Here is a 58265-nt window from a genome sequence, read left to right on the forward strand (position 1 = left end):
TGCATATGTGAGAGTATGGTCAAATTCATATACTAAATATTCTCAGTTGCACCAAGGATGTACCAGAGACAGCCATACTGAGGCAAGGGGATTGTCTTGCCATGGCGCCACTCATCTGCATCAACACCATCATCTCGCAGATAGAGCTCAAGCGTACCAATATCAAGAGCTAAAAAACCAACCTTGCCCTCCTCAAACTCCACAATGGCATGCAGCATTCCGGAACACCAAGGTCTGCCGGGTGGATCAGGTGGGAGGCTAACGAAGGAGAATTTCATCTCAACCATGTCAAGCACGAGCAGCTTGTTCTTGTATGGATGCGTCCAGTAGAGCATCTGCGCACGCAGTGGCGCACAAACAATTCGGGGTTTATAGATCCAAAACCACTGGTCTCTGCGACGCGTTGCCATTGCCCAGTGACCGAGGAGAAGACGAAGGTCACCACCTTGTTGTTGGACAGGACGTTGCACATCGCTCGGTTGGACGACGATTCCTTCTCCTCCTCGCTGGCCGGAGAGAGAAAGGGCTCGAATTCTTGCTTGTCATAATCGAAGTATCGTGCAGATGCCACCTGATCGCCGGGGATGGAGGGGATGAGGACGTGCCGGCGATGCAGGGGGTCGCAGACGACGAGGTCCTCGAGCGAGGATGCCGGCGCGGGCGCGGGCGCGGAGAGGAGGACGCGCCCGTCGCGGACGTCGCGGGTGCGCCAGCGATTGGGCTTCGGGAGCAAGGAGAAGGTGAAGTCGGCGGCGCGCGCGACGGCGCCGGCGGCCGAAGCGGAGCGATGCGGCGGCTCGGCGGGGTGGAATATCCCGATCTCCGCGACGATGCCGCCGAGCACGGGCGGGGAGTGGAGGGACCTGTAGCGGCGGAGGAACCGGCGCGCGGTGACGACGCGGTGGAAGGTGGTGCAGGCGGCGTTGGCGCGGGCGAGGTCGGCCGCCGAGTCGAGACGGATGAAGATATCCTCTAGGATCTCGTCCGGGAGGCCCGGCTTCGCCGCTGGCGCGCCGGCGGCGAGGCCATCGCGCGCGCGCGATCGGGGGCGCGGTGGGATGAGACGGATTCGACGACGGTTGTGGAGTGGAGCCGTATGGGCCGATCTCATTACTGCCGCAGCATATTAAGGGGCTGCTCTGGTTTTGAATGGGCCGAACCGCCGGGCCTAGATTTCTAAAGAATTGAGACACTTACCCGAGTCTTTTTTTAATTGGGCCTAAATAAGAACTCGTTCCTTTTTACTACAATCACATTTGTAATTTCACATCCTCTCCCAAAAAAAAACATTTGTAATTTGACAGGGCAACTTTGGCAATATCACGAGAGCAAATCTCCACTGATAATCACATTTTATTTCAGAATGAGAAACTTTATCGGTCGGTAGCAATAACTGGACAAGCACCAAAATCCAATGATCATTGTGATCACCGTCAGATTTACAGAAACAGGACTCGCGCATCGAGATCAAGGCAGGCAGATTACACAGGCATGCTAAAAAAAGCTCATTCACACCATGCTTTGACTCGGGCAAATAAAAAGGCTCTCCACGAGCATTCCACAAGCACGAGAAGCATACAAGCTTAGCTCCCGGAGGAGTGGAGGGCAATTCTATGGTCCCTTTTGGCAAGGCTCTGGTTCCTCCTAAAATGGGGAGGAGCCGAAGGAGCTTAAAATGAGGAGGAATTGGAGGGGCTATTTTTTTACTCCCTTCTCTCCATATAAAACTGCTTCGGCTCCTCTAATGCTCCAAGCATGGAGCCATCTCCTCTAGTGCTTCAAGCATGGAGCCATTCTTGATCAAATTGTTTGGTAGGGCTTCAACTGGAACCGTTGGAGAAGTTGGAGCTGGAGGCTTGCCAAAGGGGCCTAGATCAAAACAAAGGAAGCTTTCTGCGGCTAGAATTCATCAGAGTCATAGCATGCGGATCAAGAGCAAATAGCAGGACTCTAAAAGTGAAAGGCAAGCCGGTTACTACGATCCAGTCCACTTCAATTTCTTCATAATTGTACCAATAATTATACTCGGCAAACATGCATAAGCAAAAATACTTGATTTACAGACCCAATAGTTCTAGAACATTAGAGTGACACACACAGAAGTTCTCACTTTCACTTCACTGCCGGCAGCATCTGATATCTTGGGACGACATTCATAAGCCCTCAGATTCAGATAGAGGTTGCGAACCAAGACAGCTCTGTCCCCAGGAGAATTTCTTAAGTCCTGATCAGTGTGTCAAGAGAGCAGACCTGCCAAAGATTGTAGTGCTAGAATCATCAAGAGGAATTAATTCAGAAAAAAATTGGAAATTGTAAACATATATAGTTACCTAATACGTATGGTGGTTTATCGTTATGTTCAGAAACACAAATTTGGAAAATTATAAACATATATAGGTACATACTACATATTATAAGATTGTAGTGCAAAAGTAAGACATGTTAAGTGGTGTACTCGTTATGTTCAGAGACACAAATTTAGAAATTGTAAACATACATAGGTACATACTACGGGGGCGTTTTCTTCCACTGTCTTATTTTTAGCACGTGTCACATCGAATGTTTAGATGCTAATTAGAAGTATTAAACGTAGATTATTTACAAAACTCATTACATAAGTGGAATCTAAATGGCGAGACGAATCTATTAAGCCTAATTAAGCCTAATTAATCCATCATTAGCAAATATTTACTGTAGCAACACATTGTCAAATCATGGACTAATTAGGCTTAATAGATTCGTCTCGCCGTTTAGATTCGTCTTATGTAATGGGTTTTGTAAATAGTCTACGTTTAATACTCCTAATTAGTATCTAAACATTCGATGTGACGGGTGCTAAAAATAAGTCAGTGGAAGAAAACGGGGCCTACAAATGGTTGCGGCTGACTAGTCTCGGAAAAAGAAGACAGATAAAACTGCCACATAAGGGTGGTGCTAATTTTTCAAGAGCGGTGCTACAACTACAGAGCTTAAATCGCAGCCACTGTTTATTTCAATGTCAAGTTAATCAGTAAGCTTTGTAGGAAGTAGACAAAAAAAAAGCAGATATAATTCATATACAATTATAACCTCCGTGGATTTACATACAGATACATAAGCTTATACTGACTAACTTTCCCATTTGCTCTTATCTGGTTGAGAGAAAACAATTAACGTATTAGACGACATGCCAATGACCTATAAAAGCTTCGTTAAAACATGAAACTAGTAGTAATTTTTTTATCAGCTTTGAGATAGTCTAACGGTATCACAACTTGATAAGTAATCATTTCTCCAGTCCAATCCCTATGTTGACTAGCTATCCAATATAGCACACGGAAAAAAAATGCAGGCATGTCTCTAACAATTAAACAGAAGATGTCTCTAACAATAAAAATTGGTTGCAACAACATAAAAGCACATTACAGGAATAAGTAGGTTCATATAGCACACTGACAACATAAATTGCTATCCAATATAGTGCAAGTGCAACAACACAAAAGCGAATTAAAGGAACAAGTAGCACAACACAGCACACCAACAATATAGTTTACTGTCAAACATGTGAAGGAAGCAAGTAAGGTTCTTACCGTCACATTTCATATGCTTGGCGGTGATAATGGTGGTGGGAAGCTTGCATACAAGTAATCGTGACTAGTTTCAAATTTCAACAGACACAGCCTCTCAAACAGCAATGTCTTGAGCTGCAGTGTGAAATATTGCGCATCTGGTTTTTTCTCAGGAAATTTACAGGAGTGGCATTGATCTCTCTTGGAATCCCTCGTACGAGTACATAACCCTCGGCTACACCTCTTGAGATGGACCAGTAGCAGTCGGGCAATGGAATTATGTTGTCGTGCCGCCACTCTTCTGCGCCAACACCATTGTCTCGCCTAGTCTTACCATAGACGGGCGGAGCTAGGGAGGAAGTTGTGGGTGCGGCTGCAGCTAGAAAATTTTCGTAGTCTCTTATCAAACCTAAAATTTCATCATATTTACTTGACCGTCTACCAATCCTACGAAGGTGCTGCACCCCTTCAAGCTCCGCCCCTGACTATAGAGGTGGAACTCAAAATCATTAAGAATTAGCAAACCAAGCCTGCCATCTGCTGCCTCCCCTTTGCTTTGCCTCCCCCAATGCTTTTCCCTTTCCCTTCGCTTTCAGGCGGGAGGTCAATCAAGAATTTCGGGCACGTTTGGCAGGTTGAATCGTTTCCGTTTCTCATGAGAATCGGCAGGAACGCTGGCAGCCTGCGAAACGTTTCACGCTCCTTTTTTTCTTGCCTGGTCGAAACGGCTGGAGGCTGGTTTCGTTGGATTTTCATTCATAATCAGTATACCTCCCCACCAAAATTACCACACTTGCTGCTCATCATTTTAGTTGTATATTGATCGTGTACCCTTTTAAGAATACCACCGCACAATCATGTATTATGACACTACTAATAATATTTCTCATCATTTTATTTCTCCTTGTTATGACTCAAGAAAAAAACATCACATATTGGAGGGCACATATGTCTATTCCATTGTATTCTCCTCTTTCATAATCTGAATCCAGACAATCAGCCAAATGATTTCAGCAAGTGATTCTATTCTCTCTAGAAACATTTCGAGAGAGAATCGAGATCTGAAACATTTCTTTGAGAATCTGAATCCCTGCCAAACGCACCCTTCGTCTCAAGCGTGCCCAGCACGAGCATAACCTTCTGACCATACTCTGTCCAGTAGCAGCAGCCGTGCGCGCAGTGGCGCTTCATCAATGTAGGGTATGGTATCTCATCCATTCATGGGTTCCAATGCTAAAAGATGCGACGGCCTGCCACATTCCGGTGACTGGAGAGAAGACAAAGGTCACAACCTTGGCTTCGGACATCACATTGCAGAACACACGGAGTGACGGTTCCCCCACCGTGTCCGTCGTCTCTGGGGACCGAAGGATCAGGCTGCCACACCGTCCGCGGAGCTGCTGTCGAGCCGAGCCATGCCGCGTCCTTCCGCCGGTCGGGATGCGTCCATCCGCCGGCCGGGCTGCGCCGAGCAACGCTACGTCCCTCCGCCGGCCGCAACGCGCGGTGCCGTAGACTACTCATCCAGCGAGGGCGGCACTCCAATGCACAGCGCCATGGACAGGGGACAAGAACGCGGCTCTCGCACTGCGTGGGCGGATGGCGGCCATGGCTCCTGCCACAGGTCATAGACAGTGACGTGGCAGTGATTTATGTCGATTCTTGCAATATTTGTAATAATTGCTTTCTGTAAGCTTTCCAAAAGCATTAATAACTTTGTTTCATTTTAGAGATGGATTTTTCTTTGAGGCAGGCAGGCTTGAGCCAGCCAGCCCACTACTACTACGTTGCGAAGCTTTAGAAAGGCCCGTTAAAAGCCCAGCAGCATATGCGGCCCATCTTTTTCTTGCTTCTGCTCCCCCTTTCCCACCACTCGCCCGGTCGCCCCCCGCCGCCAAATCGAATCGAAGCCATCTCTCTCATCTCTCCCGCCGCGCCGCCGGCCTCGCGATGGCCACGGCCACGCCCGACCTCCCCGACGAGGTTTTGGAGGACATCTTCATCCGCCTCGACGACGCGTCCGACCTCGCCCGCGCCTCCACCGTCTGCGCCTCCTTCCACCGCGTCGTCTCCGCCCGCCGCTTCCTCCGCCGCGTCCGGTCCCACCACGCCCCGCCCGTCCTCGGCTTCCTCTACGGCAACACCTCGCCGGGTTTCCTCCCCGCCTCCGACCCGCGCGGCGCCGCCCCGGCCGGCCGCGCCCTCGCGCGGGCCGCCGACTTCGCCTTCTCCTTCCTCCCCGGCCGCACTACCCGCCGCTGGCGCGTCCGCGACGCCCGCGACGGCCGCGTCCTCCTCTCCCAGTGGTCGGTCATCCTCGCGGACCTCGTGGTCGCCGACCCCTTGCACCGCCGGTACGTGCAGATCCCCCGCATCCCCCACCTCCTGGTGACCTCCCTGGCGGACTTCTACATGCACACCTTCGAGCCCTTCCTCGATCCGGCCAGCGACAAGGAGAAGGAAGAGGAGGAGACCCTGCCGTTCCGGGTGATCTGCAACGTGCTGTCCGAATCGAAGGTCGCGACCTTCGTCTTCTCTTCGGTAACCGGGGAATGGCGTGGCGTCACGTCGTTCAGCTTCCGATCCTACGGAGCGATTCGGCACCCTGGATCGTTGCTGCGCCACTACGCGAGCAGGTGCTTCTACTGGACGCACGATTCCTGGAACTACTTGCTCGTGCTCGACACGCGTGAGATGAAGTTCTCCATCGCCGGCTTACCGCCAAACAGCCATGGGCGACGGCGGGCCATTTTCTATGCAGGGGAAGACATGCTCTGCCTGCTAACTCTTGCGAAGCAGAAGTTGGAGTTACATTGGAAGACTCTTGGTGACAGTGGTTTTGGCGTGGAAGAGTGGCAGCATGACAAGACCATACCGTTGCCTGACTGTTACCGGTACACCATCCTTGACGCGGCCGAGGGCTACTTGCTCCTACGAGGGGCTCCACGGTTACTGTCTTCGTATGCCAACTCTTCGCAGCAGGTGCCAGAATCACAGTACTTCACACTGGAGCTCAAGACGATGGTGGCTGAAAAGTTGTGCTCATCGGATCAGACCGTGTGTCACGCGGGGGCTCACCTGTATGCAAGCTTTCCACCGTCGTTGTCACTGCCGAGTATATGAAACGTTAAGAACCCACATTGTGTTCTGAACTTGTTGCAGGAACTAGTTTGGTTGGCGTGCTTTGTGTCTTACTTTTTAAGTTTTATACTGTCATTACGATTCTGTTTGGGAAGCTAGCTAGCCAAAATAGAGAATGAAGTAATAATCTCTGCAGCATCTTGCAAGAGACTGCTCCTGTTCGCTTCAGCTTATAAGCCGGCTGAAAAGCTGAAATGGCTGATTTGTTGTGAGAGGAAAATACTGTTTGGTGGTTGATAAGCTGGCTGAATAAGCTGAAGTGAACAGGCCAATCATGCAGGGCATTGCGGAAGGTCAAGCGTGCTGACAAAGAAATTTTGTAAGTGATTCTTTCCATTCTGAAATAATGCGTGTTGCTCTCCAATCTCCATAGTGCTTTGGCATTGCTTGTGGTTGACCATTGGTACATGTGTTGTGTTTCTTATTAGCTCATTCTTTCCAGTTAAGGAGAACTGGTATGTTTCTCTCTCTTGTTAATGCTAGCTAGGATAAGCTTGAGAGCTGCAAATGTTATTCATCTTCCTCTTTGGCAAGCTGTAGAGCAAAGAGGTCCAAGCATACCTAGAGTGTTTTGGCCGTGTCATTCTTTCTATTAAGAAAATCACAGTGAGGTCTTTACAGGAACAAAAATCTATTGGACAGTTATAAGCGCGGTTGAAGTATTCACGTGCATCTTTCAAAAAAAAAAAAGTATTCATGTGCCCACCAATCAACAACTCGTGGGCTTGTGGCCGTGCTGGGTGGGTGTGGGATAGAATAAAAACAGGAAAGGCTTGTTTTAAAGGGAAAATAGGCTTACCGATTCGGCCTAGAATGGCCCAGCCCATCTCAGCCCAGACCAATGTAAGAGTGCACGATCACGAGATCGGCCCAGCTCCATCTTTACACACACACACACACACACAGAGTTCGGTACTTCGTTCCACTCCACTTCCCGACCGGAACCACGCGATGGCCACGGCGGCGCACCAGATCGCCGCCGCTCCGGCGGCGCAGCCGGCCCTCCCCGACGAGCTCCTCGAGGACATCTTCCTCCGCCTCGACGCCGCAGCCGACCTCGCCCGCGCCTCCGCCGCCTGCAACACCTTCCACCGCGTCGTCTCCGCGCGCCGCTTCCTCCGCCGCTTCTGCTCCCTCCACCCGCCGCCCGTGCTAGGGTTCCTCGAGTCCCACCAACCCGGGCCGTTCGACCCCGCCGATCCGCCCCATCGCTCTGCCCCGGCCGCGCGCGCCCTCGACCGAGCCGCCGACTTCAGCTTCTCCTTCCTCCCCAACCCCACGCCCAACTCCTGGAACGTCTGCGACGCCCGCGACAGCCGCGTCCTGCTCTACCGGCGTGCCAGCGAGACGGGCGCGTTCGCGGACCTCGTGGTCTGCGACCCCTTGCACCGCCGGTACGTCCAGCTTCCCCCCATCCCCGACGACCTCGCTGTATCTACGGGGGCCCGGGGCATGCCGGATTTCGACCCCTTCTTCGATCCAGCCAGCAAGGAAGAGAAGCATGAGGATGGGGAGGAGGATTTGTCGTTCGGAGTGATCTGTGCAGTGCAGTGCCAGCACAAGCTGGTGACCTTCAATTTCTCTTCAGTCACCGGAAAATGGCGTGCCCTTATGTTCGATCGTGTGCTTTCTTTGGCCACCGATAACATGGCTCTATACATTGGATGCTTCGAGCGCCACTACGCGCACGGATGCTTCTACTGGACGATTTATGGTAGCAGCGGTATGCTCATGCAAGACACGCGAGAAATGAGACTCGCCAGGGTTGAAATCCCGACCGTCACCTATCGCCAACAGAAGGCCATTGTTGAGGCAGGGGAAGGCAGGCTTGGTCTGCTAGCTCTTGGTGATTGCATGTTTCATCTCTACTGCAAGACTCTGCGAAACATTTGCATTGGCACAGAAAAGTGGCACCACGACAGGACAATACCCTTGCCCAAGCTTGACTCCCACTGGCGGATCATTGGCGCAGCTAAGGGATGTGTACTTTTACAAGCGTCCCAGTTCACCAGCTCTTCGCAAGAAATGGAAGCAACACAGTATTTCACATTGGATCTCAAGACATTTCTGGTTGAGAGACTGTCTCTGTCGAATCAGCCCATTGAGATTAATAATCGAGCTCACCTGTATGCAAGCTTCCCACCACCATTGTCGCTGCCATGTATATGAAGTGGTAAGAAACAAAGAATTGTAGCTGTTTTCTTCGCTAATTTTGGAGTTAGTTTATTTGCTGGATTGATCTGCAATTTAATTGTTGCCATGGCGCACTTATATTTGGTGCATCGAAATTATCTCACGGCTGCTGTCCCCACTCCCCACCATCTAGGGACGGAGCCAGTAGGGGCTGACAGGGGCCATGGCCCCCCTTAATTATGGTCTCCATTTTTCTATTGAAAGACGTAAAGATTAAGAATAAATTAGCTACATGTTTAGTGTTTGATCCATGAATTAACTTAGCTGCCCACCTAAATTTTTCCATCCTAGCTCCGTCCTGCCACCTTCTGCTGATTAACTTTCAGCACTTCTAGGTCGTTGACATATCCGTCTGTATGACAATTGTCTAGGCCCTCAGTTTTTGTCGGGAAGTACCCTATAGCAACGAATGACAATGTTTTAGTATGCCACCATACTCTCATATATATGCATAAACACTTGTAGAGTTCAATTGTATGTATGGTCGTATCATCTATGATTGTGCTTTTGTTTGGTTACATATATAGATGAATCCCATATCGTGTCTATCTGTATATTTTTCTTGTGTTTGGTCTAGTTTCTAAACTGTTGAACTTGACAACGGTGAGGGCCTGAGGGGCAATGCCTGCCCTTTTCAACTCTGTGCTTGTCACATTTTGGTCCGATCTGTCAAGTAGAATTTGTCTGCCTTTGCTGGTATGGATGGATATAGCCTGCTTCAATGCTATGCAATCCGTATTAAAAAAAGTTAAATTTGTGTCTCCAAAAAAAAAATCATAGTTTGTTTGGTATGCATCAGCACATAGCGACATCTTATTAGAGGCATCATCTGCTATATGCTATTTGGAAAGCCAGTCAAAGTGGGGAATAGAGTAATGGTTGTATGGAGTAGTACTGTGCAACAATGTCAAAGCCAATGCACATTTTTCACGGCTAAGTATTGGAGCCATACGATCTATATATGTGCTTTTGTTGTCGTATACATAGGTGAGCCCAATATAGCATCTATCTGTACATGTGCGGGTGTTTGGTTTAGGACCTACACAAGTTTACTGTTGAACTTGACATCATGTTTGATAATCGTGGCTGCCCTTTTTCAACTCTCTGTTTGTATCATTTTTTTTTTGTAATCTGTAGGCTTCTATATATGTTGCAGGGCTTCACCGTATCGGACAGGCATAATATCTGGCTTCTTTGCTGTAATGGATGGATCCAGCCTGCTGTAATGCTATGCACGAGCAAAATAACCGACTTTATTATTCTAGATGACTAACGTGGAAATCTTTGGTAGGTCTCCTCTCTTGACACACGGACTGGGACTTCTCAAGGGGACAGCAGTGCGGGTTTGCAACGTCTATCTGATGGTTTAGGAGTGCCGTGCAAGACAGCGCAGCAGTTGAAAAGATATCAGCAGCTAATGGTAGTTTGTGACACCTATCTGTAGATTGATCAGTGATGAGCAGATTCTTGGCACTTCAATTTCTGCTTTCCCGTTCCTCCCTTTTGCCCGTATCTGCATTCTGTGACCATTGTGCCTGTGACAGAGGCACCGAGGCATGTCTCCAACTGCTGATGTCTGCTCTTACTTGTCTACAACTCCTATCAGTCATGTTCCTACCTTTCCCCCTTGTGATGTATTGTGGCGATACTCGGTCGTCAGGCTCCCCTCGTGTATTCTTAAGCTTTTAGTTTGCACTCACGGAGGTCTGACCAATGGTCTCCTGGTAGTGATGTGAATGGTCATTAGTTCATTAACGGCTTCCGTATTTCGCAAACTAAAATAAAAATAAAAATAAAAATTAGCGGCTTCTGTCTTTTTGTCTTATGTTTAGGTCCTGTTCTTTGTTTGGATTCAGAAATCTTAGTAAATTTCAATTTGCACCGGGTAAGTCTTCATTGTTTCAGAGTCCACCGTCGAAAAAAAAGAAGTCGTCCATTGTTTCACTTATAGTTATAGCAGGGTCAAGGCCTTTTCTTTGTACCCAGGTGTGCTTGTATATGTTCCGCGTTTAACCAGGATATGTCATGAAAACCACACCAAACCTTGTAAAATCTTGGTAAGTTTCATTAGGTGCCACCCCCTAACAGCTCGCTCAGCGCCACCCCCTCATGCTGGTCCGTACGACCTTGCCGCCGCCGGGATGCTTCAGGGTGGCGAAGCTCCCGGCCATCTCCCTCCCTCCCGACGGGACCTTGCGGAACTCCCTCGCGTTCACGTGCACGTCGAACCTGACGAACTCCCCGGCGTCTGACTCGATGCCCTCCACCACCAGCACCTCCTCCTGCGCCGCCGGCTTACTCTTCTCCAGCAGGCTGCGCCACCACCGCCGCGCCGCGCCCTCGGCGGCCGCCTCACCTCCGCGGTCACCGGCGCGTCGAGTGACACGTGGAAGCTGACGACGGAGCCCAGCCGCCGGCCGCCCTCGGGGTTCACGCCGGGGGTGGCGGGCGGCCGCGCGGCGGGGTCGAGCCACGGCTGTGGGCGGTCGTCGTCGGCGCCGGCGTTGTACGTGTAGCGGAGCCGGTCGCCGTCGAGCATGTCGGGGTCGTCGAGGTCCGGGCCGCGGCCGCTGCCGGCGCCGACGATGTCGCGCCGCCAAGCCTCCCAGAGGCGGTCGATGTTGGCGTGGTGCGCGTTACGCGCGTAGAAGATGGGGTCGCGCCCGGCGGAATAGTAGACGCCCATGTCCTCGACGTTGAACAACGACTGGTCCCCCGTCCACACGTGCATGGTGTTGTGCGGGGCCCACTCCAGCTTCCCCGGGCCCGGCATCGCCTCGTCGCCGGCGCGGTACGGCTGCCCGAGGAAGAGCGCCGGCAGCCTCGCGCCGCTGACCATCTGCTTGTACATGAGGCGGAGGTTGAGGAGGACCTGCTGGTCGTCGGTGAGGTTCTTCTCCTCGCCCCACGAGAAGTCGAGGTCGCCGAGCTTGGGCGGCGCGTGGGCAGGCTCCCGCATGGCGTCGTAGAGCGGCGAGGCCTCGTCGGCGAAGGCGTCGGGGATGCGCATGCCCTCGGGGACGTCCCAGGCCCAGAACGGCAGCGCGAAGCCCGGGTCGCCGAGGAGCTTGGCGGCGATGCGCTCGAAGAAGTAGAGGTAGGCCCGGTGGAAGGGGAAGAAGAGCCAGGAGAAGTGGACCTCGACGCCGAGGTCCGACCGCCCCGCCTGCCGGTGCGCGCCGGTGCAGTAGGCGCAGTGGATGTTCGCCTGCTGGTGGAAGCTCCGCGGGTCCAACGGCGGCAGCGCCTTCTTCAGCGCCACCGCGCGCGCGTACTTGGCCACGTGGTCCGCGTCGCCAGCGGCGGCGTGCGCCGGCCGCCGCGTCCGGAGCGGCGTGGTGGCCGGGTCCGGGAAGGCGAAGGGGATGGGCTCCGATGGCGACGGCGGCGGGCAGCAGTGGAACGGCGGGAGCGCGAGCGGCGGGAGCTCCCTCGTGGCGCACCGCTGGTCGGTCACGATGGGCCACCGTGCTCGTGCGGTCTTGTTACTGCTTGCAGCGCCGCCGTCGCCGCCCTGGGACAGTGGAGCATCGGAGCAGGAGAGGAGGTAGGGGTCGTCTCCAGGCCGGTGGCGGCGACGATGGTTCGTGACAGGGAGTGCGTGCATGGGCTCGTGAAGAGATGGAGCAAGGTGGTAGCCGCGGCGGCGAGGGCGCAGAAGAGGACGACGACGCGGAGTGCTGCGAGCGGAGCACCATTGGTCGCCTTGGCGTCTCTGCGCTCTCGCTGCTCGCTCGTTGGAAACGTTTGGTGGTGGTAGCACTGGTGTCAGTTCAGAGAGACACTTTAAGCGCGCCACGAGACAGCGAGGCGTGCGGCATGCACCCTCTGTCCTGACACGTGGCATGCACACGTGGCGCGGCATTGGCAATGACCATGGACATACACATTTCGCTAGCTGTCGTGGTTCTTTTTGTCCAGGCCCTGTTTTTGATAACCAAAATTCACTGTAGCATAAATGTAGCGTTTCATTTGTATTTGTGAATTATTATTCAAATATTGACTAATTAGGTTTAAAATATTCGTCTCGCAAAGTACAATCAAACTGTACAATTAATTTTTGATTCCGTCTACATTCAGTACTCCATGCATGTACCGTAAGTTTGATGTGACGGGAAATCTTCTTTTCGTATAGTGCTAAAGTTGGAATTTTGGGTAATCCTAGTTTGGGCATGGCCCGTTCCCAACGAGTTTCACGAAACGGAGAAGGACATCTCCTGTCCTGGCAGCGTGCTGCCTGTCTTTAGCTTGTCTCCGTGGGAACGTACAGGGGCTGCTTCTTGCATGCTCGGCACCCTGGAGAGGATGTCTGGACACGCTTCGCTGGCGTACCAATGCCATACACACAGACACAGAGACACAGACACACTCCTTTTAGGGGCAAGAAGAAGTTCGAAAACTCGTAGCAAATTCTACTCCACAAATAAAACTCGCAACGAAACAATGGATAAAAAAAACCTAGCAACAAAAACAGCGAAATAAAAAATATTTCAGCTTCAATAATGTATATCATGGAATAACGGATTAGAGTGAAGAAAAAGAGGTTTTTGCGGCCCACCTCCCTCCTCTGAGCGAAAAGCTTGAGCCAGCCCAGCCCAAGATTGCGTGGAGTCCAACCCGCTGATTACCTTGGCTCGGCCCGTCCAACGACCAGCAGCCCATCCAGCAGCATACGGGAGTCTCGCGTGTTCTGCCACTCCGCTCCGGCTCCCCTTCGCCGTTCGGCGACTCGAACCGTAGCCTCCCACGTCGCCGCCGCGACCGCGATGTCCTCGCCGCCGGCGCCTCCGGACGTCGGCGTCCCAGCGTCGCAGATGATCTTCCCCGATGAGATCCTGGAGGAGATCTTCCTCCTCCTCGACGCGGCGGCCGACCTCGCGCCGCCTGCACCACCCTCCGTCGCGGCGTCTCCGCGCGCCAGTTCCGCCGCCGGTTCTGGTCCAATTTAAATTTTAGAATGGAATATTCATATTGTAAGACTTCTCGGCTCTTATCCATTTTTAGTTATTTCTGGAATGGATACATCATTCAGTTTGGCAGACAGGATAGGTAAAGATTTCATCGAAAACTTGCATCACCTTGCAAAACAAACGCTAATAGAAAAAAGTCTATAGGTGTGACGAGCATAATATCTACGGTTGGGTTGAAAATGGCATAAGCTTTGGGTAATTTGGTGAAGAAAAAGCTTGTCGGACAAAGTACAGAATTAAAACAGATACATGTTAAACTAAGTATATTAGGTATAACAAGCATTTATTTAGAGTACATAATTGGATTTTGATCGATTTATTTTTCTAATGCAAAAGGCAAAAGAAAAGGTGGATTCAAAATCCTTTTTTCTTTGGACTTTCCTGAACACAAAATACCTCCTTGTATTCGCATAATTCTCAAATGAGAATGGAAGAATATATTGCTTGTTTCAGAGTTTTTCTGCTTGGTTGCTAGCTGAGCTAGTCTTTTGAGAGCTCGGTTGACAAGTTTCTCTGATTTTGTTCTGATTGCCTTAACGTAGATGCAGAATATGAAAGGATGTCCTCGGCCTCGGCCCCAATTCGCATTGCTAGGGCCTCAATCAACGACTGCACTGGAGCTCAAGCTCATTCTGGATGGTGTTAAGTTCAAGCTCAGTTGCAGGCAGCTCGATTCTGGTGGTGATGATGTGATGTAGGCGTAGGGGATCTTGAGCTTGGTGGTGGACAGCAGTAGCGAGTTCGATATATACAGGTGATTGCTCACCGTATTTACCCAAACAATACTTTTACAATTAAAAAATTCCAGCTGTAACCTTGTGCACATAACATTACAACTGCAAGCTAGTTACAGGTGTAAAAGCTCAAAAAGACATCCAAATAAGGCCTAAGGCAAATGATTTCTTTGGTTTCCCTTGTCAGGTCTCACAACAATTGTTACACTGGTGTGGTTCTCTTTTGCCTTTTTCTTTTGAACAGCTAGCGTACGTTGGAATCTTTTCAGTCCTAAAATATTCGAATAGTGTTCAAATAACAGGGGACAAAAAACAAATTAACTGCAGCCTTTGCTCTTTCCTTTTCTCTTTAACTCCTTTACCTTTGAAAATCCCTCGAGCTATGCAAGCAAAGAATCCGATGATGGCCACAGGTATATATGCGCTAACCTTTTAACTTTGCTGAAAGCAAAGGAGACGAATATGTGCATGGGCCATCCTCCAAAACTCTAGATTACCGTTACCCTATCGTCAAGCTGGGGACTCATGCAACTAGTTCCTATACCATACAGGCATTGTAGTTCTGGCTTGCACTTCTCGTCCACCTGATCAGATCTATTTGCATTATATTATATTCGCACCCACAATATATGTAAACATCCGATAACAAGGTACTAGTCTATTTCATTGGGCTTTCATCAGCATCCTCTCAGAAATTTATTATATGATCTCTTCACAGTTTTATTTGTTTTGATGTCGAATGATCCACTTGGAGAGATAGCACATAAGGCATCTATGTCTACTAAAAAAATGCTTAATTTTCCATCTTGCACGTGCAGGAACAAATCTGTTGTCATTGGCTGAGAAATCAGGAGTTTGCTGCAGAAAATTGGTTAGCTAGATGCATCATATCACGCTGCTTTTTCCCTGATTGATAAGAAACATCCCGGATCGACTGTACAAGCTGCTGGCATTCTAAACTACAGGCGCAACATGCGTGTCGACGAAGTAAGTGACCGATTACCTTTAATGCTGTATATATATTATTTCTTGAAGTGGCTCCATATAACTGCTACTATGCTGAGTATGTACAATTTAGTCATTAAGGAGAGATGACATCGTAGTACAGGATTTTAGACAAACACACCCTAATTAGACTTGCATGGTCTCTTAATTACTAGATGCTTCAAATTTTTGGAGGCCATAATTTAACATGCTGAGTATTTACCCCTTCATCAACCAATGTTATCGCCTCAATGCTTCCCAGGATAACTAAATTGGAAAAGGATCTCCTAGTACTTTTCTATGTAGGATTGCATTAATTTATGGCTTGTATTAAATTTTGTTGTTGACATATCAATATGTTTTGGTTGTTGCAGTCGATTGAGATTGAGGCTGATGACGTACGTGCGGCAGCATGGGACATCCTTGATTTTCTTGAGGATACAAGTGAAGAAAAGGAGATCTACTTCAAAGGCTGGGATGGATTTGGGGCATCAGCGGCTCTCAAAGCTGTAGCCAAGAGGCTTCAATCAGCTGAGTCAATGAAGAATCCCAAGTTGAAGTTTGACAGAGTGATCCACATCGACTGCTCCTTGTGGAAAAGCAGGAGGGCACTACAAAAGGCAATTGCAGAGGAGTTGAAGCTTCCCAACCCGGTGATGGCCATCTTTGATCAGAAGGACAGGGACGATGATTTCAAAGGGGTCGATGAAGCTGCTCGAAGGGAGATCGATGATGTCACCAAGGAGATCTTCATGAATCTAGCGGTATGTCGGTTCGTGGTGATCTTTCACAACGGAGGCAATGAATACATTGATTTCTTCGAGTTCGGCATCCCCATGTACGGACACTTGCGCAGCAAGGTGCTATGGACCTTCCACGGAAGGTTCCGGCCGCACGTCCAAGTGGATGACGAAGTCAAAGAAACAATAGAGAAAAGGACTGATGTTTTTCTCCGAGCAGTACCCAGACACAGGTCTGATGCCCGTGTGAGTGCTGCATTGTCCAATGCTGTGATGGAAGAAGCTATTGAAGTTGCTACTTACCTAACTACATGCAAACATCCCACTATGGTCCTGGACTGCATCTTGCACATGTGGGCACATAAGTATGTTGGTGGCATGGACTGGGGTGCCCATGCATCCAGTTACTGGGTATGTGATGGAATCATAAGAGATGGAGGCAAAAATCCAGAGTTACTTTTGAAGGAAAGAATGTGGGAGATTGCTGGTGATTTGCACAGTAATATACACTTGAATTGGGATCTGGAGTATGTCTCCCGTGCTGTTCCCAGTTTCGAATGGGTGATGCCTGATGAACGCTGGATTCGGATTTTGTTGCCCCCTCTTATTCCACATCACACTGATTGCCAGCAGTCGAGTCATTCTTTTCAAAGTATTATTGAGAAGAATCGTAAACCAACAATGGCAACGTCCTTCTTCATAGCCCCAAACAGAGATAAACCCTCCACTGATGAACAACAAGGCTTCACCACTGATACCACAAGACTATCATCCCACATGTTCAAGCACTATGAGAATCTTCGTGTCATACAACTGTCCTGGTGCACATTCAGTTTTTCTGCTCCCCCATTCCTCTACTGCAAGAAACTGAAATTTCTCCGGCTTGATCATTGCAAAGATCTCGGCACAAGTGCTTCGTCAGATGGAGGAGAGGTGAAGGATCAAACAACGCACGGGACATGCCCCGACGACCTTTTGGTGCTACATCTGAATCACACAAACATCAACCTTCTTTGGTGTACGGGTCCACCTATGAATCCAAGAGAGTTGTACTTCAGTGGGGTCAAGAATTGGATTGAGCATCACTTACATGCTGTACAGCTTGGTGAACTTGGAAAACTTGGAGTAACAACTGACCCGATGGAGACGTTCCCTAACTTGCTCCAGGCAAAAAGTCTAAGGACAATCACCCTTGATGGTTGCACTGAGTTAAAAGAAGTTGGCCCTGATGTCCTGCCTCCATCTCTTGAATCTTTCACCTTCTTTGTCGAGAGCTCAACTGCTAATAAGGGAACACCAAGTAAAAGCGAGGGCGAAGGAGGAGCTAAGGTGCATACCATCTCCCTCCGGTGTTGCATGCAGCTGAAAGGTTTGTTCCTGAGAGGATGGTTCAAGAAACTCAAGATGCTGGACCTCTCGGGTACGCTGTTAAAAACACTTGACCTCAGCATGGTGGAAGCTCCTTTCCTCCGTGGGCTCCATCTGTTGGGTTGCCACATGCTGTGCGCAATACTGTGGCCACCAGCAAGGCCAAGATTACAAGAGCTGCAAATCGACACCACCACCACCCAACTGTCACCAAGCTGCTGCCTTGGGGGCACCCATTTCAACATCTCTGTGAGGGATGGGAGGCTCCTTGGCTCGCTTGTGCCCATCGGAGATCATTTCCTTGGCAAGGGATTACATGTTGACATATCGTCTCCTGATCATGCTGCTTCTTACGCAAGCAGCATCAACGACGATGATGACAGCATTATCATTGCTACCTCCGGCTGCAGCATCAGTAAGAAGCAAATGCTCCTGGGCCGGAGGCCTGGTCAGCCATACACCAAGGACGTCTCCTTCGACTGTACTACCAGCAGCGGCTCCACACTGCTGGCACCGTCGCTGACGATACATAGAGACGACGACAACGCCTCAGCAACCGCGTGGATGTGGGACTGCCCGCGGGCTCCTGATTGTGGCGCCTACATTAGAGTCGAAGACAGGATGCAGAAGACGGGGCTTGTACTAGGACCGGGTCAGGGGACCGAGCTGCTGTGCGACCATGCTACGATCCTGCATGTGCACGACAGCGCGTCCATCACCGGAATCCCGTTCCCAGATAGCTGGGCCAAGTTGTTGTGGTTCCGAGTCGAGCGGTGCCAACGGCTGGACACCGTGTTCTGCACCCCCGAGGGAGAGTGGGTGGGCGGCGTAAGCCGCCAGGCCATGTTCTGGTACGTCCAGACCTTGTGGGTGTCGCAGCTGCCGGTGGCACGCCACGTCTGGAGCTGGAGCGTGGCGGCGCAGCCCGACGAGCGCTCATTCGAGGACCTTGGACATGTGCACCTGCACAACTGCCCCAGGCTGCTGCACGTGCTGCCCCTGTCCATGTCCGTCAACCTGGGCAGCCTGCACACCCTCGAGATCGTGTGCTGCGACAGCCTCACAGAGGTGTTCCCTGTGCCGGGCAAGCGAAAGGTGGTGAACTTCTGGAAGCTGCGGCGCCTCCACCTGCACGAGCTCCCTGCGCTGCGTTGCCTGAGCGGCCGCAGAATGGTGACGCCCGAACTTGAGACCGTTAGGGTGAGGGGATGCTGGAGCCTCAGGCGGATGCCGGCTGTCGGGGACGGTACCGGTGGCGGTAGCAAGAGGAAGCCGACAGTAGACTGCGAGAAGGAGTGGTGGGACCGGCTGGTGTGGGACGGGGTGCGGCTTGACCATGACCCCTCCCTGTACAGGACGCTGCATCCGCGTTACGGCAGGGAGACCGGTCTGCGTCCAGGAACCCTGCTCAGATGATATCGATCGAGGTGAGGTGAGCCCTTCAGTTCGTCCTCCACATGCTTCTCTCGTTATTCAGTAGCTGGTTATATTAATGATCCATCTCTCTCCTTCCATCAACTAAAACTGCAGCAGGTGATAGATGAAACCACCTTGCTTCATTACTTCTGCCTGATCGATTGGTCTCACGAGCTTTGATTGATTTGTTTCCTCTCTGCAAAGTCTGCATCAGCATTTGAATGGTAGTATCCGTGTATCCGGATGTTTTTGGGATTATGTATTAGTAAGATCATGTCCGGATGGACAGTGTGTTTTCTGTCATGAAGAGCGTTTTTTCATCCTTTGTTTCTTTGTTTCTATGGTCTAGAACATGTGTACTGGTTGAGGTGTGTGTTCAGTTCCAGTTTGGGAAGTCTGGAGCAGGTTTGAATTTGCCAAAGGCTGTCAGTTGCTGAGAGCCAGCAAGGCTGGCTGGAAGCTTAGATGGTCTTAGGAGTATGTTGGGTCGGTATTTTTGTGTCTTTCTGTTAAACTCTTGTTGAGTTTAAGGTGTGGGCAGTTTAAGTACTGCAGTTTGTAATCAACAGCTGCAAGCTTTCAGTTTCTGATTGCGGAGGCTGGAACTATTTCCTTAATAAACAAAGATCATGTATATTATTGACATCCTACCTCTTTGCTTTGTCTTTCGGGTTAATAATTAATTTTCTGCGTGTTTGATTTTGTCAATCAGATTGTAAATGTATTAGAAAGATCAAGCGACTTTTGATCAAGCGACTTGGGATTATGTATCGACTTCTTGTTGAATACTTACTACTCCCACCGTTACAAATTATAGATCGCATAAGGTTTGTCCTAAGTCAAAAGTCAAACTAATCTAACTTTAACAGAAGGTTTTAGAAAAAAATATCTAAAATCAATAATATATCTAATCATGACTGCATCACTCGTGTTCTTTCAAACCATGCAATTGAGATGAAGCCTCTACCCTGAGAACACCTGGGCCTTGTTTAGTTGCCTAACTTTGGAGATGCAAAATCACTGTTGTAGCACTGTAGCACACTGTAGCGTTTCGTTTGTATTTGTGAATTATTATCCAAATATTGACTAATTAGGATCAAAAGATTCGTCTCGCAAAGTACAACAAAATTGTGCAATTAGTTTTTAATTTCGTCTACATTTAGTACTCCATGCATGTACCGCAAGTTTGATGTGATGGAGAATCTTCTTTTTGCATAGTGTCAACGTTGGGAGTTTGGGGAACTCCCTAATTGATGTGCTGGGGTATTTGAGAAAAATTAAAAGCATCTCACATGAGGTGCTGCCAGAGTGCCATCCCTCCCAGCAGCACAGTAGTCGCCTCTCCACCCGGGACGTCCTACAGATCATCAAACCTCCTTTAATCTGTCCGGGTGGGTTGTAAATTTGACGCTGAACAACCATAGCCTAAAGCTAAAGGTCTTGAGCGCACTAAGATTTTGTTCACTTTTGCTTTGTCCCTTCTTTTTCGTTCTTTTCTCTTTTGTTTGCCACATTTCGGTCTATTCTCTGCCTCCATTGATTTTCTTTCTTGCATCTTCTCTTTGCTTGATGAGAGAGGCAGGGAATGTAGTATATCTGAGGACGAAAGAGTTGTACATTTCATTTCAAGTTGGCATGCACTATGAGAAGTTGGCATGCAATTGCTGAGAGGATTAGAGAAGGATTTATCGCGCTGGTGCTTCATGACGAATCTAATATCTTACCTGATGTGTCAAGGGTGCTTGCATGCCTCTATGAGAAGAATATCAGGTTTAGGACTATCAAGATTAAGAATTACACGCCGGTATTCAGCCTGAAGGTACTTTGGAGTCTTCTATTCTTGTTTTTTTTTTGGCAAGAAGAAACTCTTTGAAGATTTTAAGCTGTCAATATCATTATTGCATTTTCTTCGTGCGCACTCTGCAGGAATGGCCACATCCTCGATCTCGAGTTGTTTCATTCCTTGATGGGCCTACATTTCTAGAAGGTAATACTTGAATCTTATGAAAGTCACCTACCATTCCAAAGTCAGGCTTCTCCTCAAGAAAGGGTCCAAGCCAGACCTCCATTTCCTTGAAGCTTATATTTTTCACCATGCGATAATATTCATGTTAGGTTGCTACAAGGAGATAGGTTGTTTATTAGTTGTCGCTAGGAAACTAGCTATGTCAGAAAGTTGTGATATCTGGCTAGCCTGGCTGAAATTTGTACCAATCTCTTAAATTGGCATTTATCAATTTTAAAATATATTATTGAGCTCTTTTCTGCCGAAATTGAGAGCGAATTTTCACCATCATATATCCGTTCATCATTTTGGCATGGTATTGATGGGTCCAGTTAATATTCCCCTGTTTGTTCTAAGTGAGTACTCAGTTCTCCAAAATCATGCACGATAGCAGCAAAGTAGCCAATGCACTAAAGGCAGTCTAAATTAAAGGAGAGTAGAATTGGTTTAATGTGGTTGCCATTTTCGAATTTGACTATATGCTTGTTATTTATAGCAACTGAACGACAATATAGCTTGGTTCATTTTGATGCATGTAGAACACAACTGGTGGGCTGCAAATCCTTGAATTGATTAGAGTCAGAAGAGTTGATCTCAAAAGAGTTAATAGTTTCTCCTGTCTCAGATGCAGGAACTTAAAACAATTTTTTTGCATGAAAACTGCATAACTATGTAAAGTTGTGATGCGGCTTGCATTTGCTAAAGTTAATATGATACCAGTTCCTTGTTACTATTAGTGCAAAAAGAATTGTATTCCTTTTGCGTTTACGTGCAAAAAAATTTGGATATTGGCATCCCAGGACACAATAATGTCTTCATCAAGAATGTTTGAATCCCAAGAATGATGTAAAACATTGTGCTCTTATTTAGCTAAAGCCGGAAGGCAACTTTTAGAATTATATACTCCAATCGCGTGTGCTGTTAATTTGGATTGCAGAACAAACTGTTGTTGTAAACAGACAAATAGATGGGAGGGAATGAATTCAAGATGAACTGCCCGCAATATTTTAGTTCTTAATAGGTGATAGTGATACTCATGAAATCGTAGAGATTCATTTCTTCGCGGTGGTCAACAGAAAACGGATTCAGAAATTTTGCCAGTGATATTCCAATGGTAATTTAATTTCAGCAGCTCACTGTACATTTCTATTTCCAGATTCCAGGGAAATCTGCCGCCATATAGCAGAAAAGCTCACTGTCCATTCCTCCTTGGGAAGGATGGCCTCCAGAGGGCTTCAATTGAGCAATGGCTCCACTACGAGGAGCACGCTTTCAACCCTCCGAGCCAGGCTTTGTTCTACCATTTGGCCTTCCCCCTGGACGATGACAATGACCTTGACATGCAAAGAAGGAAGCTAGAAGAGGTCCTGGACGTCTACGAGCAGAGGCTCGGTGACAGCAAATACCTTGCCGGCGACGAGTTCACCCTCGCCGACCTCGTGCACTTACCCAACTGTCACCACATCGCGGAGTCCGGTAGGTTCAGGTACCTGTTGGAGTCGAGGAGGAACGTGTGGAGGTGGTGGAGCACCATTTCTTCGCGGGACTCGTGGCAGCGGGTGGTCCGCTACATGAAGACCGTGGAGGATGAGCACAAGCTGGAGTCGTTGCTGGAGCTGCGGAGGAAGCGCCGCGGAGCCGTCGTTCGACAGGTTCGGAAGGACCCCCGGAAGCACATCATCGCCAAGTCCGAGACGGTCTAGGGGGACCGGTGAAGATGAAGATCGCTTGTTGTTTGTCCGTACTCCGGATCAACATGCTTAATTTCTGGCTTTATTTGGTTTAAGACTTGCTTAATCATCGTATGCATTTAATAAGTGTCGCTGATGTGTGGAATGAGATTTTAAGAAGAAAGTTATATAGTTTACTGTCAAAGCATTTATAGTTTTAATTAGATTCACTGTGAGAGCTGATGGTACGGTTGATCTCGACAAAACTAAAATAATATATTTTTTTAAATGTAAAAAGGGGCATGAGCACTGTCATATCATATAAGGAGAAAAGCGAGTGTTATGTTTCTGATAGCAATATTATTATATTTCTAAAACGTGTTGGATCAACTTAACCTTTAGAAGGAACTTTCTCAGGTTCTTTATACAATGAACTGGCATTATTCAGATTTTACTAACAAATGGATGACATGTGTCTGGAGAACTAAATTACCTTTGAAGATTATTAGAGTGTTCCTTTAGCAACTCTGCAACGACAAAATCACAGACCACATTATCTTTCAACGTGCTGTTGCTCAAATTTGTTGGTGCATATATAGAGATGTTTTAGAGTGGCTCTTTACACCAATAAATGTGGAGGATCTTCGATAGATACTAGGCTGTGTGCCATGGAGTTTATGGCTTATCCGTAATGATTTAGGCCCAGTTTAGATACACTCCTAGCCACGCTTGAATTATAATCTAAGCGAAAATTTTCTCGCTTCTCGCTTTTCGTAGTTCAAATCTATGAAATGGTTTACCACGTAAGCGAGAATCATTGGAAATAAGCAAATAAAGCGTTTGGCGGGATTCTCGCTTACTTCCACCGATAAGCCACTTATAAGCGGAAATAAACGGGACATAGTGTTTAACAATTTAGCAGTTCTCTCCCCCAATGAGCTGAATAAACGGGGCTGAATAAGCTGAAGCGAACAAGCCCTAATTTGTTAAACACTATCAAATCCGCAGGAATCAAATCACTCTCCAGTCTATGTAGCTTGTTTTGGAGAGAGAGAACGATACGAGAGGCTGAGGCAGGAGGTTGCCATGGGGATGACCGGATGACCAGATGAAGAGATAATAAGGGCACAATGCACTTAAAAAGAAAGAAAATAGACCTTTCAGACTCTTTCCTCACTTAGCTTTTTACAAAACAGGAGGGAATCCCTTACTAATTACTTATATATGAAGCCTAATTAATATATGATTTGATCGTGTAATGCTACAATAAATATGTGATAATTAAGGATTAGTTAGGTTTAATATATTCGAATTAACCTGACTTATATGAAATTATTTTTATAATTAGTTCACGTGGTCCGGCCCGTTCAACGCCCAGCAGTACGCGTGAGGCTCTCACATCTTTCTGCCACTCCGCTCCGCCACTCCCGGCTCCCCTTCGCCGTTGGCGACTCGAACCCTGGCCTCCCCCGTCGCCGCCGCGATGTCCTCGCCGGCGCTGCCTCCGGACGCCGGCGCCCCTTCGTCTCAGCTGATCTTCCCCGACGAGATCCTGGGGGAGATATTCCTCCGCCTCGACTCCGCGGCCGACCTCGCCCGCGCGTCCGCCGCCTGCACCGCCTTCCTCCGCGTCGCCCGCTTCCTCCGCCGCAACCGGTCCCTCTACCGCCGGCCCGTCGTTGGGTTTCTCCAGTTCGAACTCCCCTCCTCCCCCCACCGCCACCCTCCCTCGCTCCACCACGCCGAGCCGCCGCACCGCTTCGCGTTGGCCGGCCGCGCCCTCGCGTAGCTCGTCGACCTCACCTTCTCCTTCCTCCCCGACCCCAGCACCTGGCGGATCTGCGATGCCGGCGACGGGCGCATTCACCTGGCCTCGCGCACCGCCGACACCACCGATGAATTCGTGGACCTCGTGGTCTGTGATCCTTTGCACCGCCGGTACGTCCGGATTCCCCCCATCCCCGACGAGCGGAAAGTAGCCCAACACGGCCCAACATACAGAAGAACCCAGCAAAAAGTAGCCCAAACTCACTGACTGGACCGAACCTCACTTTCGAGTTCGGGCTCAGTTCCTCTGCCCACACAGCCCACCTCCCTCCTCCCCGCGCGATGGCGGCGACTCCGGCGAGCGGCGGCGGCGGCGCGTACTCGTGCGAGACGGCGGCGCGGACCCGCGAGTGGATGGAAGCCCTCGCCGCCTTCCTCGGCCGCCACCGCCCGCTGCTCGAGGCGCACGTCGTCAACTTCTTCAAGGTCGTCCTCGTTTTCCCCCGTGAATTTCAGCAGGCTCGGCGACGGATCGGATGATTCTGTTCGTTCGCTGAGTGTTTCCGTCCTCTATGGTTTGGTTTCGCGCAGGACAGGATGTGGGAGCTGGTGGACGCCGAGTGGATGGAGTGCCTCCGGCGGGAGCCCGTGGGGAGCTTGCTCAAGCTGCCATCCGGATGCGTCCAGGTATGCATTACTCTGCGTGCATGACAGCGACTCGATGTGTCCAAGTTCATCGTTGCTAGTTCACGCCCTTTCGAGTTTGATGGATCCAAGTGTCCGCTGCTTTCGCAGGAGCACTGGCCCGCTACGCTGCGAGAGTTTGTGCTTACTGCTAGGTCGCTTGTTGTTCCACGGGAGCAGAAGGCTCCGCAGTCGGTGGGTTTCCTGAATTTAACGGATTATTAACTGCACGCGCTCCACATGCAGTCGTGCTGCTTAGTTTGCTCTTCTCTCAATATATGTCTGCATTACATACTCAGTTCAATTTGCTGTCGTTTCTAGTCATTTAGTTAAGAGATTCTCTATTTTCCGTGATCTTCTTCAATATTGACATTTTTGTTCTTGAATATGTCTGGCAACTAGTCTCGCTCCACATGCAGCCGTGTTGCTTGGTTTCAATGAACAAACTATGAGATTGCTTTTCTCTTAATAGCTCTTTGCATTACATAAGCTCACTTGCTGTCGTTTCTAGTCATTTAGTTAAGGGATTGCCTATTTTTCTCATCGCTGTGATCTGCTTTAATCTTGACATTTTTTTTCCCTTGAATATGTGTAGCTTGTACCTGATATTCATGTAGCTTCAATTGGCACCGTTCTCGCTCAAGGCATGAACTCAAAGAAGAAGCACGAAGTAGGTAATCCAGCTTTGTGCTGATTCTTGAACTTGCTATGCAGGCTTATTTATTTGCAAGTCTGATGTTATTTTTACTTGTTATTTGCACTCTCATTCTAGAGAAACTGCTTTATGCAGATTGAAAATCTAGCTGCAGTGGTTCATGCGATTGCTAAGAGTTGTGGAGCCAAGACAGTGGTTGATGTAGGTTCTGGCCAGGTAATGTCATCTGCATGCAAGCAGCTGCACGATTGTAATACAAGGTTTCAAGTGGACACAATTATCTTTCTAATACTTGGACAGTTGGCATTTTTCTTCATTGCTCTCGGTTGTGATTATGACATCTTAAATATCAGAACTGAAAGAACCAGTCCTACATGAACTGCTTAAATTTAAGGTGGTCTGTATTTTTGTTAGATTTATTTGCAAATTGGAATCAGACTGCGCAAGTCAGTTGTTTTCTAGCACCTGAAAATAGAAAACTGTTCCACTTGCATTTATTTGTGTAGACTTTGCATGGCCTTGGTTTTGTGTTGATATTTTCTGGGAGTGAAAGAAATGATTGATTTTAACATAATTCAACAGCAAGTGTTATATCATGTATTTATTTTTAATTTTATTTGATATTTTCAGGGTTATCTCGCACAAACTTTATCCTTTGAGTACCAACTCCCTGTTGTAGCGATAGATGCTTCATCACATCATGCATCAGTTACAATTGCTCGTGCAGAGAGAATAAAGAAGCACTATGCTGCTAAATGGTGCAACCTTCAGTGAGTTAGTTTGAGTTCTACTACCTTTGGGTTGATACCTGCTGCTATAAATTGCTACCTAATATTTTTGCAGTGTGGAGAAGCAACTGCTCACAGTACCTAGGACTGTCACCTGTCATGTTCTTTCTAGTGACACATTGGCAGCTGTCACGCTAGATGCATGTAAGGATAACCACGGTGAACATGTAAGCGAAACTAAGGCCTGTACTATGAAAAGCCCACAAATTCTGGAACCAACTCAGAACAGTCCTCCATTAATCCTTGCTGGTCTTCATGCTTGTGGTGATCTCTCAGTTAACATGCTAAGGTTGGTCTTTGCTTTCATGTAGTGTGGTCCTGTCTCCAAACTTGCTAAATGCTGCATCGTCAATTAAAAAAAATCCCCCACCTTGATGAAAATATTTTTAAAGTATGGCTATCTTTTTTGGACAGAGTTTTTGTGTCCTGTGAACAAGTAAAAGCATTGGTAAGCGTTGGCTGCTGTTACAACTTACTTTCTGAGGATTCTTATGAGGACACAAACACCTGTTCTGGTTTTCCTATGAGCAAGGCTGCCAAACTATCTAAATTGGTGCTTGGGAAAAGCATTCGTGATCTTGCTTGTCAGGTATGATGCATTTGACGATCTTAGTGTCGCCTGCTGTTCTTTTGAACATCTCTTGCTGCAACTCGTGAAGACACGCAGCATAGACTGTATATACTAACAAGAGTTATTTGGTCAGTGGACTTAGACTTCTTTTTAAAAAAATGCTCACAAGCTCATTGAAGTTTTGTGCTTCCTCTGCACACTTGTGTCGTTGTGTGGCCACAATTTTGTGGTCTAAATCATTATTGCTGAAAATTAAAGGATACCTATTTTCACCTCTGTAAGTTTTTATGTTCATCTGTTCTATGTTAGGTGAATGTGTTTAATATTGCATTCTAGAGCTAACTGTTACTTGCTCTGATAATGGTATCAGTTACTTTTATTGACATCACATGTTTGTTAGGTAACTAGTACACTTTGACTATATCTCTAGTTTGAACTAATTGCAAACATGACAATTGTATACATTTTAATCTACATACTATTAAAGATGCAGTCTTGGAAATATCTAAATGATTTAGTGATATTTTGGCTGCAGCTCTTTATTTATTGATATTTTTATTCCTTTTAGAGTGCAGAGAGATGGAGAAGTCTCACCGTGGACATTGCGCTGCAAAATTTTGATGTACATGCCTTCCGAGCTGCATTTCAAATGGTAAATGTTTTGTTATTTCAAAACAAACATTTTATTTTTTTCAATGTTTTCATTTATACTCTGGATATTTCACTGTGCTTTATGTTTGGTCACTCTTCATTTATCCTCATGTTCAATATTATTCTACAGAAAGGTCTTGAATATAGTGCACTTGCTGATGAGTACGTGTTCTTGTTTACCTAGTTGCATTGCATCAGCAATTCACTCATATGAATTCAGATTTATGCTATGCATTGTTATTTGTGCAAGCAACAGTTTCAATATAATATTCAGCTAGCTTGATGAACATGATGAACTGGCTTATAGGCTGGTCAACGGCGACAGGTTTTTGTGACATTCCCAACTTACCTTGCATGTTTAGCTAGAGATCTGCACAGTGGCTTCCTAGGAAAGACTAAATGCCTATGCATTCACGATTCACCACACATGCTGATATGCTAGCCACACTGCATGTCAATTGCTGTTTCTTGTATGATGTCAGTACCAAACATGTTTAGATTACATATTCATGCCTTTCTCTGTGAATATGGAAGTGAGTTGTGGTTTGTGAATATGTCAATTAATTTTTATTTGGACTTTTCTTCGCGATGATTATTGTTCATGAAAGAAGATATAGATCCATTTAGATTCTACAACACTAGAATCCAGGAGCTTCTGAGTTTGACCTTTTGGGTAGATTTGTGAATAGCATTTTTTTTGGTTATTTTAAAACTTTTGAATTCGCTGAACTATATGTTTCTGCTGTAGGTACTTGAGAAATATTTTCCAGAAGTGTCAAGGTTGAGTCCATCAATTGGAAGGCAAGGAAAAGCTCTTCGACGTCAGAGGCTTCGGAAAGTTGTGGAATCACAAATGGCTACGGAGAAAATTGATGATCTCTCCTGTTCAACTTTAAAGGAACAAAACATGAACACAGATGATGTTGATTCAGTCATATATGGAGTTGACACAGGACCAGATGACATCCATCATGATCAATGTCGAAAGTTTGCCCTTTTCAAAGATTTCGCACTATCAGGATTAGGTCGCCTTGGCTGTGGCTCAGTGGAAGACATGAGTCTGCTTGAAGTATGGAAGAGCGTGCAACCCTTCTCTGTAAGTTTCATCGAAACACCCTTTTTAATTATGCTGTCTTGTTATGGTACTAATTCCAAGAAGTTAAATGCGCGGATCATTTTCAATTATTTGTTCATTCTCAATAGAAGTGAAAATGATGTTATTCTGTCACTGTCTTGTACTCCCTCCGTTCCAAATTGTAGGTCATTTTGGCTTTTTCAGGTGCATAGTTTTGGCTATGCACCTAGATATGGTATATGTCTAGATGCATAATAATATCTATGAACTTAGAAAAGTCAAAATGACCTATAATTTGGAACGGAGGGAGTACACACGTTAGGTAAGCAAGTCATCGGTAAACACTGATAAGTATGCTTGCTTAGGTCATTTCAGTTTTTAACACATGTGAAAGTCCTTGCAAAGGCCCATCATGGCTATTAATTTTTGAACAGTACTTTAAATTGGGATTACATCACTGTGTTTCTGGTAGGTTAGTTGGTGGAACATGTATTGAAAGAGTTATGCAAAGCATAGTAAATTGATATGTTTTAATGCTGGATGAAGACAATATAAAGCAGATTGACAGTGTTTGTTGCTTATATCACAAAAAACTATATTAATGTGCTTAACAGTATGTCCGTCCAGATGCCTTTCCAACTGCTTCATATTCATAAAAGCATAGTAGTTGGGATATGATCGTGATCCCCCCCCCCTGATTTTTTAGCATAAAAAGAACCACTCTATCACAAATATCTAATCACCATTTTTCTTATTCTTTCAGGAATATATAGGTCCCTTTTGGTGCCTTCGGGCTGCTTTAGGTCCACTGGTGGAAACATATATTTTACTTGACCGGTTATTGTTTCTTCAAGAGCAAAGCAGCCTAGTTGAAGCATTGTTGTTTCCTCTATTTGATCCTACTATGTCTCCAAGGAACATGGCCATAATTGCTTGGAAGTTATCTGCAAATTCTTCAGAAGCATGACATGGTAAATCTTCTGATGCTGGAATATGTAGGTTGATGAAATGTTGTGTTGTTACCAAAGACAGTCTAATGGCAGAAACGTGATCCTTCATTATATTTTGATACAATTATTGTATTTGTTGTTTTGCTGTATACAACAAAAACTGAAGATAGTCTTAGCTTTGAAATTATGATAGCAATGCATTATGAGACTGTTCTCATATACTTGCTGCAACCTAGCTTCTCCCAGATTGTATTTTGCTGCTTGTGTGATGTTCAGATTTTGCGAGAATGTGGCAGGCCATCTAGCCTGCTCGAGACTTTCAGTATATCTGCACAGGTAAGAAAGAAACCTCCAGCAGACTAGATCCTGCAAATCTAGTTGCAGGAATGTGCAAGATACTGCCCTCGAAGAGTGTGCCTTTATCCATTGAATGCTAAGTCAACATCTAGATTGATTCCATGGCCTTTAGTGCTTGCTTGTTTGCTTGTTTTTCTAAAGTGATCATGAAACAAGTTGCCATGGAACATTATCGTTCCTGCAATATGTGTATACGTGTTCTATGCAAGAACTTATGTACATGTCATCACTCATTGTTGTTATATCGGCCTGAAAGAAAATGGCATTCGGACAACAGAAACAAAAGAGGATTTTGCTTCAGATACTCCTAGGCTTTTGCCTGCCTTGCATATCCTGATGCAATTGGTAAAGTTATGTCTGATCATGAGAACCTATGATTCAGCAGGGTTGACATAGAGGGGCAAATGATCATTTATGCAATGTAAGTTGCCTAACCACATTGACTATTTACCTGCAATCTACTGTGACTTGTCATAAAAATCAAATCCTGTAGGATCTCTGATGTGATGCCACCAACATGGGTAGGCTGAAAGAGGACCAGCAGAAGAGGTTGACTTGCGTTTTATGCACATGTGCTATCCACATGGTTCCATCAGTATGTTTGTGGTTTCAGGTTTGTCCTTGCTTATCCATGCATGTCATATGTGCGTGTGTATGGCGTGTATACATTTTTTAGTCCTTTGGTGATTTGACTTACTGTTCTTATCATATAAGCATTTATTTAATGGGTTTTTTATTAACTCCTTGAATTGTTTGTACTCCACCCTGCAGTCTGTTAGTTTTCTACTCTTCTGCTGCAGGCTTGACAACTAAAGAAAGGGCTTGGTTAATTGCCACTCCCAAAAAAAAAACTTCCATGTTGACCAGTCATTTATTCAGTCTTATTCTCCACTCGTGGTTTGATAGTTTAGAGGAAAGTGATGAGAGCAGCAGAGGTGCTTGGTGTAAAGGCTAAATAATCCCTGGGCCATCATGGTAGCTCAAGAGCAACAAGCTGTCATATCATTTGTGGATGTGGTTTTACAATGCAATTTGACCAACTGAAGTTATATCCTTGCATTGGTCTGCTGTCAGAATCCTGGTATGTTTCATCCTTTTTGGCTGTACTACCACACAATAATTTGCTGATTTTACTTCCATGTGTCAAACGAAACTTTCCTTACCTAGATTGTACGTGATCTTGAGGGCGAGTGAGCTATGTAATATGCCATCTTCTTTTGTCCCTTCTTTTTTGCAGAATTTGTTCAGCCGTTGTCATGAGAGTGACGGTGCCTGTACTTCCGATGATGGATCAGTGTCAAGGTGGACACTCATCAGAGCCGTCGCGGCCCTTCTTTCCGTCCTCGAGCCCTTATCCAGATTTGCACACCCGGAGGTGGGCGACGAGGTCGCTGGTCAATTCGAGCTGCTTTTCACCGATGCAGCCAGCAGCATCCGGGAGAGGTAATGGCACACAGCTCTTGACCTGGAAGCTCTGCCCTTCTGGTGTGATGGACTGATGGTGGCCAGCCAATATCTTATGGTGAGATCTTGAGCATCATTTTAACCCGGAATATGCGACGAAAGACCGTTCCCTGGGCACCCGCCTGGCGCGAGCTGATTGATTGGTTTAGGTTAAAAGTGACTGGAATTGGGGTGTTAGGCCGTGCAGAGGGGGAGGGGGGGAGGTATGGGGATGAGCTTTCCGACGTTGCTGTCACGCCCATTTCCATGTCACTTTCAGCTCGTGTAGCGGTAGAGGTAGAGGTAGAGCAGCGGGGCATAAATTCCCCCCACTATTAATTATTAGTGTTGCGGTGAGGTCTTCCAAGAAGGGTTCCTGTTTACTTCTTGGATTGGATAGATCTGTGGGATGGCATCTCTCCATTTGTGTGCCGTGCTGCGATCTTATCGCGACTTTTTTCTTTTTCGATTCGACAGGAAATATGTGCTGAAAAGGATTTTCACCGCCTTTTTCAGGCTTGACTTGTCCGAGACCGCCGAAGAGCCTTTGGAGTTTGGAAGAAGCATGGCCGTGGCTTCGGTCGCTGGCTGGGTTAGTGGCTGTGATCATATGCTGCACTTGCAGAGGAATCTGGCACTGGAGAGATGAGAACTTCTTTGAGAATTGAGATGGATGGATCAAATCAGTTTGGCCTGTGGTCGTCAGTTTCAGACGACCCGAAGACTGTTTCAGCTCAACTGCATAAATTCCGAGATACAGTACTATCAATGGTTTTCGCAGTGACTTTTTTTTGTATTTCGAAAATAAAAATGTAAGTTCTTTCTTTTTCCAAAATATAAACGTTTTTTTTCCCTGCACAGGCCGGGGATTGCTTTTTGTCGCGACGTGAGGCATGGCAAGGGAGAGGAGGGATGGGATGGGAGGCCGCTGGCTGGGATCGCTCACGTGATGCGGCTGCGCAACGGCAACGGCCGGTGCCGCCGCGGCGACACGGGATCACGCGGCAGGGGACGCGCCGCGCGCGTGGTTGGTGTGACGGCGGCGTACGCGCCGTTCGCATGCCAAGATCCATGCGCGTAACCGAACCGGCATCGGCCGGCGGCGGTCTTCGGCTTCCTGCCTCCGTCCGCCGCCGTGAGTTCGACGCGGCCACTTGCTTCCTGTTACCGGGAGGCTGCACGTGTCGCCTTGCCCGTGGTGCCACGTAGCCCACCTCCACCCTCTGCCGATCGAAGACTGCGCAAGTCTTTGTTAGTCTCGGTGTCTAAGAGCATGTTTGGACCGCAGTGATTTCGCTTGGATTTTATCCGAGTCTTCGGCGGATTTGCGGAAGGTCTCGCTTGTTCCGGTTCCTGATCGAGGAGGTTACATGGGATGGCCATCAATGGCGGCTGGAAATTGCGTCGCCGATCTCGAGGCAGGCGCTAGGGTTCGTTCGTTCTTCATGGCTACGCCGTGGCCGTCCACTCGATGTCATCGTCGTCCTTAGCCGCCGGCGCTCGATCCTGATCGACGCACGCCTCCTCGGCTGGATGATTTTTTCCAGATTCCAAAGCCATAGCAGGACTCGGTTTATTTACATCCAGGTGTGGACAGAACGAAACCCGGTCATAATCTGATCCGCAGCAAGGCTTTAGCACGCACGAGGTAGGTGAAAGCAGAACGGTCTCGCCAGAAACCTGCCTGGAATTAGCTGACGGCAGCGCCAGCTTGCAAGCTACGTATTTGTGAATACGTGGGCAGGAGTTGTTGCAGCGACCAGTATTGCAATTTTCTTAGGATCAAGAAGATGAAAACACGCTGACTTGAGCTTTTCTTATTCTTTTTGTTGCGGAGAGAGCAGGTACTGGTCTTCAATTTGGGGGGGGGGGGGGGGGTACGGTAAAATAAACAGTTTTTATTCCCAGTGATCAGGTTGGAAGGAGTCCTTTTGCGGTTTATCTTCTTCCCGTTTACGGCAATCCTCATTCCTATAAAATCCATTTTTTTATTTTCTAGGCAGAATATTTTATAATATTTTTCAACATAGTGTATGTAGGCGCTCTACACGTAACATGATATACTTGAACTTTTCGTTTTCCTTCAGAAGTATTTAACATTTGACTTGAAGGAGTAGGGCAGCTACAACTTAGCTGACAAGTGGTGCACTTGCTTGTACATCCTTGGTGGATAGCAATCCAGCCTTTTCAGTTCTATTCCAAGGATTGCCTTAATTTTATAGATTCTTTTGCCTCCTTTAATTTTCTCCCTAATTTCCTTTTACATATATATTTTTAAGGGATTTTTTCTTGGTGCAATATGCATATATGGAGAGGTGTGCACATACTGTAGCATCTATTAGTCTCTTGTACTGACCTGGAAAGTGCTGCCCTTATTTGTGGAATGAAAAGGAAAAAAATGGAAAGAGGGGGAAAAGGGATAGATGAGAAGCTTGAGGGAGACCCACCACCTAAACCACCTTATAAACCCCTCTTCTTCTCAACTTGTCACATGACACAAAGCACATATCTCAGTTCTTCTTGGCTACTAGGCTAGTTTCTCTCCCTCCTCCCCTCCGTCTCTCTCTCTCCCTATTCCTGTTCTCTCTCTCATCTCACAGCTTGAGAGAGGTAGGAGAGATAGGGGAGAGATCATGTCGATAAGCTTCTTGAGCATGGTGGAGGCGGAGCTGCCACCTGGGTTCCGGTTCCACCCAAGGGACGACGAGCTCATCTGCGACTACCTCGGGCCCAAGCTCGGCGGCAAGGTCGGCTTCTCCGGCCGCCGGCCGCCCATGGTCGACGTCGATCTCAACAAGGTTGAGCCATGGGATCTCCCTGGTGAGTTCAACTCGATCAGCCCACCTCTCTCTTTCCCTAAATCTTAAAGTTTGTTCCGATCCTTTTGACATCTCAATTGCTTAGCCATGACTTGCACCCAGTTGACGTGGGCATGGAGAGAGAGAGAGAGAGATCATTCCCCCGGATAAAAAGGAGATCCTTTAGTTTTGATTTTCTTCTCATCGAATACATATGATCTCCATCCTATTTTGTGCTATCTTTTTTTTATTTCCTAAAGCTATTTTGGGATCCTCGATTGCTTCTGCGTGAAGAAACGCCACTAGTTGCCAATGTGCTGTGCATACACTAAGTTGCACCCTTTCTTTTTTCCTTCCATTTGCGTCAAGGACAATTTCGCTCTTAATACCTAAACAGACCCTTAAAAATCATCTAGTATTTTATCTTCAGATTATCCCTTTCTTTTATTTCTCCTGTTAGTATATGTATTTTCCATACTTGATTTATTTTTCCTTTTGTGAAGTTGATGCCTCCTATAATTTCTAGTCATTGAGTTGAAATAAAGCAATCATGTAGTAGTTACTTGCAATTCAGATACATCTCGGTTGAATTATTCGAATTTGTTCTAGCCTTCAGTACTATTACATATAGTTAATTCATCGCATAAAAAATTCTCATTTGTTTTGAAACCTCATGTGGCAGTCTAATATCAACGTCACTATCAGAGTACGTGTACTTGGTAGAAGACTATAATAACAAGAAGGTCTTTTTCCAGAAAAGAAAGTACATGTAGATCTAGCTAAGGGCACTGCAGTACACATAATTCTTAGCATTTTCAATCAAACAAGAGGAAAATCACAGAACATATAGATTATACCTGCTTTTTCGTGTTAGATATGCGCTCATGTTATTATCTAGCTTTAGGCGAATGTTTCGAATAACCGATATTTGCGCAATTTGTCATGAAAAATGATATAGAGAGAGATCGAATTGAAGAATAACCTGACAACCTCACAGAACGGAGTAAAAATATTCACCTTTTTTTTTGCCTGGGTTAGAAATGCTCTCACTTTTTATACTTTAGCATTTTCCCTTATCCGCAATGGGAAATATTCCATTTGCTACACACTCTAGGGCCAACTTTTATTAACGTCTGGGATCAACGAATCTTCTCTGCAGCCTCTTTCAGTTTGTGTCCAAAATACTTTCTGAGGTGGAATAAAATTGCTGGTTTTAGGGTCTTGCGCTATATATATATTCGTTCTATATATTCCCACAATTTAGGTGCACAACTTTATAGTATGTACACTGTATTCAACTTTTGAAAAAATAATGAAGCTTGTAGTCACATGACATATTGCATATTTGTTTCTCTATTTTTCAAAGTGATCGATGTTACTAACTTTTCTTATGTTTATAAAGACATGACTCGACTAGTTCTTTTAATTACGGTATACATATACTAGCATTCATATCACATTAGCTTAGCAAAGTTAAAAACATGTGACCTACAGCCAAAATTTATCCAAGTTTTGATCATACTGGTTACAAAAAAGATTATTTCAATTCATATCATAATGGTATAAAAAACAAAGAGTAGGGGGAGCACATGAACAGAAATATGGATGCATGGGCAAAGAGATGGACAAAAAAAATGGCGTCGCCCGGACTTGAACCGGAGACCTTCAGTGTGTTAGACTGACGTGATAACCAACTACACCACGACACCACTTGTTTAACTGTAGGTTAATTATTAATCGAGTTTAATTAACGATTCATTTTTGTAACACTTTCAGTACATCTACATCGATATATCCTGAGTTCCTGGGCATTTCAAATTAGTGGCCATCAGAGAGCAACAAACTGCAAATCACATCTTACGCATGAGATCTCAGATTCCCAGCACACCCTCCGTGTGGGCCGCACACGTGTCCTCTCTTTTGCATCACCACACCAGGTCCAAGCTATGGCAAGGCAGTCCCCATGCTATTTCTTCTAGTGGCTCCAAACCTCAGCATCCAGTAGCAAAAACCCCTTTTCCACTCATAGTGCACATGACTGCGACCACAAGGTGATCCATCAGCAGTTCAACATGTGCAACTACTGCCCATGAATAGCTTTCCCTACCGGCCAATGCCCAAAATGACTTTTATGAAGGAAAAAAGAGAGAGGGAGAGAGAGAGGTGAAAATGGAGGAGGTTGACCCCCTAAATTCACGGCATACCGAAACGTGTCGGTGTCACTGTCGAAAGATGAGCGCGCGCAAGAAAACAAGAACATCTCTGTAGCTTTAAGTGTGTGATCAATATTAATGATAGCTTTGCGATCAATGTTATTGCTTCTTCTGATCTCTTGATACATGTTGTTGTTTTCTGTTGACCAGCGGCGGCAGCAGTTGGGCCTAGGGAATGGTACTTCTTCAGCCTCAAGGACCGGAAGTATGCGACGGGGCAGCGGACAAACCGGGCTACGGTTTCAGGTTACTGGAAGGCTACTGGGAAGGATCGGGCAGTGGCGCGGCGAGGGGCATTGGTGGGGATGAGGAAGACCTTGGTTTTCTACCAAGGGAGGGCCCCTAAGGGGAGGAAGACGGAGTGGGTGATGCATGAGTACAGGATGGAGGGTACACTTGAGCAATCCTCCAAGGTAACGTGTGTACAATGCTACTGGTAATACTAGATTGCTATGAATCGAATGAATTATCAAAATATGCTTCATCTTACTTTAAAATGTGTTGTTTAAGGCGTTCTGGAACCCAATTATCTTTAGATAGTTTCCAAATAAAAAATTAATTGCATAGCGTAGGTACAAACTGTGAGCTAGGCACATCTATTCTATAAGAGAATGACTTGTAGTGGGCATATTTCCTACTGAAAAGTCGTTGTCAAGACTTGTCACACTGTTCGTATGAGATGAACATCTCTACTTGTCTCTTTCCTTCGTTTATTTATTGTAGGAAGTTCTTCGTTTATTTTTGATTGATATTTGGCCAATATATTTTATTTTTGATATTATACTTCTTGAACACAGAAGGCCTTTTGCACCGCTTCACAGAACATCCTGAATTAACAGGTGCAGACATTAATATTATAAGAACCAATTCTAGTTTTGAAAAACTAAAAGAAGAACATTCTGAAGTAACAGAAAGATAGGTATCTTAATTCTTAAACGATGCATGATTTTACATGAAGGCTTGGATCAGGTCCGTAGAACTAGAAAAGTATATTCACCAGATCAGTGATGCAATTAGTGTTAGTACAGTCCAAGTGATTAACGAGACTGCATTCAATGAACTAACCGAGATGTTTTCACTGATCTTCCATGCGTCACCAACAGGATGAAGATTGGGTCCTGTGCAGAGTCATCTGCAAGAAGAAATTACCAGGAGGCGCCAGCTCCAAGGCGTCAAGAAGCCTCGCCACCAATGGCGGCCATGACACCGCACCAACCAGCTCGCCGCCGCTGCCACCCCTCATGGACACCACCCTAGCACAGCTCCAGGCCGCCATGAACACCACCGCCGGCGCAATCGAGCAGGTGCCCTGCTTCTCCAGCTTCAACAACATTGCCAGCAACAGCAACAGTGCTGCAGCAGCTCAGCCATGCTACCTGCCCATGGTCACTGGCAGCCATGGCATGAGCTTTCTGGACCATGGCCTGCCTGAGCTTGGCGGCTGCTTTGATCCTCTGAACTGCGACAAGAAGTTGCTCAAGGCAGTGCTGAGCCAGTTTGGAGGTGAGGTGGTGCCAAGCCTGCCGCATGAGATGGCTGCTGGTACTGCTGCAACCTCCACTTGGATGAATCACTTCTAGGGAAATTGATTCAGCAAGCACAAGCGATTGATGATTCCATATGAACTATATTTACTTATTGTGTGGTACAAGTACAATATTTATGTGTGAGTAGTAGAACATGCAACATTTTTTTTCTGTCGATTTCGATAAGGCAGGCAAAAATTAGGAGTGATACTCTGTAATGGCTGTTGAAGTGTGTATATTCAGATGTAGAGGACCAGAGGATTGAGTGATCAAGAGAATTTCAGATTTATTGTTTTGCTGTGCCTGAATCCTAATAATAGCGCAGTAACAGCAACAGAGCATGTACAATAATTCAGAACGCACAAGCTGCCATCCAGATACAGTACTGGTCCAAATTCAATCATGATATTTATTCAGGAAAGTAGGCATGACAGTCACATCCAGGCATCTCCTTGTGCATAACATCTTTCTTTTCTGCTGTATTATTGCAATGACAAGCATGGTAATCAAGCAGTAAGTTGAGAGTTCCTGGCTTTCCATTGCACTGTTCCTGATATGCTGCTGGCCAACTGCATGAGTGAGTGACCACTGATGACCTGTGTGCTTCATTGCACCTTTCAGAAAGAGGCCTTGATCGATCCTTATTGCTTTTGCTGTACTTTGTTCTATAAGTACTAGTACTCGTACGCTTATAAATACAACGTCCTGTACACCTCTTTGGCTCATCTTGTAGGAGTACAATTTGGAAGGTTACATGACAGAAAAGAAAGAGCAAGATGTGCTGGCATCAAGGTGATGGTTGCTAGGTACTGAAACATCAAAGTCTTCTCTGTTCTTTTGCAACAATTTGTTATTTTTTTTAGGCTACCTGCAATATTATGCAAATGTAAGATTGCACTCTAGATTCGCTTAGATACATGGTACCATTTCACAGTTTCTTCTCCATGTCAGTCCAATACATGAACATATATCTAGACTGTGATTTCAGAGTGTTAGGTCGATGCGTTGAGCCAGATATTAATTAAATTCTTAATTTGTAGAGATTGCTGAAAGGAACACTTGGACAACCTCCTACATTTATGAAAATAAATTCGATTATTGTGCATAAATAAGACCCTGTTTGGATGGATCAACATCCCATGCTACTCCAAACAACTTCTCATTCAGATGTCTCCTTCTGAACTTCAGGCACAGCTTCAATATTCAGATTTATGTAAGAACTGTCTGCAAAGTAGCACCCTGAAGAAAATAAAGTAGCATCTGTACAGCATTGCCTGTTACAACTTACAACCACAAAGGATTAGAAACATTCAATAGAGTAATTACACAAACTTTTGTAAGAACTGGTCTAACCAAAGATCAATATAATAACCAACTGCAGCTATGTGCTTTTGTACTCTTGGCATACCCATTTCAGGCCAAGCAACATGGAACAGTTTGACACCAAATTTGGCAGCACTCAATGCTGTGATCCAGCTCCCCCACATGTGTATCAGAGCAGCTCACAGTTGTGTTGCCTTGACCCCCAGAGTGAGATCCAAATGCTGAAACAGTGCACTGTTGTGGATGAGCTGTCTGAGATATGGACTACTCATTGGCCTGCCACATTGGGCCGGTGAGCGTTGGATGCAGCTGATAGTAGGTTCAGTGCCAGCATGAGGACGACACCGATGAACGATGAAACGATCGCAATGCCTCCACGGCTGCAGAAGGAACCAAACTTGTCGCACATCGGGTTCCACCGTGCGTGCAAGTTACCGTTCTTGCCTAGCTCCGCCATCGAGGCCGCTGTGGCGGCACCGGTAGCCAACAGAGCCATGATCACCTGGACCAATGACAACAGAGGGAAAATAATGATGTGTATCCATATAAACTGGCATTGGTTTGACATTTGTCAGATAAGCTACAGTACATCCCTATGCAAGTACAGCAACAGAAGTTTCAGTCAGGCAACTGGTTTTGGACAGTTGCAATAGATTCTTGATTACGCTGAAATTTATACTTCTATAATAGCACACTAGCATCATTATTATAAGGCTCCAAATTCTGTTCTGCGTTCTCTGACCAGGTTTGGCTGCGTTATGTAGTGTGACGGCTCACATTTTCCGCGAGCAATCATCTCAGAGTGATTGCAAATGCACAGTTTGTCTCATTCCCTCTTACATTCAATTGATCGTTGATGTGGTAGTCTTGTTCAGACTTCAGAGAACTATTTCAGAGTTGATTTATGGTGATACTACTATTGAATTAAGTTGTCTTCAAGCGAACTAGTGCTACTATCAATTGAATCAATGGTATTCAGTTAGCTAACTGAACACAGAAGACCAGAAAGAATCACCATGTCGAGCATCTGCACGACCAAACTCGATGTCCTCCGCCGCAGAATTAGGCGCCTGATGATCAGCACCAGCAGGTTATACACACCGGCAATGGCATTGGCTATGACGAAGTACCTGCTCAAACAAATCCATCACCTTCCACAGTTACTGCTACACGCGCTGAAACACCGACGATTCATCAGAAAAAAAAAGAAAAGAAAAACTGTTTTGGCAATGAAGCAGAGGCCTTTCAGGCTTACACAAATGCAGGCGTGTCTCTGAACTTCGCGGTGAAGGTCTGCGTGAGCGGCCGGGTGCCGACGATGGCGACCACCGCGGTGTAGGACTGGGTGTTGAGCGCCATGACCGCCGCCGCCACCGCCGTGGCCAGGGCCGCGGCGGCGCGCAGCACGGCCGGCTGCACGGCGGCGAGCCTGTCCCTGAGGAGCTTGTTGCAGGTCGTCGGCGTCGCAGCCGCCGCCGGTGCAGCAGAGGGCTTCCTGCTGCTGCCATGCTCGAGGTCCATGGAGCGATCAGTGCTCGTGAATTGCACGTGAGCATTCAGTTGCACGAATGGAATCGATGCGTTTGTGCCGAGATTATATGGTGGCTGTCAGTTCATGTCAGAAAAAAAGATGATGCGTGTTGTTGGGTAATCGCCGGTCGGTTTCTGCAAGTTTGGGTTACTTGTGCTGCCGATTCTTCATTGAAGAAGTTTTGGTCTTGGCTTGCCTTTCTCTGTTCCGAATTGTATGTCCAGCTGATTAGTCAAAGAAGAGGTAGTGCTTTGGATAAAAGTTAGAACCTGTGGTCTGCATGAGCAGGGAAATGAGTGTCTGAGAAGAAATGTACATGTTGTTTTCTTCTTTTTTTTTCAGGTTTACACAAAAGGTTGGTTTGGCAGAGAAGGGTGAAGGAGTGCGAGAGAAGGAATGTTGAGGAAAGAGAAAATTTGGCGCGCCACTGGAAAGGAAAACGGGCATTGAGTTCATCGGTAGATGCAGCTACCGTGGAAAGACGTGTTTGAAGAGTTATATGTGTGTTCATAGACGTTTTTGGTGTTAGGCCAAAGGGGTGGTGGCGCAGTATGCTAGCGCGTAGGTCTCATAGCTATTGCGAGTGATCCTAAGGTCGAGATTTCGAGACTCTCTCACCCTAATTTTATTATCGTTTTATATGGTTTTAAAATGTGACGATTTGCAGCGAGACTGTTTTTTCTAGTATACTCGGAATCTCTCTCACCCCAATTTTTTCGTTTTACGGTTTTTAAATGTGACGATTTGCATCGAGACTGGTTTTTCTAGTTGTACCAAGTCTTTTTTTAAAAAAAAATCTTATTTGACACTAGAAGATGACTAAATTCTTTTAATTTTCATCCTGACACTGACACTGAGTTCTATCTTTTATTCCTTATTCGATATTTTCATCACTTTTGTCACACAAGTCGAACAAAACAACCATTAAATCACCTCCAAAATTCATGAACTTTTTTTGATAATAGAACAAATGAAGATGAGTCCATTTTGCTTAAACACGTACATGTCCTTTGCTATTTTCAAATTAAAATTCACCGAATCTGACTACTTTTGAAGCATGAGATGTGGTCACTTATAAAATTATTTTCTATCATAATTACATGAAGAATTACAAGGTTGTTTTAAATTTTCCCAAATTTACGGTTCTTCATAATTCTCTATGTAAGTTTTGCTAGGAAATAAATTAATGAGTTACAACATCTTATGTGAGAATATTAGTTATTTTCTTATAATTTTTAAAAGTGTTTTGGTGCCATGAAAATTCAGAGAAGTTATAAAGGTAGCATAAGTAGGTGAATTTTAATTTTAAAACCGTAAAGGTATACGTGTCCTTTTAATAAATATGGGTTCATATTCATTTGTTGTATCACTACAAAAAGTTTCATGATCTTTGGAGGTGATTTGTAGATCGTTTTACCTGACTTAACTAACACAAGTGACGGAAATGTCAAATAAGGAATGAAAGTTAACTAACACAAGTAACGGAAATGTCAAATGTTAAATAAGGAAGGAAAGTTAGAAGTTGGTATCATATTAGAAAGGAAAAACTTAAAACTTTTCAGGGTCATGAAAGAAATTAACTCAACTTCCAGTGTCAAATAAGGAATTTCCTCTTCTTCTTTTTTTACTGGAATGCCATTCTTCTTTTTTTTACTGGAATGCCAGGACTTTTATAACTCAAGACAACAGGTTCGTTCATTTGTACAAGCCTGTAGCATTTTTTAAGATAGTCTTTACACATCTACAGTTACTATCCCTTTAATTCGTACCAGCAGCACGAAAATAAACAATTTTACATAGGAGATTAATATAGGTGCTTCAAAGAACCAGACCTGAATAATGCATTTCTGTCTCTGCATTCAGTCCAAAACTCCGAAAGGGAAGCGATTAGCATTTACCAGATTGATTCTCACCAACATCCAGATTGATTAAAACACTGTATTTCAAGAGCCATTTGTGATGTTTGTTTTGTCGTCATTATTCACTGAGAAGGCTGCAAGCACCCACGGGATAGGAGTTTGATCACACAGTGAGGTCTAACAGAGCCCATATTACATACAAAAGAATCAAGGGTAACAAGCTACAGTTTCTGAGTATCCACACCCGCACTTCGTTTTCGCTCGTTCTGGCATGATCAAAGGGGCAAATGCGAGCTTTGCCCCTATGCTCTTCAGGGGTTCCTTTTGTCGAGCAACCAATCGCCAAACAGCAGTATGATACAAGGTATTTTCAACTTTTTCAGGTATTAAGCATAAAACAAAGTTACATTGGGTTCTGATATGTCACTTTTTTCCACCAGTTGTAACCCCAACTACAACATTGCTCACCTGTGCACAAACAAAGTGATGTGAGCACGCAAAAAATAAACTTCACTTTACTGGGCACAGCAAATGCACAAGCAAGAGCAAACTGCAGAACAGGCTTACCAATTTTCCCTTGTCATCTACTGTCATTGGATTTTCAACAACAACAGTTACGTTCTGTGATTGACTCATTGGCTGCACCAAGACAGGAAAAAGAAAAGGTAACTAACTAGAAGAGACAAACCACCCTAAACTTGTATGGATTTCCAGAGAGCTCATCAAATAAACATACCGCGGAAGTTGACGGAATGTTATATGAATTTCCACTTGATGCAGGCAGCGTGGGTGGCAAAGGTCTCACAGTTGGTACCTGATGCTACGAACATAAATATGTTGGAATCAGGTGGGTGTCACTAGGCACTTGGACCATTTGCAGCACAGGCAGACCCATAAAGGAAATTAACATACCCCACCAACACTTGTAATGAAGTTGCAGATGGCACATTTGACAGATGGTGCTCCATATGGATACATCAACACTGTTTGGCACCGGCCACAGTTCACATGAGCTATGCTACTCACTGCAGAATGAACAAAAAGATTTAATGAAGTTGAGAAGGCGAAGGTAATTTTTGAAAGATCAAGGCGAAGATAATAATACATGATATCATCATACAACACGTGTGCATGCATAAAGGAAACTTCAACTCTGAAGGTGAGACACACTTGCACACACAGAAGGATAGAAATGCAATAGAGTAATCCGCCTATTGTGTTTACATTTCCCATGATTGGATTGCTTTATATAGTTATAAACCACCATTATAGAAAAAGATATCTCTTTCCCACATATGCATGTGCAAATCCCAGTCCCCACCCCAACCACCAGAAGGATGAGAAGAGCCCAACTCAGAAACAGGGAGAGTATAATGCACTGATCTGCATTAGTGCTAGTTGCTGCCAGTTAGCAAGGAAGTGTGATCCAATCTACTGACAGATTGGCCTATGCGATTTTCAAAATGTAAGAAACTTATCCTAATGTAACTACACCTAGGGGAAGATAAATTACTAACACACAGTATCATCAATTAGGCTGTTCGAGAATTTAACAGCAAAACAACTTTCTTCCTTTATAGAACATGCATCCTACTCTTGAATTTCAGCATGTCAGTGGATAAAATTTTACAAGATTCAGGATCTGCAAGATAAGTCTACACATACATCAGTACCTGGTCTGACAAGATTGACTGTGTCACAACATGAGCATCTTACAGTTGTTGCATTGCAAGTATACATCAATAATGTTTGGCAGCCACCACAAATAAGTCGAGCCATCTCCATTCCTGCACAAGAAATTTGCCCATTATTTCATAAGCATGCCAACTTGATTATCAAGCAATACAAATCCAATATAAAGCTCATGGTGCTATACAGCTTCAATGCTATGGCCTATGGATGATTAAAAGATAGCCAACAGTCTCATTTAAATTACTGAGCAATCACATGCAATCATTGTCAATGAACGGTGGAAGAAACACTAAAACACACACAAGATGACAGTAAGAAAGAATAGTGTAAAGCAGTCCATATTAATGAGAGTTGTCAGGCAAGGGAGAAGAGAATCCCATGTAAGAAGCAAGAGGTAGATATAATTGTGTGAATGTGGACAACATGGTGCTTCTTCTCAAGCTTTTCACTGAAGCACTTGCAGCTCCTAATATTTTCTACAGAGACATTTGCATCACCACAATTCAAATCAGTGGACACTAGAGTCTGTAGCTCTGTGCAGCTATAACTGACATTATATCTACTTTTCTAAGAAGCACAACTTTTATTGTATTTACTCCCTCAACAAGGATGTGGAATAGCAACAAATAAGAAGAATAGCAACAAATAAGAGGAACGTAGTTAGCATGGAAAGTGATGCCCCAAAACAGTCAAATGTACATTTGCAGAAAAGCTCAGTAGCCTATCAGTGAGCAGCTGACATAAGCAAAAACATGACAAAGTAGCCTGTGATGTAGATCTTGTAAGGCAATTTGGTGATAAATAGACCTGGAATAACAGCAAGGTCATTTAAACATGACATCTAAATAACGCATCTAGAATCTTACTGTTACATTTACTTATGGGCACCAACTTGTTATGATGCATTTATGCATCGACACTCAGTATGATTGAACAACAAATATTTTGTAAATGGGATCATGAGTATGAAAGTTGCAAATTGAAAGATATCAAACATAATTAGGTGAAGCAGAGTACATCCCTCTGCCACTGGTTGTCCTACTAAACTATACATGATATCACTACTTGTACACACTCTTGACACTCAACGCATAATATATAGCTGCGATAAAAGACGGATAGACAGGCCACCTCCGCTCATCAAAACCATATAAATTTGTCATACATCTCTAAGTTTAGTATTTCCCTTGATACTGAAACAATATAATACAGCATTTATCTGATGCAAGACCAGATTGCAATAGTGGTAACCTCTCCAACGCTCCGGACCCATTACACCCCTTTAATTGTCACATACATGTATTTGCATCACCAGTCCTGCCAGCCCATGTATTTCTCTTGCTGTTACGAAACCAAAGCTCAATGTGTCTTTTTGTTCATGTGCGGTGCCACAAAAACATGTGCCTTTGACATTCGTTTATGAAACAAGAGAAACCAAAGCTCAGACTCGCTACCTGGAGGTGGCACGGTGCTGACCACACGGCATACCGCGCAGCACACGCTCGGAGCGCCTCTGGGGTAGAGTAGAAGCCTCCTGCACCCGTGGCACACGATCTGGCTCTGCATGCCTGCAAAGTTCCAGCCAAAGCCGCACAGGATGAGCACATACACATAAACACCAAACCAATCCTATTCACAGTTCCATCCTAAGCCCGCTACAGCAATCTTGTCCTTTTCTTGTTCTACGAGTCACATGAACCCCAGCCATATCGTCCAACCCCACACCAACCAGATAGCAGAGATTATCCAAATGAGCTTAGATCGTGCAAGATCAGCACTAGCATGAACAGAAAGCTTGGAACCATCAACCAAAGCTCCGATTTTATCTTTCCTAATCCCAAATCCCCCACGGCGGCTGCTCATGTCTAGCTTCGCGATTAGATCTCGCTACCAAACGTAACCGATGCCACCAAGCTTTCCACCCAGCTAACGAAACAGCAAGAGGATTGTGGCGCCGGGGGGGATTCACAGCGTACCTCAAGAACCGACGGGGGGAGGAGACGGCAAGAAACCTCCGAGAACCGACGGGACGGGAGGAAAATAAGAAAAAAAAAATCTGGGCGGGGCGGTGGGGGAGAGGCACCAGCAACGGCGGCGAGAGGCAGGCGCCACCGATCTAGGACGTGCCCCCCGAGGACGCTTCTTGCGGTGTGGCAAGAAAATGGTAAGCGCGGGTGGTTAATAGGTCAGGTCAACACGGCCGGAAGCGACGAGAGGTTGGGGACGACCCGCAGGAAGCGCACCCCGGCCGGACTACGTGTCCCCGTGGAGAAAGCGTAAAACCCAGCTGCTGCCCGCTTCCCGCGGAGCCGATCCAGCGGCCGAGGAGGCGTGGCGGGGAAGCCGACGGCTCTGATCTTGACACGTCACCCAGCGGCGCTCCTCTCCGCACCGACCTGGGTGAGCGAGTCCGGATCGCTCTCCGGCACGAGCAAGGATACGCCTGGCAAAGCAAGGTAAGGCGAGGCCAGCTATTGATCCAAACGTGCCCGAATTCTTCTTCTCCCCCCAAATTTTTGAAAGGGGGAAAAAATCGGGGGCGAAACCCTAACCCTAGAGGAGCGGAGAGGAGGGGAGTGGAAGAGGCGGTCGGCGATGGCGGAGGAGGCGGAGGGGATGGACCGGTTCGACATGGAGGGGGACTTCGAGGGCGGGCGATTCGGCCGGGACGGGGAGTTCTACTACCGGAGCCGGCGGGAGCGGGCGCCGCAGACCCGCGACGACGCCATCTACGGGGTGTTCGCGGAGGGCGACTCCGACTACGACTCGGAGGACGACGAGGGGTCCCGCCGCCGCGGACGCCGGAAGCGACGCAGGGACGGCGGCGGGGAGCCCGACCTCACCAAGCCCGTCCAGTTCGTCTCCACCGGCAAGTTCATGCCCACCCAGGAGCCGCAGCCCGAGCCCGACCAGCGGCCGGGGCTCGGGCGCGCCGCCGCCGCCGCTGCCAAGGAGGAGGAGGCGGAGGAGGAGCAGGACGATGAGGGGGACACCGAGATGCTGCCGACGATGTTCGGCAGGATCAGGGAGGGCGCCCGTGCAAGGCGGGAGGAGAAGGAGCGGGAGCGCGAGAAGGTGGCGCGCCGTCGCCAGGCGGCCGGGGTGGATGCTGGGGAGCCGGCGGCGGCCCTCGGGAGCCTGGAGGCTAACTCCAAGGTGGCCAAGATGATGGCCATGATGGGGTACAAGAAAGGAATGGGCCTTGGCAAGAACAAGCAGGGGATCACCGCGCCGGTGGAGACCACTTTGCGGCCCAAGAATGCCGGCCTGGGGAGCGTTGAGGGGTTCAAGGAACCCAAGCCCATGATGGCTAAGGAGAACTTGCCGGCCCCGGCTCCTCCGCCGACATCAGGGAAGAAGGAGAAGCGTTGGTCCAAGAAGGCTAGCACAAAGAAAGCTCCGGTCATGACGAAGAATGAGCTCCTGGCCATGCGTGCCGAGCAGGAGCAGGAGGAGCAGCCCACGGTTGTCCAGAAGGTGATTGACATGCGAGGGCCGCAGGCGCGGGTGCTGACGGACTTGAAGGGGCTCAATGAAGAACAAGAGATGGAGGCGAATGATGTGCCGATGCCGGAGCTGCAGTACAATGTGCGCCTGCTTGTTGATGAGGCTAAGGCTGATGTTCTGAGGTTGGATGGGCAGCTGCGAAGGGAGCAGGAGAAGGTGGCTAGCTTGGTGCGGGAGAAGGAAAAGGTGGCCAAGCAGGAGGCAGCACAGAAACGCCAGCTGCAGGTGATGGAGATAATTGCAGGGACACTAGAGCAGGTCCGCGTGGATGATACAGCTGGCATGCTCACTCTGGATGGATTGCTTCAGACATTCCATGGCTTGAAGGTGCAATTTGAGGAGGAGTTCAAGATGTGCAGCATTGCATGGATTGCTTGCAGATATGCTCACCCACTGCTAATCCGGATCTTCCAGGGATGGCAACCCCTTCAGGATCCGAAGTTTGGGTTAGATGTCATGAAAAAGTGGAAGGACTTGCTGCAGGGGGACCAACCATTTGACTTCTCAGATGGTTCTGCATCAATGACACCATATGTGCAGCTTGTTAGTGAAGTCATCCTGCCGGCTGTGAGGATATCAGGAACTAATTCATGGGAGGCTAGGGAACCGGAACCAATGCTCAACTTTCTTGAGTTATGGGATAATAAGAAGTTGCTACCTCCTGTTTTGCTTCAATCAATACTAGAGCATGTCATAATGCCAAAGCTCTCAGCTGCTGTGGATTCATGGGACCCTCGCAGGGAAAGTGTGCCGATCCATGTCTGGGTACACCCATGGTTGCCAATGCTAAGGGAAAGGATAGAGACCTTGTGCCATTCTATTCGATACAAGTTGAGCACTGTCCTCCATGTGTGGCAAGCACATGATGCTTCCGCGTATGCTGTGTTGTCTCCGTGGAAGGATGTGTTTGATTCGGCCAGCTGGGAAGACCTGATTGTGCGGTATATCATTCCTAAACTGAGATTGGCACTGCAAGAATTTCAGATCAACCCAGCAAACCAGAAACTTGATCAGTTCAACTGGGTGATGCTGTGGGCATCTGCAATCCCAGTACACCTCATGGTCCACATGTTGGAAGTTGACTTCTTCAGCAAGTGGCAGCAGGTCCTATACCATTGGTTGTGCTCACCAAATCCTGATTTTAATGAGATAATGAACTGGTATAAGGGCTGGAAGGGCCTTTTCCCACCAGAGTTACTTGCCAATGAGCGCATACGGATGCTTCTAACTGCTGGTCTTGACATGATGAACCAAGCTGCTGAAGGACTTGAGGTGGTGCAGCCTGGGGCTAGGGAAAATGTGGGCTACTTGAGAGCAACTGAGAAGCGACAATTTGATGCAGCACAGCAGGCTTACAATGCTGTGCCAGGGGCAGCCATGGCGGATTTGAGCTTCAAGGAGTCTATCCAGGCATATGCAATGGAGCAAGGTTTGCTGTTTATGCCTAGAGTTGGCAAGTTCTACAATGGCATGCCGGTATATGAGTTCGGCACCGTTAGTATTTGCATAGACTCTGTGAAGCGACTACTGTATGCGCAACTTCAAGAGGGAATTGAGAGATGGAGTGCTGTAACTCTTACACAATTGATGGAAATGAACCGAATGGGAAGATCACACTAATAAATCACCTAGGCTTGGAGTTTCATTTTCAAATTTTGTCCCTGTTGTGTAAACTCTTTAGATATGTCAATTTATAGCTTTCATCTGCTATTAACTATTTCTTCTGCTATTAACTGCTTTTTTTATTTTTCTTTCTTTGACCTGTTTGCTGGAGGAATTAGTCTATTATTTGAAGTTTTGAACTAGTAGTTGATATGAACCTGCTGCTTATTATATATTGTGTAGAACAAATTTCAACTGTAACGACACATTGTTTTGATCCTTGGCCGGAAAGGGTGCCAATTTAAGCCATCTCTATTTTTCTGGATTTGCTTCTTCACCAAGATTGTAAATTTTTGATTTGGCGTTCACAGGTGTACAGTATGGTAGTCTGTTCTCATGTTTTTATACGCTTTAACATTTAACCTTGTTATGATGCATATCTGAAGATCAGACAACAGCAGATTTAGCTCATGTAGCCCGTGATGCTGTTTTGAACTTTCTGTACCTTCTCATTTGAATCAGTATGTGATTTTTAAGTGGCACTTGTAGACTCAAACCTCTATTATCGGTAATCAAACTAGGATGATATATATAGATCCAAACTGACACTCCTACAATGTGCTAAATTACTAAAAAAAAACAGGCCATGCTCCATCCAATTTACAGCCCATTTTTTTCTCAGGCATCTGGTCCTTTAACTTGCTGACTTTCCATCAGGGACTCTCCTCTACAACAGTGCTACCAGCTACTGCAAGTGTGGATAACAATGAGTTGCTCAATGCAGGAGACATTGATGGAGACAAACTGAACTGGACTGGCTCTACTGTCCTGACTTTTAGGTCCATGACGTCTGTAATCAGGCCAGGCCTCATGATCTTGTCACCGACGGCACACTCACCCTTCAACATCTTGGCGACCATTGACATGGAGGGCCTGATCTTGGGGCTATCCTGGGTGCACAGAAGCCCTATTTTCAGCAACCGACGCGCTTCCTCGGTGTCAAAATCAAGCTTCAGGGTCCTGTCAATGATGCTGTCGAGATCACCGGACTCATAAAGCATCCAGACCTGACAGTATAGCAGAAATTTCATATTTCAGATGCTTTAAATTGAAATCTTGATCTGATAGCTCTAGCACTTCAGGTATTTCAAAGCTAGCAAGTTTCTTTTTTTTACACCAACCTAGCAAGTTTCTAATAGTCTGCCCATTTGCTGCATTCCTAAAAGATAAGTTAATTTCTCACAAATCACCAATTTGGAATGAACCAGATGTATTCATAAGAATTAGGCTAATAGCTAAAAGCTAGGAACACAACAGGCCAGTCAATGGAAGTATACAACTGCTTTGAATAATTAGTAGCAACACGGAAAGGGCACCTTCCTTACACTTTCCTTCAGAATTCTTCCAACTCTAACAAGCACTCTGTGCTTGTCCTTGTCTAACATGTGATTATGTAAACTGGTCCATAATGCAAACAGTACAGGATATGTCTAGTATGATTTCTCATGGTTTAATTGGGTAATCTGAATATTAGCACGTCTGTACTTCTACTTTTCATACAGTTTTGTATATCTAAGATCAATTTCATATTAAATATTCCTAACCTATGAAAATAATCATAAAAAATTCTTAGTATAATTTTTTAACATAAGGCATTATATTTTGTATCTGCTCACAAAATTTGAACTCAAAATTCAACTCATACATGGAGAAAAAAAAAGAAAAATCTAATTAGGGGGTAGATTGGACCAAATGAAATAGTTTAGGGGAGCAAAGTGAGCCTAAATTTTGTTCAGGGAGTAAAATCAACCGCAAACCATTGTTGGAATTTAGCTTCACCTTTTCTAGGAGGAACTGCTCATCAAGAGGTAATCTGGGATCGGTGTGGCATCTGCCACCGACGATCTCCAGCAGCAGTACACCAAAGCTGTAGACATCGGCCTTTTTGGTTAGCTGTCCTCGGATTGCATACTCCGGTGCAAGATATCCTCTGATAAAAGAAAATATGTCAACTCTGTTTTCCCAATTATATGGTATGTCTGCAAAATCAAAGAGACATGGACATCAACAGGAAGTAAGACACTACTTACAGAGTCCCTGCAACCCTGGTGCTGATATGTGTCATGTTGCCTGGGAAGAACTTTGCCAGCCCGAAGTCTGCTATCTTGGGGCTCAGGTTTCTGTCAAGGAGAATGTTGCTCGCTTTGATGTCACGGTGGACGATCGGTGGCCGGACCTCTTCATGAAGGTAGGTGAGCCCATCAGCAACACCAATGCAGATCTTCATCCTTGTCCTCCAGTCTAAGATGATGCCACTGCGTGACTTACCTGAAGAACAACATGATGCATCAGAGATCCAGATTTTGACTGAACAAACGCATCGTAGCACCACTGAATATCTAGGTTCAGGCATTACCGAAAAGGGTCTGTGCAAGGCTGTTGTTCTCCACGTAATTGTAGACCAGCATCTTCTGGCCTCCATCGAAGCAGCAGCCATGCAGTTTGACAAGGTTGTGATGGGTTATGTTGGATATGACACTCAGCTCATTCAAGAACTCCTTTGTTCCTTGCCTCGACTCTGAGGAGAGCACCTTGATGGCAACCTTCTCGCCATTATTCAGCTTTCCCTGCACAGATCAGGTCAGAACATGAGCTGATAACAAGGGCTGATCAAAATGTTGCAGTGAAGGAAGTTGCTCGAGTTTGAAGAACACTGTCATGTTCTAATAATTCAGTAACTGAGGCCCCATGAAACAGGAGTATTTCCCAAATCTTAAAATTTCTGCAAGTTCCTATGAGCCTGTATTCCAAACAGGAAGATAATTGGGCATGTAATACCTTACAGGATCCAGAGTCCCTGTTGAAACTATGCGTAACAGATATTAGAGCAACTGGTATCTCAACGTCTGAACCTACCAGGTAGACACGGCCAAAGGAACCCTGTCCAAGCTTGTTTCCAGGGCAGAAGTTTCTTGTGGCTTTCCTTAACTCCTTGGACGAGTAAATTTTCACGTTGCCGGTGATCGGGATGTCTGTGAACAGAATTGAATGAACTACAGTAAGGTTCTAAGATGCTTCAGAAGATCAGCAGTTGGTACAAAAACAAAAACTGCAAAAGTCTACCTTGGTCATGCTGCACAATCTGGCTTCTGGAATTCTTCTTCCTCCGGAACACAGAGAAGCAACCCATTCCTATTGTTTTGAGCCTCTCTTATTTGGAATTAGGATCTTCAGATATACAAAAGAGGTGTTGATAGCTACCTGAGAAAGAAATTAGTCAGTAGGTTTCCAGAGATCAAGCAGGTATTGCATGATGACACTCAGAAGTAGCAAATTTACTCTTTCTATGAGAGCTATGAAAACATAAGAGTAGTAATTCCCAGCCAAGTTTGCAGATTCGTACAAAACTCTGACATCAGAATGACCGAAGAGTGTATGGTAAAAAGAAAACTGATTGAACAATTTCATGTTTGAACAACAAAATTCGATGGAACAAGAATGTCTATTGTCATCCTGATTCCTGAACACTGAAATAGAGAGTAAACAAATTTACAGGATAGCATGTAAACTCCAAGAAATCTAGAAACCTACATATCTAGTCAGAGAATTGAGACGATTCAGCAAGCAAGAGAACAGAAGCTGAGAAGTGAAATTCACCTGCAGATTAATTGATCAGTGGAAGACTTCACTCTGATGGGCTGAAGTCTGCATAAAGAGCCAAGAACATCGAACACCCAGCAAGGAACTCTTGGAAGGTACTAAGAGAAGATAGAGAAGAGGATATGTTTCTGCAAGACTTGCAATGGCAGAAGGAGAAGACTAGCATGGCTGTGCCATAAATACATGACAATCTGGGCAAGGACCCACTGGGACTGACCAGGCTTGTTCTCTTCTGACCTTTGAGAGTTCAGTTTTCTTTCAACTTGACAAGGTACAGCATGGAAGACTTGTGCTCAGCTCACACCAAGAGCCATAAAATAAGCAAAGGATCAGAAGATGCCAAGATGATAGACAAGTTCAAGCTATTTTTATAAGCTGATGATAGGTGTGGATGCTCTGGAGCTGTTGGCTGTGCTTGTGAAGCTGCAGTGTTTCTGTTCACATCTTAAGGTAATACTTAATAGTCACATCCTGGTTTAGTTATGCTAATGATGGATTGATCACTGAACAAACGTGTTTACCAGTGTACAGTTGTACAGTGTTCAGGTAGCCATGTGTGTTCAAAGACCATATAAATTGGTCATTATAAAATTATCATAAGAAAATGATCGTTGTAAATAGGAAATGACTCAGCCTTGAAAAGGCAGATGGTTTCTGTATTATCAATTCCACTGTACAATCATTGACTTTGCCCATACGCTTGCATCGTACCTAAATATCTACAAAATTCAGCCACGGAGGTCGAAACGCTACTGGGCATGGACAAAATTTCTTAATTCGAATTTATGACAGCCACTGATTTCTTCTTGAAGGCTGAATTCGAGCCCTATTTTCATATGTCATCGTTTGTTCTCCCTCCTTCCAGGATGCTTCAGTTTAACTCTGCATTTTGATCTGTTCCCTTTTGTCTGACCACTGTTCATTGCTCAACGATTAAGAAAAGAGTAGACTAAGTAGCTGAAAAAGGTATGCTTTGGATTATACTTGAAATACATTCAATACCGAATTGAGGAGTACTTGTGTACATCAGTGGGTAGCAGATGGGAATCCGTTGGACTTAATCTTAAATGCAGAGTTTTGTACGAGGTACGAGTATTAAAGCTTGAATTCATCGCTGAAACCAAAATGTTTTGACTTGTAACCTGGAGAAGTTTTTTGAGTTGAAATGAGATGTTACACTAAGTCTACATTCTGGAGCAGCCCTTTGCTGGCTAGCAAAGAAATCTTCAAGTTTTTTACATTTCCTAGGTTGCGCTCACAGGGAAAAAGAGATACATTGACTACATGTATCCATTTTATATATTGGTCTAGTCACATTCTTCCATTTCTTCCTCTCCAATTTATAGCGTTTGGACTCTTGGTGAATGAAACAAATAGGCATCAAAGTACCCGGTGACTTTGACAATAATGATGTGTACGGTGTACCTACCACTTTTATTTCGTCGACAAGATCTCTTGAATTTATTTTATAAAATTATTAATGTGTTAAAATTTAACTAGTGCCTCACCTTTCAAAATGGCAGGATTTAGTATATCAGGTTGCTAATCCGAAGCAAGACAGTAAGATCATTGATATGATATATCATGTGCGCTGTTTAAAAAAAAAGATTTTAAGTTTGAGGACATAACAAATAGAAAAGCTTCAATAAAGCCCAAATTGCAAACGAAAATGCATGCGTATAAAAAGCAATTTTCATGTTCACCGTCACAACACAGTTGAACAGCCACGGAATATTCAAGAGGCAATACAATGCAGGAATCAGTCACTCTCTGTACCAGCTGCACGAATCAGTCATGTAGTCATGTCTTTCATCATCATGCATGGATGTTACGGATGAATTTCGTTGATTTCGTCAAATGGCGAAAGCGAAACAGGAGGGAAAGAAAATAACACGTGTGCTGCTTTACAGAAGATTAACGAAGCGATTAGGTCTCAAATCATGATTTAGTCCAGCATTACTGGTCTCTCTAGGTACAGATTATGCTCAGTTATCGGTGCAGCAAGCCAACAATGGTCAAATATTTCAGATCTTCAACAAAAATTGTCAAATATTTCAGAAACACGAACGTGGAGAGACCGAAAAATCATAGAGTATTTATCCAAGGACGATTCTGTACAAATCTTGCACGACAGAGTTTCATACGTATTGTTCCTCTTCTGGGCATTTTAGATCATGAGATTGAGCTTGACTTGTTCTGTTCATACACTAACTACTACTATGCCAATGCAGATCATGAAAAGGTCAACCATGCATCGTTGAACATTGCTCTTGACCCATAGCCAATAGTTCTACATTTTTTTTAAAAAAAAGTTTGAGAAAAGGAAAAGGTCTAAGTCCGTCTTACTCGTCGAAGACTTTACTCGTTGAATTTTGGAGACGCCAAGAGAGCAGTTTGCAAATTGCAAAAGGGCAAGATTGTCGAGAACGAGCAGCTTATGTGTCTGAAAGTCTTGACCTCACTGGTGGACCTGGCCCCACAAGCGTTGGTAAAACTGACTCGTGAGCATGACGTCACAGTGAGATAACTTTTTTTTTTGGCCATTTTATTGCTAGGCAGCTATCGATGGTGAGCTGAATGGAGTTCACCAAATGACCTGAACAGCAATGTCAGCAAAATTACATGTGCAGGACATAAGAAAATGACACGTAAAAAGCCTCTCTTGTTCAAGGTGGAAGAGAAGAGTGGTCAGACTCAAGCAGGAAATGGACTTGGAAGACAAGCTTGTGGCGCGCCAAGAGTAACTTAGTTTTAACCATGTTAGTAATCAATTTACATTTTCGAGCTCGAGAGTCTACCTTTATTAATATAATAAGATATAATGAACTGCATACTCTTTTGTCTTCTGCTTAAAAAAAGAGTGGTCAAACTGATGTTGCAGTTGCACGTGTGGGGCCAGCTGCCAGCCTGCCACTGTCATTGTCATTAGAGCCGTGCCCATGGATGAAATTACCCTTACAGTTACAGCTGATGCATTCCAATCTCATGAGCATGCCCATACAACCATTGCTAAAATCTTTCTAGTAGATTTTTTTACTTTAAGGTAAAGGAAGTTCTTTTATTAAAAAAAGAATAAAAAATGATCTCTTTCGATCGACGTGCATCTGTGCATGTCATACACGCTGTTCTCTGTCAGTGGCTTAACCGTGTGGCACTGTTTGGACTTTGACGCCGTCTGAGCCGCGCGAGAGGTCGCCGGCAAGCCAGCGACGGCGTGTCCGGGTCGGGTCTCCGGCACGCGCACGCGTATGCTACTCCTTCCAGATTACAAATTATCATAATTTATGCTACTCCTTCCAGATTACAAATTATCATATTACAAATTATCAGTTATTGTTAAAATATCTCAAGGTTGATCAAATTTGTACAATAAAGTACTAGCATTCATTATACCAAATAAGTACCATTAATTTCTTCATTAAATATATTTTCATAGTATATCTATCGGTGTCATAAATTTTTATGATCCTCTCTAAAAATTGAAATGACTTTGTAATTTGGAACGGAGGGAGTACGTCCTGCCATGCCATGCCTGGCACTAAAAGTTCAGAGGAGATTCAGTTCCGTCAGTTAACAACTTGACATCACAGGAGATTCAGTTCCGTCGTTGGGATTCGGATCATCAGACATGCAACAAAAAAAGGATATGACCCCCCGCGATTCCGGGCTCAATTCATCGATGCAAACGGGGGCCCTAATCGGATTCGGATCGATGGGCCTCCTGCCCGGCTGTCTCCTGCACATCCGTAAAACGCAACAAAATAGGAGAGCGCGGAGAGAGAGACTCCTCCCATCCAAAAAAGCGCGCCAAAGTCCAGCCCGGCCGCTTACATTCGGGTCGATGGACATCGGCGGTGGCGCCGCCACCGAGCATCCTCGCAACGGAAGATGGGGGCGGCAGAGGGAGGGCGTGATCCCGGCGGAGCTAGTGGAAGGAAGCAAGCATGGCGACGGATCCATCCTCAGGCCCGACGAGCACCCCTTGCACCGGCTGTACCACCTGCACGACACCAGGGAGAGTAAGTGCCGCATGCCAAGCCTCCCTCTATCTTATTTGGATCGATTAATCGATGTTTTCATGCTCAATTTCACTCCCAATTTCCTTTGAATCGAAATATATTTTATTTATAGGAAAAAATGTATTTTTTATCCCTAAGTATTACCCCTTAATTAACTATAAATCGGTGCATTTATTATCCCCACCTTAGTTTAACAATGGTATATTATAATATTACAATAGTTTTGGCCATATGATCATCCTGCTACTCGTTGCTTAGCTATGTCTTATGTTGAGTCAATCGCTATAACAGTATTTCCTTAATTCTTTCTAAAATATTTATGGATAGTCATTTCAGAGGATTTATTATAAAAAATTGTGGGTTTTATATTTTTGGCTCGTTACATCGCTAAGCAGTGAATACTCAGATAACTATGTGGCATAAACCGCACTATATCAGGATGGCACTAAAAGGTTTGCATCGATGTAATTAGATAAGGGATCGATTTGCACCAATTAAAACAAATGTGACAGTTTCAAAATACTTAGGGATGAAAAATATACTTTTCCTTATTTATTTATTACAGCAACCAATTTATCTTCTATTCAATTATATGTATAAATAACAATAGCACTGGTGCTCGATCCACCAGCTCGCCTGGAACCAATGAGGCTGTCGGACCCGACCGACATCTGCCATCCATGCTGGACCGCCTGCAGGCAGCACGCCGGCGGCGGCGGCGGCACCGTTCAGCTGTACGGCTTCATGGCCGTCCGCGACCTACTGGACCCTCTCCGCAACTACGTCTTGAACCGCAGCAGGGACGATCCGATCCCTTCACCATCC

General features: G+C 45.7%; 9 protein-coding genes, 1 non-coding gene and 2 pseudogenes across 22 annotated transcripts; 7 read left to right on the top strand and 5 right to left on the bottom strand.

Moving 5' to 3' along the window:
- The first annotated feature begins 5437 nt into the window (after positions 1-5437).
- Positions 5438-7191, top strand: LOC140222131 (uncharacterized). The gene has a single exon (XM_072292330.1). The coding sequence runs from the start codon at positions 5499-5501 to the stop codon at positions 6669-6671; it is 1173 nt and encodes a 390-aa protein (XP_072148431.1). The 5' UTR covers positions 5438-5498; the 3' UTR covers positions 6672-7191.
- A 372-nt stretch (positions 7192-7563) lies between these two features.
- LOC117847966 (uncharacterized) lies at positions 7564-10772 on the top strand. 2 transcript variants are annotated; one of them, XM_034729270.2, is made up of 2 exons: positions 7564-8862; positions 10039-10772. In XM_034729270.2, the coding sequence occupies exon 1, from the start codon at positions 7641-7643 to the stop codon at positions 8856-8858; it is 1218 nt and encodes a 405-aa protein (XP_034585161.1). In that variant the 5' UTR covers positions 7564-7640; the 3' UTR covers positions 8859-8862; positions 10039-10772. The 2 variants fall into 2 exon arrangements, with proteins under 2 accessions (XP_034585161.1, XP_034585162.1); XM_034729271.2 differs by having other exon boundaries at positions 10174-10772.
- A 189-nt stretch (positions 10773-10961) lies between these two features.
- Positions 10962-12772, bottom strand: LOC117849380 (polyphenol oxidase I, chloroplastic-like; annotated as a pseudogene).
- Positions 12773-13506: 734 nt separating this feature from the next.
- On the top strand, positions 13507-19737 carry LOC117846856 (uncharacterized). Of its 6 annotated transcripts, XM_034727957.2 has the most exons (5): positions 13507-13855; positions 14395-14606; positions 15405-15573; positions 15945-19110; positions 19209-19737. In XM_034727957.2, the coding sequence occupies exons 3-4, from the start codon at positions 15559-15561 to the stop codon at positions 19092-19094; spliced, it is 3165 nt and encodes a 1054-aa protein (XP_034583848.1). In that variant the 5' UTR covers positions 13507-13855; positions 14395-14606; positions 15405-15558; the 3' UTR covers positions 19095-19110; positions 19209-19737. The 6 variants fall into 6 exon arrangements, with proteins under 6 accessions (XP_034583848.1, XP_034583847.1, XP_034583850.1 ...); XM_034727956.2 differs by having other exon boundaries at positions 13507-14606; XM_034727959.2 differs by lacking the exons at positions 13507-13855; positions 14395-14606 and adding an exon at positions 15063-15236 and having other exon boundaries at positions 19212-19737.
- Positions 19738-20736: 999 nt separating this feature from the next.
- LOC117849381 (glutathione S-transferase F10-like) lies at positions 20737-22999 on the top strand (annotated as a pseudogene).
- A 1171-nt stretch (positions 23000-24170) lies between these two features.
- On the top strand, positions 24171-32587 carry LOC117849846 (uncharacterized). 5 transcript variants are annotated; one of them, XR_011897921.1, is made up of 15 exons: positions 24171-25022; positions 25128-25223; positions 25332-25415; positions 25816-25890; positions 26011-26091; positions 26506-26645; positions 26719-26952; positions 27078-27252; positions 27803-27886; positions 28634-28981; positions 29724-29931; positions 30545-30688; positions 30761-31348; positions 31505-31789; positions 32227-32587. XR_011897921.1 is itself a non-coding variant. In XM_034731551.2 (11 exons), the coding sequence occupies exons 1-11, from the start codon at positions 24879-24881 to the stop codon at positions 29925-29927; spliced, it is 1665 nt and encodes a 554-aa protein (XP_034587442.1). In that variant the 5' UTR covers positions 24173-24878; the 3' UTR covers positions 29928-30141. The 5 variants fall into 5 exon arrangements, 2 of the variants coding, with proteins under 2 accessions (XP_034587442.1, XP_034587443.1); XR_004639108.2 differs by having other exon boundaries at positions 30650-30688; XR_004639107.2 differs by having other exon boundaries at positions 30653-30688.
- Positions 32588-34190: 1603 nt separating this feature from the next.
- LOC117849729 (NAC domain-containing protein 21/22) lies at positions 34191-38536 on the top strand. Its single transcript, XM_034731385.2, has 3 exons — positions 34191-34530; positions 36872-37134; positions 37825-38536. The coding sequence occupies exons 1-3, from the start codon at positions 34344-34346 to the stop codon at positions 38299-38301; spliced, it is 927 nt and encodes a 308-aa protein (XP_034587276.1). The 5' UTR covers positions 34191-34343; the 3' UTR covers positions 38302-38536.
- TRNAV-AAC (transfer RNA valine (anticodon AAC)) lies at positions 36144-36217 on the bottom strand. The gene has a single exon. It is a non-coding gene; the product is annotated as a tRNA-Val (tRNA).
- Positions 38537-39239: 703 nt separating the features above from the next.
- On the bottom strand, positions 39240-41364 carry LOC117849730 (CASP-like protein 1B1). Its single transcript, XM_034731386.2, has 3 exons — positions 40826-41364; positions 40586-40700; positions 39240-40072 (listed from the first exon to the last, which is right to left on the bottom strand). Exons 1-3 carry the CDS (start codon positions 41089-41091, stop codon positions 39839-39841), a joined length of 615 nt encoding a protein of 204 aa, XP_034587277.1. The 5' UTR covers positions 41092-41364; the 3' UTR covers positions 39240-39838.
- Positions 41365-43007: 1643 nt separating this feature from the next.
- LOC117849732 (protein LOL2) lies at positions 43008-46879 on the bottom strand. Of its 3 annotated transcripts, none has more exons than XM_034731388.2 (7): positions 46736-46879; positions 46107-46220; positions 44634-44747; positions 43873-43985; positions 43697-43780; positions 43528-43599; positions 43008-43428 (listed from the first exon to the last, which is right to left on the bottom strand). In XM_034731388.2, exons 2-7 carry the CDS (start codon positions 46216-46218, stop codon positions 43384-43386), a joined length of 540 nt encoding a protein of 179 aa, XP_034587279.1. In that variant the 5' UTR covers positions 46219-46220; positions 46736-46879; the 3' UTR covers positions 43008-43383. The 3 variants fall into 3 exon arrangements, with proteins under 3 accessions (XP_034587279.1, XP_034587280.1, XP_034587278.1); XM_034731389.2 differs by having other exon boundaries at positions 43697-43774; positions 46629-46867; XM_034731387.2 differs by having other exon boundaries at positions 46629-46858.
- A 192-nt stretch (positions 46880-47071) lies between these two features.
- LOC117849727 (septin and tuftelin-interacting protein 1 homolog 1) lies at positions 47072-49876 on the top strand. Its single transcript, XM_034731383.2, has one exon. It carries the CDS (start codon positions 47248-47250, stop codon positions 49777-49779), a length of 2532 nt encoding a protein of 843 aa, XP_034587274.1. The 5' UTR covers positions 47072-47247; the 3' UTR covers positions 49780-49876.
- A 411-nt stretch (positions 49877-50287) lies between these two features.
- On the bottom strand, positions 50288-53693 carry LOC117849728 (cold-responsive protein kinase 1). The gene is made up of 7 exons (XM_034731384.2): positions 53419-53693; positions 52885-53022; positions 52678-52793; positions 52178-52388; positions 51852-52089; positions 51601-51751; positions 50288-50828 (listed from the first exon to the last, which is right to left on the bottom strand). The coding sequence occupies exons 2-7, from the start codon at positions 52949-52951 to the stop codon at positions 50475-50477; spliced, it is 1137 nt and encodes a 378-aa protein (XP_034587275.1). The 5' UTR covers positions 52952-53022; positions 53419-53693; the 3' UTR covers positions 50288-50474.
- Positions 53694-58265: the final 4572 nt, after the last annotated feature.

Source organism: Setaria viridis, chromosome 3, assembly GCF_005286985.2.
Source record: "Setaria viridis chromosome 3, Setaria_viridis_v4.0, whole genome shotgun sequence".
NCBI classification, from domain to species: domain Eukaryota; kingdom Viridiplantae; phylum Streptophyta; class Magnoliopsida; order Poales; family Poaceae; genus Setaria; species Setaria viridis.

What these genes read in the sequence shown, in the direction of transcription:
- LOC140222131 (XM_072292330.1), top strand. Translation starts at nt 5,499, where the DNA reads ATGGCCACGGCCACGCCCGACCTCCCCGACGAGGTTTTGGAGGACATC.
- LOC117847966 (XM_034729270.2), top strand. Translation starts at nt 7,641, where the DNA reads ATGGCCACGGCGGCGCACCAGATCGCCGCCGCTCCGGCGGCGCAGCCG.
- LOC117849846 (XM_034731551.2), top strand. Translation starts at nt 24,879, where the DNA reads ATGGCGGCGACTCCGGCGAGCGGCGGCGGCGGCGCGTACTCGTGCGAG. An exon ending in ACTCAAAGAAGAAGCACGAA is followed by an intron (nt 25,891 to 26,010) that starts GTAGGTAATCCA and finishes TGCTTTATGCAG; the next exon opens with ATTGAAAATCTAGCTGCAGT. An exon ending in GCTAAATGGTGCAACCTTCA is followed by an intron (nt 26,646 to 26,718) that starts GTGAGTTAGTTT and finishes ATATTTTTGCAG; the next exon opens with TGTGGAGAAGCAACTGCTCA.
- LOC117849729 (XM_034731385.2), top strand. Translation starts at nt 34,344, where the DNA reads ATGTCGATAAGCTTCTTGAGCATGGTGGAGGCGGAGCTGCCACCTGGG. An exon ending in TGAGCCATGGGATCTCCCTG is followed by an intron (nt 34,531 to 36,871) that starts GTGAGTTCAACT and finishes TCTGTTGACCAG; the next exon opens with CGGCGGCAGCAGTTGGGCCT. An exon ending in CACTTGAGCAATCCTCCAAG is followed by an intron (nt 37,135 to 37,824) that starts GTAACGTGTGTA and finishes CGTCACCAACAG; the next exon opens with GATGAAGATTGGGTCCTGTG.
- LOC117849730 (XM_034731386.2), bottom strand. Translation starts at nt 41,091, where the DNA reads ATGGACCTCGAGCATGGCAGCAGCAGGAAGCCCTCTGCTGCACCGGCG. An exon ending in AGAGACACGCCTGCATTTGT is followed by an intron (nt 40,701 to 40,825) that starts GTAAGCCTGAAA and finishes TTGTTTGAGCAG; the next exon opens with GTACTTCGTCATAGCCAATG. An exon ending in TCGTGCAGATGCTCGACATG is followed by an intron (nt 40,073 to 40,585) that starts GTGATTCTTTCT and finishes TCATTGGTCCAG; the next exon opens with GTGATCATGGCTCTGTTGGC.
- LOC117849732 (XM_034731388.2), bottom strand. Translation starts at nt 46,218, where the DNA reads ATGCAGAGCCAGATCGTGTGCCACGGGTGCAGGAGGCTTCTACTCTAC. An exon ending in ACATTCCGTCAACTTCCGCG is followed by an intron (nt 43,600 to 43,696) that starts GTATGTTTATTT and finishes GTCTTGGTGCAG; the next exon opens with CCAATGAGTCAATCACAGAA. An exon ending in TAGATGACAAGGGAAAATTG is followed by an intron (nt 43,429 to 43,527) that starts GTAAGCCTGTTC and finishes GTTTGTGCACAG; the next exon opens with GTGAGCAATGTTGTAGTTGG.
- LOC117849727 (XM_034731383.2), top strand. Translation starts at nt 47,248, where the DNA reads ATGGCGGAGGAGGCGGAGGGGATGGACCGGTTCGACATGGAGGGGGAC.
- LOC117849728 (XM_034731384.2), bottom strand. Translation starts at nt 52,951, where the DNA reads ATGGGTTGCTTCTCTGTGTTCCGGAGGAAGAAGAATTCCAGAAGCCAG. An exon ending in GATTGTGCAGCATGACCAAG is followed by an intron (nt 52,794 to 52,884) that starts GTAGACTTTTGC and finishes TTCTGTTCACAG; the next exon opens with ACATCCCGATCACCGGCAAC. An exon ending in CCTTTGGCCGTGTCTACCTG is followed by an intron (nt 52,389 to 52,677) that starts GTAGGTTCAGAC and finishes TGATCTGTGCAG; the next exon opens with GGAAAGCTGAATAATGGCGA.